Source organism: Catharus ustulatus, chromosome 2 (genome assembly GCF_009819885.2).
Source record: "Catharus ustulatus isolate bCatUst1 chromosome 2, bCatUst1.pri.v2, whole genome shotgun sequence".
Lineage (NCBI taxonomy): Eukaryota > Metazoa > Chordata > Aves > Passeriformes > Turdidae > Catharus > Catharus ustulatus.
The window spans coordinates 91893391-91965162 of record NC_046222.1 but is presented as its reverse complement, the minus strand read 5'-3'; the positions used below and the strand labels follow the sequence as shown (position 1 = coordinate 91965162).

At 42.7% G+C, this 71772-nt stretch overlaps 1 protein-coding gene across 2 annotated transcripts; it reads left to right on the top strand.

Annotated features, from left to right (window-relative positions):
* Positions 1-15304: 15304 nt before the first annotated feature.
* Positions 15305-71129, top strand: GABRA5 (gamma-aminobutyric acid type A receptor subunit alpha5). 2 transcript variants are annotated; one of them, XM_033053090.1, is made up of 10 exons: positions 15305-15415; positions 16696-16848; positions 24779-24900; positions 26673-26740; positions 26852-27072; positions 43060-43142; positions 61297-61440; positions 67105-67257; positions 68476-68687; positions 69594-71129. In XM_033053090.1, exons 2-10 carry the CDS (start codon positions 16763-16765, stop codon positions 69894-69896), a joined length of 1392 nt encoding a protein of 463 aa, XP_032908981.1. In that variant the 5' UTR covers positions 15305-15415; positions 16696-16762; the 3' UTR covers positions 69897-71129. The 2 variants fall into 2 exon arrangements, with proteins under 2 accessions (XP_032908981.1, XP_032908982.1); XM_033053091.1 differs by lacking the exon at positions 15305-15415 and adding an exon at positions 16233-16398.
* Positions 71130-71772: the final 643 nt, after the last annotated feature.

The following is a 71772-nucleotide window of genomic DNA, read 5'->3' as shown; positions in this document are numbered from 1 at the left end:
CTGTCTTGGCAGAACATAGATTTTCTCCTGTAAGCATGTAAGCGTGACTCAAAACTATATTCAAAAAGACCCATTGGGGGACTGCTGCACTAACACCTCATATATACAAGTACAAAATAGAGAATTCCAGAATTGCAGAATGGTTTTTGTTGGAAAATACTTCTGGGAATTGTCTAGCCCAAGCCTCCTGCTAAAACAAGGCCATCTACTGCATGTTGCACAGTAAAGGCAGGTTTTGAATATCTCCATGGAAGGAGACTTTGGGCAATCTGTCTGAGTGCTCTGTCACCCTCAAAGTAAAGACTTTTTTCTCATACTGAGAGAGAATTTCCTGTGTTTCCATTTGGGCCTTATGTCCCTTACCATGTTGCTGGGCACCACTAACAAAATGTCTGGACCCATCCTCTTGGCACCAAGCCTTAAGGTATTTGTATGCATCAATAAGACATCCTCGCATTTTTTTCTGCAGGCTAAACAGTCCCAGATCCCTCAGCCTTTCCTCACAAGAGAGATGATCTATTCCTTAATCATCTTCATAGCCCTTCACTGGACTGTCTCAAGTAGTTCCTTATATTTCTTGAATGAGGAAGTCCAGAACTGGACACAGTAATCCCAATGCTGCCTCACTAGGACTGAATAGAAGGGGAGAATCACCTCTCTTGACCTGCAGGACACCAATGACCTTCTCGGCCCCAAGGACACGCTGCTGGCTCAGGGACATCTTGTTGTCCACCAGGATCCCCAGGTTCTTCTCTGCTGACCTGCTTTCCAGCAGGTTAGCCCCAGCCTGTGCTGCAGATCAGGGCTGTTCTTCCCGAGGTACAGGATCCTGCATTTGCCTTTCTTGGACTTCATTAGGCTCCTCTCTGCCCAACTCTCCAGCCTGTCCAAATCTTACTGACTGGCAGCAGAGCCTTCTGGCATGTCAGCCATTCCTCCCTGTCTTGTATCATGAGCAAACCTGCTGAGGGCATGCTCCATCCCTTCATCTAGGTCACTGATGAATAAGTTGAATGAGAATGGTCCCAGTGCTGACCCCTGGGGAACACTCTTTGCTGCAGGTCTGCAAATAGACTCTGTGCTGCTGGTCACAACCCTCTGAGCTCATGCAGCTCTTGATCTGTGTGCTCATCTCACTGTGTGTTCTTTCTCACTGTGTGCTTATCTAACCCACACTCTCTGAGCTTACCTGGGAGGATCTTATGGGAGACAGCACCAAAAGCCTTGCTGAAGATAAGGGACACAACAGGCACTTCCTCCCCCTCATCTACTCAGCCAGAATGATAATACAGATCTCTGAACAATGTAATTGTAAAGGGACATTTGCCAGCTTGTTTTGCAGATTGCACATGCTTTTAGCAGATATGATAGCAATACTCTAAACTGAAGGAGAAACATGCTCAGACTACTCTAACAAGGTTTAAAGTGTTAGCATTCCACCATGTATGATGGCCTTCATTGTTTTTCTTGCTACTTTCAACAGCAGAAATTTATATATTAAGAGAGAAGCCCCTTAGGGAAATTTTATTTGTATACAAGGAGAAAGGCATTGTATTATGTGGGTCACCTACCTTGAAACTAATCTGAGAACTCAGAAAAATGCAATGTAGGAATGGGAACATAATGGTGTGATCAAAACAGCCATTAAAAAAATAGCATGGTTTTCCTGTTTTTCAGACACAAATAATTGCACATGAAGAATAATACATGTGCACAGTCACAATGTTATTTTTTCAGTAAAGCATCCCTTCTGTCTTATGGCAGGGGGCAGGTTACTACACCTAAATATGTACCTGCACAGAAGACAATTGTCTCAGAAGAACATTATGATGCCTGCTCAAATCAAGAGCTTTAAAGTTGAAGAACACTAGAACCTAAATGGATGATGAAATCCAAACTGTACTTTTCTGTAAATCAGTATTAAGATTTTCTTGAAATCTGTCTTTACCTTCCTTTTTCCCCCAAGGAACCCTTTATCATTCATTGCACAGGATAAGTAGGAACTGATTACACAGTACCTACTGAATAAACAGCTACTTAGAAAAGTAATCTTCACCAGTCAGTTAGCAGTGCCTTATTTACTGCACACCTAAAGCCTGCTGTAAATACAGAATTACTCATTTTTTCATGGTCTTTTTTGGGCCACTCATCACTATAGTATTTGCATGCCTCGAGAACACAGATGAATTTATCTCTGCCGAAAGATAGGAAACCATTATTATTATTCCCATTTTACAGCTGAAGAGAGAGGGACTTGCCTGGAGCTACACAGTGAATTAGTGGCAGAGTAAGGATTAAAATTCATGGCTCACAACCCTGTGCACTTTACTGGAGATTGCGCTGCCTTGCAGTCTGAAGTGCTGAGAAACCACAGCTCTCACCAACTTTTCCTACCATTTCAAGTGCTCTATAAGCCTTGGGCAGCCCAAGCTGGTCAACCATAAAATAAGACATACAGTTAAAGGTCAGCTGCCAAAATTTTGGAATTATCTTCACATTGAGACTAATACTTCAGTCCAGAGCTTACAAAAGGGATCACCCATGCCTAGGTGAATGCCTTAGCTATCAGGCTGCTGGTGGTTCCAGGGTGGGTAGTTTTCTTTTCCATGATGTAGATGCTGGAACTCAAAAAGCTGTGATAAAAACATCATAATCTGATTTTAGAAATGTCATTTCATGATTAAACACAGTTAAGAGTGGAAACTAACTGGCTCTCCTGATTTCAGCAAAAGTAGAATTCATTTCTTCTCAGTAGCTGTTACAGCACTGTGTTTTGTATTTAGAATGAGAATGGTGTTTATAGCACACTGATGTTTTGTTTTTTTGCTAAACTGTTTTTATCTTAAGTCAGGGGCATTTTCCTTGTCTCATGCTCTGCCAGTGAGGAGGTACACAAAAGAAACTGGAAGGCAGCATACCTGGGACAGATGGCCCAAACTGAACAAAGGGATATTCCACACCAAAACATGTCATGCCTGGCATATAAATGGGGAGAGTTATTACCCTGAAGCAGGGCTGACCTGGGTTTGGGAAGGGAACTTGAATCATGGCAGGCCTTTTTGACACCCAATGTGAGGCACAAAGTGTTGAGATAAGGACAGATCTGATCAGAGTGTGTTAAAAGAAACATGACACAGACCTAATTTCTCTTTTTTTTGGTGGCTCTTGTTTTGTTCTTTTTAGTAAACTGGGAAAACACCAGTAGATCAAACTGCAATCATTCTAGTGGTCATGATTTATTTAAGTCACTATTTTCTCTTTGAAGCTACTCTTTTGATCCTCTTCTGTGCTACTGAGATGCTGCACTCATTGACCATTCCCACTTTTTGGCTGCTAAAATTAACATGGGTGTTAGCTCCCTGCATCCACAAGTGATCTGTGAGACAAGCAGCTAAAGTTTCTTGCAGACAATTGACCAGCAGTCTGTGATCCATTCAAAGTATACAGCCCCAAACTAATCCACTAGTTTTCAGTTGCTGAAGGTGAAAGGCATAGTGATAAATCCAGTTTATTTTACTTAAGCAAGCAGCCTTCTTTCTCAAAAATATGCAGCCATATGTGGACTTTAAAGAAGGACCAGACACAATAGACCTGCAGCCCTCCAGTTCATATGCCTGGTTCCTTCCTTCAAAAACTACAGCACAAGCTGTCAGGCAAAACACTCTGCACCCAGGAATGAAACTGAATCTACATCCTAAATATGTTGAACACTCAATCACCTCTGTAAAACTGGAACAGGCTAAGAGGAGAGAACAAGGAAAACCCATTAAAAAATTCCCAATACCCAAAAAGAAAATGACTGCCCCCAGCAAAAAAAATAAATTTGACTTTCTCACAGCGCAAGTGAACATCCAAAGCATGGGTTATATGATGCTCCTCACAGCTGTTCTTATGTATTTTTGCAATTATGGCCTCCTCTTCCATCCCACTGATGTTTTCAGAAATATTAAAACCAAAACATATATTAACTCTGCTGTTTTAATCTACTTTGTTTCTATTGACTAATACAAATTGGCAAATTTGAGGCTGCACTGCAGCTGTTTTGTGAGCAAACCACCTGCATTTTTCATTGAATGAATTTGTGATAAGATGAAAAAAAATGCCCCTATTTAATATTTGTGCCAAATCTCATTCTTCAGATTCAAACAAACTCTCATTGACTGAGTCATAATTATTGGGTCACGCTCCAGGCATAACCTCAGCTGATGTATGGGTGTAGTTCTGCTGCCCTTCACTTGGCCAATTTATATTGCATGAAAATCTGGCTTATTGACTGATATACTATTTTTATCTTTCTAAATTCTACTGCACTGGGACTGACAAAATATTTTCCCACAAAGCTGTAGGACTGGCATCACCTGCATTGGTGTAGAATATTTTAATGGTTGCTATAGTTCAATCATTAATATTTAACATCCTGATAACATTTTGAAATCATCAATATCTTTTCCAAAACAAGGCACTGTCAGGTTATTTCCTTTTTTTTTCTTTTTATCAGCTCTGTTCAATTTCAGTAAAAGTTAATTCTAGATAAAACAATCTAAAAACTCATTTTTCTTGAAATTTTATTAATTATAGTACTTGAATCTACACAACAGAAGTCACATTTAATGGGATTCGGAACTGCTGAGAACATTTATTCCCACCTAACCTTTGCCAATAAATTCAACCTGAAATTCAGTATATTGCAAATCCTAAAATAAATGTAAGTAGTGTCTACAGCTCTCCAAATGGTATGTATTAATGTATTTTCCTGTAGCAGCAGCTAATTATTGTAATGAATCATGAACAGGGTGACTTGAAAGCTTATACGAAATTTTACAAAAGTGGATACTAATATTTGCTGGCATCTTTGACAGTTACCTTTATTGATCAGAAACAGAAATAATGAGTTCTGTCAGTATGCCCAGCACACATATAAACACAGGGAAGTGTAGTAAATACAGAAACCACAGCAGCCAAGAAAAGACCTAGGTTCATCACAACAACTTAAAACATGCAAATCCAATCTTATCTTAGTATCTACACAGCCAAAACCCAGCTGATAGTTGATATGTACACACATGTATCAACAGACAAATAAGTAGATCTTATAACCTAAGTATGAGAGAGGGACATATGCACATCTATGTATAATAGAATTCACAGCTTTACTCTGAATGTCAAATAGATTTTGATTCCTCTTGGCTTTATTTAACCAATTTCTAAACTTCAAATATTCTGCTCTCAACATCAGTAAGTACATTATTTTACTATAGTCCTATATTGTCCATTAATACTCTCACCTTCCATCCATTATGAATATTTGAATATATGCTTAATAAAGCATTTATCAACATTGATCTGTTCCTCTTTGTTAAATGAATTTCTGTGTTATTCCTTCTAAGATTTGTTCTCTCCTTCCTCTTATGAAGGCATTACATGTACAGTAGCATATGCATAAAGCCTTGAATATTGATGTAGAGCTCGCATGCTCCAGTTTCAGCCTGATTAAGATTTCTTTAGGAATCATATGTATGAAGCTGAATTGTTGTGGTTATTCTCCACAAAGTACTTTCTTAATTAGATGGGTTTTTGCTCCACTGTATCATTAAAGGCATGCTCTATCCTCACAAGGAGTGCACCATGCAGTGCCTTACAGTAAATTTGCACCCAAATCACCAAGCTGAGGCCTTAAAGATTATGTACAATGCTACCCTAATGACCTGTTATTTTTCAGATGTAGATATAACTGCTAATCTCCCTAGCTAAAACAATAATCAGTAAATCTAGCCATTTTGAAAAAATTAACTACAGGTATTTTACATAAGATAGGGTCATAAAGTTCCGGTTCACAGGTTTTCTGAGTTGATGCTCACTTGTGTGCAAAAATCTTGTGTCCACAAACTTATGTCTGCTAAAAGCACAGTGCCAACAAGAGAAGAAAGATTCAGGGGAAGATTCAAGGTGAAATAACAGCAGGCCCTTGTTTATGGGATATAACACTCATGGTGTTATAGAAGTGACTTGCTGCAGTTTAAGGATACCCAGCAAAAAGAACTTGTATTCTTACACCACAAGAGGAAAGCAAAACAGAAAGTCACAGTTTATAGTACTATGGGAATGTGTGGACTGTGTGATGCAGGGGGATTTTTGTTAGCTCCTCTGTCTCCCAAATCTAAGACCACGAACCAGGACATGTTGTAAATCCCTTTGGCTTTCATTATTTGTGTTTCAAGGGCAGACTTTGGTAGGCTGCTGGAACAGGGAGCAGATTTCACATCTGAACCTAGTAAGGATATGAATAAAAGCACAATTCTTCCATGGGAAAAATATTTGTGAGGAGGTCTGACCCTTCACTCTGAGTTTTCATTGCTGTCCACTGGTGTGGAGGAAATTCTGTCTTTTCCAAGGCAGAGGCAAAAAGGGCTATCTCAGTAGCAAGCTGAACTGATACAAACAGATGATCAGAACCTGCCTGTGTGCAACATTTCCCTGCAAAGGCACTGCAAGGGCAGTGTCAGGGCTGATTAAACCAACCATCAGCCCCACAGCTGGGTTAACCTGTAGGGAGGAGAGAATGGGTAGGGGACAAGGGAGCTGTAAAGAGTCAAACACCTAAATGGGTTTGGAGAAGAAGGTGGAAACTTTTATATGGCTGCAGAAAGACAAGGATGTCACTTCATGTAACAATCTTTGTTTTAATGCTCTAATCCAAGGGTTACACCATTAAAACCTTAAAATGGGCTGACAAAAGTTGGAAATGTTCTCCACTCTTTTGGGTGTGGGAGGTATCTCTAGGAAACATTTTGCTTGTTTAATGGGGCAAAGTCTCTAATATATTTCTTGACTGACACCTTTTAGAAATAAGACTGCCCGCACCCGAGGTTCTAGTCCTGGAGTAAGGACCTCTGTAAGGTGTCTAGAGTGGTTTTCAGAAACAGTGAATCTTAGGACATTCTATAAATCCATGACAACAGTATTCAGGCACACTCTGAACATTTGCTCAGCTATTAGTCTAATATGTGGAAATGGACTGAAGGTTACCCATAGCAAACAGGATGAACTGCCAAAGAGAAAATTCAGCCTCTCATTCATTTCTAAACTGAATCCATGCAGATAGCACCCTGCTCAGGATAAGATTCGGATGAACCTTTGAACCTTCAGGCTTGGCAGCACACAGAAGCATCAGTGTCATTTGCTAAAGGTGCTACTTCTCACAACCAGCTGGAATTTTGCTGGAACACTGCAGGTGGGCATCTGCCTCTCTCTCCCAATGGCACTACTGATGTCTTCTGTGCTACACAAAAAGGGGCCAACTCTATGTCTGAGCAATCCTTCCCAGTGTTACCTTGTCCCCCCACCACATTCCACAAAACTCAGCTAAGTAGTTCCCTATTATTATTGGGATGCAGAGAACAAACCACCAACACACCAGGTCTCATATCAGCGAGGTTGTTTGCATCATTTCACTACCAGACACAGCTATGAAATGGTTTGGAGAAATCAGGAGAGACTTTCACAGGATGGCACAGTTTTCATACTTTACAGGATCGCAGGATGGCTGAGGCTGGAGAGTGCCTCTGGCCCACCTCCTGCTCAAACAGGGTTAGTTACAGGGAGTTTCCCAGGATCATTTACCTGGAAGTTTTGTTTCCACAGACAGATGCTCACAACTTCTCTGGGCAACCTGTTCCTATGTTTGACCACCCTTAAAGTAAAAATATGCTTTCTTTTATTCAGATGGAATGTCGTGTCTTTTAATTTGTGACTGTTGTACCTTTTTCTATTACAGAATTGTTTAGGTTGGAAAAGACCTCCAAGATCAAGTCCAACCTTTGATCACCACCTTGTGAATTAGACCATGGCACTAAAAGCCATATTCAGTCCCTTCTTGATCACCTCCAGGGACAGCGACTCCACCACTTCCCTGAGCAGCTCATTCCAGTACTTAACAACTCTTTCTGTGAACAAACTCTTCCTGATGTCCAACCTGAAGTTTTTCCTGGTGCAGCTTGATGTCATTTCCTCTCATCTTTTTGTTGGTTGCTTGAGAGAAGAGGCCAACCCCTGCCTGGCTACAGCCTCCTTTCAGGTAGTTGTAGAGAGCAATAAGGTCTCCTTTGAGCCTCCTTTTCTCCAGGCTATACAGCTCCATCCTCATAGGACTTACTGTCAGTCAGCAGCACTAAGCAAAGTCTGTCTCCCTCTTGTTCAGCCCCCTGCCCTCAGGTATTTATACCCATGGATAAATATCCTTCTTAGTCTTTTCTTCTCCTGTCTGGAAAATCCCAACCCTTTCTGCCTCACCTTCATAGGAGAGACACTCCAGTCCTTTAATAATCTTCTTGGTCCTTTGCTTGACTTTTTACACCATGTGCATGTCTCTCTCATACCAGGGAACTCTGGGTGTGTCTCACTTGGGCCCAATAGAGCCTTGACTCCAGTTTTTACAGATACTACTAAAGAAGGGAGTGAAAACAGAACTTCCACCCTTTGCTCAGATCCACTCTCTGTACTGAGAGTAGCTGAGTCTGTATTAGCTGATGATTAGGGGCTCCTTCAATGACTGATGAATTCAGACTGCTCTCTATTGGAAAAGGACTTGTATCACAAAAGTCACTGTTCCAAGTGCTGCCTTTTATGGAATCACAGCTAAGAGATCAAAGGAAAAAGATTTTAGGAGAACAGGCAGTCCTCCCTAGCTAGCTGATGGAATTGAATTGTTTTGGTAGAGGAGAATGCCTCTGAAGAGCCTACTTGCAATTCCCACAGCCTGTCACACCTCCACACAACTTCACCAGCTCTCTGTAACTCTCCTGGAAGAAGGAATGACTTTATCAATTACAGAGGCACCTTTGGCTACTGGCAAAACAGGCCATTTTCTAACACAGTGAGAAGTTGGTGTGTGTTACCCAGTGAGCTCCCAAGCATGTGCCATGGTGAAAATCACAGCCCAATTTGCCTGCACTGTTGCTTCAGTCCCATGTTGAGGATGATCGACCTCAAATACATTCATCTCTGCAAATAAGCAACATTACTTAGTAATGAAGCAGGGAGGAGAACTGCCAGAGAGGGACCACGCAAACTTCTCCCAAATTTGAAAGAAAATCACTGTATAGAATGGCCATGTTGGTATTTTGCTACACACCAGCACAGAGAACAATCAACCAAACAAAACATTTTCCTGACCATTATAGAAAGCATTTGATTCACATACTAAATTCAAGGTATCCTTTAAAACATGACAAGGAGGCTGAGGATCCAAGCAGGGTGTGAATCACAAGGGAGAGCCTGAAGAAACACACAGCAGAGGATGTGCAACACCGCTGCCTCCATAGCAGCGACCTCTCTGTTGCTGGCAATGACCACGATCCCAGGCCAAGGGCACTGTCCTGCTGGGATGGAGCCCACGAAACTGTGCCACCAGTGTCAGAGCAGCGCGGTTCGTGCCGTGCCGAGTGAGCAGGGCCTGCCACGCCGCCGGGCACCTGCAGTGCTGGCATGGAGCTGTCTGGAGCTGGGCTCGTGTGGAGCTGTGCTCATGTGGAGCTGGGCTCGTGTGGAGCGGTGCTCGTGTGGAGCTGGGCTCGTGTGGAGCGGTGCTCATGTGGAGCTGTGTTTTTGTGGAGCTGTGCTCATGTGGAGCTGTGTTTGTGTGGAGCTGTGTGTGTGTGGAGCTGTGCTCGTGTGGAGCGGTGCTCATGTGGAGCTGTGTTTTTGTGGAGCTGTGCTCATGTGGAGCTGTGTTTGTGTGGAGCTGTGTTCGTGTGGAGCTGTGTTTGTGTGGAGCTGTGTTTTGGGAGCTGTGTTTGTGTGGAGCTGTGCTCATGTGGAGCTGTGTTTGTGTGGAGCTGTGCTCGTGTGGAGCTGTGTTCGTGTGGAGCTGTGCTCGTGTGGAGCTGTGTTCGTGTGGAGCTGTGCTCGTGTGGAGCTGTGCTCGTGTGGAGCTGTGTGTGTGTGGAGCTGTGTTTGTGTGGAGCTGTGTTTTGGGAGCTGTGTTTGTGTGGAGCTGTGCTCATGTGGAGCTGTGTTTGTGTGGAGCTGTGTTTGTGTGGAGCTGTGTTTGTGTGGAGCTGTACTCATGTGGAGTTTTATTTGTGTGGAGCTGTGTTCGTGTGGAGCTGTGTTCGTGTGGAGCTGTGTTTGTGTGGAGCTGTGTTCGTGTGGAGCTGTGTTCGTGTGGAGCTGTGCTCGTGTGGAGCTGTGCTCGTGTGGAGCTGTGTTTGTGTGGAGCTGTGTGTGTGTGGAGCTGTGTTTGTGTGGAGCTGTGTGTGTGTGGAGCTGTGCTCGTGTGTAGCTGTGCTCGTGTGGAGCTGTGCTCGTGTGGAGCTGTGTTCGTGTGGAGCTGTGCTCGTGTGGAGCTGTGCTCGTGTGGAGCTGTGTGTGTGTGTAGCTGTGTTTGTGTGGAGCTGTGTTTTGGGAGCTGTGTTTGTGTGGAGCTGTGCTCATGTGGAGCTGTGTTTGTGTGGAGCTGTGTTTGTGTGGAGCTGTGTTTGTGTGGAGCTGTACTCATGTGGAGTTTTATTTGTGTGGAGCTGTGTTCGTGTGGAGCTGTGTTCGTGTGGAGCTGTGTTTGTGTGGAGCTGTGTTCGTGTGGAGCTGTGTTCGTGTGGAGCTGTGCTCGTGTGGAGCTGTGCTCGTGTGGAGCTGTGTTTGTGTGGAGCTGTGTGTGTGTGGAGCTGTGTTTGTGTGGAGCTGTGTGTGTGTGGAGCTGTGCTCGTGTGTAGCTGTGCTCGTGTGGAGCTGTGCTCGTGTGGAGCTGTGTTCGTGTGGAGCTGTGCTCGTGTGGAGCTGTGCTCGTGTGGAGCTGTGTGTGTGTGTAGCTGTGTTTGTGTGGAGCTGTGTTTTGGGAGCTGTGTTTGTGTGGAGCTGTGCTCATGTGGAGCTGTGTTTGTGTGGAGCTGTGTTTGTGTGGAGCTGTGTTTGTGTGGAGCTGTACTCATGTGGAGTTTTATTTGTGTGGAGCTGTGTTTGTGTGGAGCTGTGCTCATGTGGAGCTGTGTTTGTGTGGAGCTGTGTTCGTGTGGAGCTGTGTTTGTGTGGAGCTGTGTTCGTGTGGAGCTGTGCTCGTGTGGAGCTGTGCTCGTGTGGAGCTGTGTTTGTGTGGAGCTGTGTTCGTGTGGAGCTGTGTTTGTGTGGAGCTTTGTTTGTGTGGAGCTGTGTTTGTGTGGAGCTGTGCTCCTGTGGAGCTGTGCTCGTGTGGAGCTGTGTGTGTGTGGAGCTGTGTGTGTGTGTAGCTGTGTTTGTGTGGAGCTGTGTTTGTGTGGAGCTGTGCTCGTGTGGAGCTGTGCTCGTGTGGAGCTGTGCTCGTGTGGAGCTGTGCTCGTGTGGAGCTGTGCTCGTGGGGAGATGTGTTTGTGTGGAGCTGTGCTCGTGGGGAGATGTGTTTGTGTGGAGCTGTGCTCGTGTGGAGCTGTGTTTGTGTGGAGCTGTGCTCGTGGGGAGATGTGTTTGTGTGGAGCTGTGCTCGTGTGGAGCTGTGTTTGTGTGGAGCTGTGTTTGTGTGGAGCTGTGCTCGTGTGGAGCTGTGTTTGTGTGGAGCTGTGCTCGTGTGGAGCTGTGTTTGTGTGGAGCTGTGTGTGTGTGGAGCTGTGTTTGTGTGGAGCTGTGTTTGTGTGGAGCTGTGCTCGTGTGGAGCTCTGCCCATGTGGAGCTGTGTTTGTGTGGAGCTGTGTTTGTGTGGAGCTGTGTTTGTGTGGAACTGTGCTCATGTGGAGCTGTGTTTGTGTGGAGCTGTGTTTGTGTGGAGCTGTGTGTGTGTGGAGCTGTGTTTGTCTGGAGCTGTGTTTGTGTGGAGCTGTGCTCATGTGGAGCTGAGCTGTGTTTGTGTGGAGCTGTGTTTGTGTGGAGCTGTGTTTTGGGAGCTGTGCTCGTGTGGAGCTGTGTTTGTGTGGAGCTGTACTCATGTGGAGTTTTATTTGTGTGGAGCTGTGTTTGTGTGGAGCTGTGCTCGTGTGGAGCTGTGCTCGTGTGGAGCTGTGTTTGTGTGGAGCTGTGCTCGTGGGGAGCTGTGTTTGTGTGGAGCTGTGTGTGTGTGTAGCTGTGTGTGTGTGTAGCTGTGTTTGTGTGGAGCTGTACTCATGTGGAGTTTTATTTGTGTGGAGCTGTGTTCGTGTGGAGCTGTGTTCGTGTGGAGCTGTGTTTGTGTGGAGCTGTGTTTGTGTGGAGCTGTGTTTGTGTGGAGCTGTGCTCGTGTGGAGCTGTGCTCGTGTGTAGCTGTGTGTGTGTGGAGCTGTGTGTGTGTGGAGCTGTGTGTGTGTGTAGCTGTGTTTGTGTGGAGCTGTGTTTGTGTGGAGCTGTGTTTGTGTGGAGCTGTGTTTGTGTGGAGCTGTGCTCGTGTGGAGCTGTGCTCGTGTGGAGCTGTGCTCGTGTGGAGCTGTGTTTGTGTGGAGCTGTGTTTGTGTGGAGCTGTGTTTGTGTGGAGCTGTGCTCGTGTGGAGCTGTGTTTGTGTGGAGCTGTGCTCGTGGGGAGATGTGTTTGTGTGGAGCTGTGCTTGTGTGGAGCTGTGTTTGTGTGGAGCTGTGCTTGTGTGGAGCTGTGTTTGTGTGGAGCTGTGTTTGTGTGGAGCTGTGCTCGTGTGGAGGTGTGCTCATGTGGAGCTGTGCTCGTGTGGAGCTGTGTTTGTGTGGAGCTGTGCTTGTGTGGAGCTGTGTTTGTGTGGAGCTGTGTTTGTGTGAAGCTGTGCCCGTGTGGAGGTGTGCTCATGTGGAGCTGTGCTCGTGTGGAGCTGTGTTTGTGTGGAGCTGTGCTCGTGTGGAGCTGTGTTTGTGTGGAGCTGTGCTTGTGTGGAGCTGTGTTTGTGTGGAGCTGTGTTTGTGTGGAGCTGTGCTCGTGTGGAGCTGTGTTTGTGTGGAGCTGTGTGTGTGTGTAGCTGTGTTTGTGTGGAGCTGTGCTCGTGTGGAGCTGTGCTCATGTGGAGCTGTGTTTGTGTGGAGCTGTGTTTGTGTGGAGCTGTGTTTGTGTGGAGCTGTGTGTGTGTGGAGCTGTGTTTGTGTGGAGCTGTGTTTGTGTGGAGCTGTGTGTGTGTGGAGCTGTGTTTGTCTGGAGCTGTGTTTGTCTGGAGCTGTGTTTGTGTGGAGCTGTGCTCATGTGGAGCTGAGCTGTGTTTGTGTGGAGCTGTGTTTGTGTGGAGCTGTGTTTGTGTGGAGCTGTGTTTGTGTGGAGCTGTGCTGCCCTCCGGTGGCCGCCCTGCCGCACAGCCGCTGGCCGGGGCCGCCCGCCCGGGCACCGGGACACGGCGGAGCAGCGGCGGGCTCGGCACTGGAACCCCGCGGACGGAACCCGCGGCGCAGCGATGCGGGACGCCGGCATTCCCAGCTCGCTCTTTCCCCGAGTAAGGCGCTTTCGCCGTGTCCTTGCCGGTGGCAAGGGTTGGAACAGGTGATCGCTAATATCCCTTTCCAGCCCAAATCCGTTCTGTACCATTCATCATTTCTTTTTCTTTAAGATTTCCTTAAACATTTTCTTGCTATTCTGCTCCCCCAGTTCCTAAACGTTGTGGTGTTGAGAAGCGGATCTGCAGCATATGGCTTCGCAGAGGAGATGTAGGGAGTCAGAGGCGCCCAGACTCAGTTCTGCTCGCCAGGGAGCTGGAATGGGAGGCCGAAGCACACAGCTCTCACCTACTTGCACCAAAGTCTAGGCAAATATTCCTACTTATCTCTTTTGTAAAATTATTTCAAGATCACATATTTTCACAACATTGTCTATATAGAGATATAAATAGTTTGTACTACAAATCAAAGCAGCACTGTAAAAAAAAGTGATTTAGACACTCCTAGGCAAGAACATTATCATGAGAAACTACTGGCGCTTCATACTACTTAACTCAGATATTTTTAAGCACTGGGAAAGCTGTTCTGATAGCAACATTCATTCACAACTTCATATTTATTGAAGTCACTAAGGAGCAACGAGGAACAACGTATGTCATTGGCTCTGCATTCAAGATCATAAATCATTGCTGTAAAACTTGAACACAGCTAAGCACCAGATATAGAGCCATTGAACCATAGACTGGTTCGGGTTGAAGGGGACCTTTAAAAATCATTTAATCCAATCCCTGATGGATTCCCTCAAGGGAATGCTGAAGAGAGGTATTACAAAGAACTGCCCAAGAAAATCCTACTCGATTGATAGTAGAAAAATGATTCATTGTTTACTTAGAAAATTCTTCCCGGGGCAACATTTCTGGTTTTGTTGGGTGGGAAAAAATGTAAACTGAAATTTCTAAGGACCAGTTTTCTACTCAGACAGTACATACTGTGAACTAGGCACACACAGAGGGTTCAACATGCACCCTCTGTGGCAATGAGCTACAGAAGCAATATTGATTTCAGTGTAGGGATTAGTTCCATAGAGCTTTTATATGGATACAGGAAAAAAACAAGTGCTTCATTGATCTATAACGTTGCCTGAAAGACATGCACTACCTCATTAGATCTGATAATTTAATAACTGAGTTTGGAGTGTTACTTTGAAATACAGTCACAGCAGTATATACTGAAATCATGTATTATCACGTGTAAGATGCACATGCTGCAAAACATTGCGTCCATCCTAAGGAATCCCCAGGAACTGGGACTATACAACACTCATTTCATCTTTCATGTAGTTCAAAACGCATCTGCAAGCAGTACATTATATTTGTGACTTGAACATGTAGCAAGTGTAATGCTCCTGTCATTGAAGCTGTGAACCAATGCATCCAGGAATTGCACCACACACAATCACAAGGAAAACTCGAAGTTATCGCATGTCTCCTGGAATATGCAATACTGATAAATAAACCATGGACGTCTGATAGTGAGGATGTGAAAACAGAGTTTTTGTTGTGGATATAAACCTACCACTGCAGCATTTAAGAGCTGTGGTGGTTTAGGTCCACTGGAAGAGGCGTACAGGTAAGATAGGGTATGTGGGGGTGTGTGTATACATACGTACGCTAATACACGTGTGGTGCAACGAGCCTATACACCGACAAGCCTCGGCCGTGCTGGCTGCCCCTGCCCCACGGTGACACCTCACCTGCACGCCCGGGCTGTGGCAGGGGCTCCCTCTCCCGAGGACAGTCGGTGCCGGCCGGGCTCGCCCGGGACCTTGCCCCGGGGGCGCCCGGTGGGGGCTGCTCGCGGGAGACCAGAGCGGGGATCTCGGGGAGCCGCTGAAGCCTCCCGGGGCTGCGAGGGGTCCGGGAGCGGCCCCTTGCCGGCGGTGCCCGCGGAGTGCCCGAGGGTCGGGCGCGCCCCGCTCACCGCCCCGCGCTCCCGGCCGCGGGCTCGGCGCGGGGGCGGCGCGGGCGCGGCGCTGCGGCGGGGCCGCGCCTGCCAGCGGCCGGGAGGCAGCGCCGCCGCTCCCGCTCCGCTCCTGCTGCCGCTCCGCAACTTTCGGGCGAGCACTGGCCCCTCGTCCTCGTCCCCCCGCCGGCGGCCGGTAAGCGCCGGGCTGCCGCGCCCGGCCGGGCAGGCGGAGGGCGGCGGGGAAGCCCGGCTGCAGCCCCCCGGGCGGGCACCGCCGCGCCGCGCACATGGCCGCGGGAAACTTCGCCCGGCGGGGCGGGGGCGATCCCGGAGTGCCGCGGGGACCGGGGAGGGGGCACGGGCACGGGCACGGGCGGGCAGGTGCCACCCTCCGCCGAGCGGAGCGGAGCGCGTCGCCCCGGGCGCAGTGCGCGGGTGGCGGCGAGTGAGCGACGGTCGCCGGACAGGTGCGGGCGGGCCGGGCTGCGGGAAGGGAGCGGCGGCCCCGCAGTGCCCGGTGCGGAGCGAGCGGGACCCGGTGCGGGGCAGCGGAACCCCGGGGGGCGGCTTTTGGTTCGGGCGTTTTGCCTTGCGGCGCCGGCGGGGTGGGAGAACAAGTTGCTGAGCGATGTAGCACGGGGCACAGGGCTCAGGTGGAAAATCCAGGCAATTCACCTCTGGGTGTGCTTTTGGGGGTTGTTTTGGGGTTTTTGTTGGGTTCCGGGTGGTTTGTTTGGTTTTCGTTTCGTTGGCTTTTGGGGGGTTTTGTTGTGGTTTGGTTTTTTGTTTGTTTTTAATAGGGCACAGAGGAAAACGTTAGTGCACAATGCTGAAATTGGTGATCTGGTCGCTGAGGCAGGTATCCAAAAAGCAGCAGTCGCTGGAGCAGCTACATTACTGTCGTTCTTCGTGCTAGCGTGAGGTTTATGTGCCTTTGCGAGGAAGGTCACTTTTTACCCTCTTCCCCCCCCCCCCCCCCAACAACCCACCCTCCTTTTGCTAAGCCGTGCATCAGCAGCATGAATTCCAAGAAGCAGTAGGTGTTTCTTGGCATTTCAACTGGGATTTTGGAAAGGGAAGCTGGGTATTTAATGGGAAAAAATTGCGATGGAAGGAAAGGATGCGGAGGCTGCACACAGCCCTGGGTTTGCAGGCATGTGGAAGTTGTTGAAATAGGTAAAGGGTTGAAATTGGCATTTGGAAAATGGTGGCTATTTTTTTTAGTTACTTATATGACAGATGAATATAGGAGAAAGCTGGGCCACAAAGAATTTTTCCTGTTTTGCAGTTTGCTGACAGCAGAAGGTAAAACGTGTCCTTGAAGATACACAATTTTACATAAACAGCTGATGTTTACATAAGCCTAGATAAGTTTGTGAAAAACGCAGATAGCGAAAGATGCGGTGTTAGCTGAACTGCGTTATCCTGCTCTCTGTCCATGCAATAATTTATCAATTTTTTGTATTGTTGCAGTGTAAGAACATAGTGAACAGCTGCACCTTCACCAAAGCAACCACCTGTGTTCCTCTTCTCCTCTGGAATGGACAATGGGATGGTCTCTGACTTTATCATGATCAAAAACTTCTTCCTCTTCTGCGTTTCCATGAGTTTAGCCAGCCACTTCGGGTGAGTTGCCAGTTGCATTTGAATTTCTGTTGTGGCTTTTTTAAGGAAATGAGAAACCTTGGCTCCGTATGGTACAGAGCAGCTGAGCAAAACAAGCGGGCTTTGCATTTCATCTTAACGTACTGGTGTCAGGGGGAAGGGAGTCATTTGCTCTCCTGTTCGAATTTGCTCTCTTTTATCAGTTCTTTATGCCTGCTATGGTGCCATAGGGAAAGGCTTGTGGGACACAAGGAGCTCAGGGCAGGCCTGGAGCTGCTGAGTGCTCTGACCTGGGTTTAGAACAGCCAGGGACTGTGGTGCCCTCTGCCCCTGTGTCTATGATGAGAGGATCTTGCGCCTTCCCTCTCACCATGGGTGCTGGTTATAGCCAGCAGTGCGGAAATACCCCCCAAAGCTACAACAGTGAGACTTGATACATGTTGTTACTAGCTGGTGCAGGCTTTCCTCCTGAGTGACCTAAGATAGTCGCTGCTTAGAAGGATGTCTGAGTTTGAAACTTGTTAGAATAATTAGAAATCGTGTTTCCCGACGTTTGCTTTGGAAGGAATCCCGTTTCCTTAATTTTGCTTTGGATGCTTTCCTGACAGTAATATTCTTAAAACTGTATCAAAGAGATGCTCAAACTGTAGGTCTCAGAAAATGAAAAATAAGGTCAGAAATCCTCTATTCATGTGTTTTTCCTATACCCAGAGATCTTAAGAACTTTCCAAATATGAGCTATACAATGGAATCTGGAAAAAGCATTTTGCAAGTGCTTGGGAAACGTAGGCTGATTCTTCTTTGTGGAGGAGAACAATTATTTATGATTTCACCAGAAAAAAAATGAATCCTCCCAACATGCTGATTCACAAGCACACCCATCAATTCCTTGCTATAAGAAGATATAAAATGGAGATGCAAATCAGTTTCTGATTTCAAGCAAACGGATTTGTTCCAGATTGGAACTAGGAGAAAGACCAAACTTTGAGTGGTGACTGTCTATGCTGTAAGCAAAGCTTAGCCTGGTATCCAGCACATGTCCCGTGCAGGTAGGCGGAAGCCTGTAACCTCAGAGGTTTATGTGAACAGTTGTAGGACTGCACTCTACAAAGGATGCAAAGGCACTCGTTTATTCACTTTGGAAAAACCTGGTCCTTCTTTCATCAAGCTCTAAGGCAAAAGTCTCCTAGCATTTTGTGACAGAGGGCTGGCTTTAAACTTGTCTTTACATTATTGTAGTTTGACAAAGTATTTCCACATTGAGAAAATCTTGATGACTATAACCTTAAGTCTTTCTAGGTTGTTTGTCATCCCTGCAGAAAGGGAGCACATTGCAATAGTTGAGTGTGACCTGGTTGGTGTGTGGGTCTTTTAAATGTGTTTCTCCTCTAACAGAAGAATAGATAGACAAGGATGTTAGAATCCCCAAAACCAAACAACGCAAAGCTTAGACAGTTTAACTCCCTTTTGACTCCAAAGCAAATACTAAATCAAAGTCCCAGGCAGAAATCAGTGTGACCTGTAACCTGGCAGATAACCAAAATGGGATGGTTAGAGGAAACTAGGACACTTGTTTTCTGCAAGTTAGTCAAAAAGCTTCTGTGCACTACAATGAGATCATAATGTAAATTCCCCCCACCCCCCTCGCCCCCCATTTCTGATCTAGTAATTTTAGTCCAGGCTTGCAGAGATAAGCAGCTCCAATTCACTGCACCATTCACATACTGCCTTAGGGCTGAATTTTGACCCTACTCAAAAGACAGGATGCTCCAGCACTTCTGCTTCAGAGGCAGAAGCAGTTTCAGAGTGTAATTTGCTAAGTGCTTTGGGACTGACTCTTCAGGACGGAGCAGTACAATTAACATGTAGGCTGCTGTATTAACTGCAGGAATCTAATACTGATAACGCTTGCTGTTGCTACCAGGTTCTTCTTTATTAGCTTCATCCATGTTTCTACTGTGCTGTTATATTGCAGTGAGTTTTGCAACGTGCAAAAAAAGTGATTGGTCAAAGGAGCACAAATTAAAAATCAAAATACTGTAGGACATTACAGATGAAGGCAGATATTTTTCTACACTTCTTCATAGTTGTTCCATATTTATGTTAAACCATAAATATGGTTTTTGCTGACCATATGCCAAAGCCACCTTAGGGGATTTTGATGCACAATGCCTGGTAACATAAACAGAAGTTATATATCTCAAGCTACTAACCTACTTGAGAAATCTCAGCAAAAGACCCTGATTAATGTTTAACATAAATGCATAATGACTGTTGAGAATTATCCATGTTAGAAGGCAGTAGAGGAGGACTGTAGACATAATTGGTAGCAGCTATCTAAAGAAAAATCACTGAATTAAAATTCAAATATATAGATGAACTGAACAGAGGTTTTGAAGTCCCCTTCTCTCCTGTTTTTGGTATAACAGTTTTATGAATCTTCTTCTGCAGAAATGGTCCAGCACAAGTCAAAGCTTTTTCAAGCCTGCTTGAATTCAGCCTTGAGTTGTGTGTAATGCTCTAGCAAGTTAGGGTGTTTTACTTAAGCAATTCAAGGTAGTTCACAATTGTCTCAAAAGTAAACATTAGTAGTGAAACTAGAGAATGATTAAAATAAAAACATGAAGACTATTTTCAGGTGAGATTAAACACTGCTTGTGGGCCCTTGCGGCACCCAGGTACTGGCAACCCTGTGAGGGCTGGTGCTATGTGTGGCTGCTTGCACATAGATCTCCCTGAAATGACGTAGCCCATGTTTGGCTCCAAGCTGGCCAGCTCTTACTTTGCAAGTCCCAGGCCATCCATGGGTCACACTGGTGATGCACAGTCCTGGTGTCTTGGCGTTGTGGACGTGCAATTTCAGAAATCTGTCCAAGAGCCAGAACCAACAGGGATGGACATTGTTCATGTACCCACGGTATAGTTGCCATCTCCTAGTAATATTTATAATGGCAGAAACACAGAGAGCAGAAGATCCCAATGATGTGTAGCCAACCTAGCATTTCTCTGTACACTCTGAAAAGTGGTGTGTCTGTAGTTTCACATACTTCTTCTCCAGCTCACAGCCCTTATCACTAAGACCATAATCCTGCTGTTTAGGCAAAACATACCTCTCCTGCAGGCTGTTATTTCAAGTTAGCCTCTGCAGCCCTAAGCAGTTAGTTCTGCTGGGATACCTCATTCTAATGTGATGCTAGAGAGTTCTTCCTCATAGTTCTAAAGCCTAATTTTGTAAGAATTATCGTATCCTTATGCAGTCATGCTTGCCTGTTTATTTTTTTATTCTGTCTTCCTTTCATTCTCCATATCACCAGATAGCTTTTTGAACCCATTAGACAATTTTAATAGCTGGAAAACTAAATTACTATCTAGAACTGCTTGCAAGAGGCAGGCAGTATCAGTCAGTCCCCCTGATGAACAGCTGAATGGCTTCAGCATCTGTGGCCTCTCAGCTGGCCAAAGAGCGGGAGTGTCCCTCAGGCCACCCAGCTCATAGTTGGTGCAGGAGAAGCCCTGGCATGCAGTGCCTCCCAGTGAAGCTGCAGGTTAGTGACTGGGGAGCTGAGAGCAATGGGAGGTGTTTAATGACTCTGGAAGCAGTTCAGGACATCAAAAGGGGCATTAGGATGTCAGGGGTGAGGACTGTAAGATGCCACCCTGTGAAAAACAGGCTTTCACTGCACTGCTCACAAATTACTCCTTTCCAAAAGACAGTAAAATGGTGCTCTTGCTAAATAAAATAATTAAATTATTTTTTAAGAATCTGAAAATAGTTTTAAAATGTCATCATTTTAGTCAGTCCTCTGTTCTGATCTGATGTGAAAGAAGTGAGTCTTCAGTGCACAAATTCACAAAATCAACATTTTTAGATCTCAAGAATCCATACGGAAGGGATGGCAAGAAGATAACTTAGAAAAGTAAATCTATTTCCTTTGATGTCTGGCCAGCTTGCTTTATTCTAAAGTTTGCATTCTCCACTGTCTTCCACAAACTGTTAATTTGTCTGAAGTTCAGATACAATTGCAATCCTATTAAAGCAAGTTACTGGAAAAACTACTCTTTAAAGAGAGAGAATTAAAATTTATCTTTCAGTGGTAAAATACTCTTCAATTATTTTTTCAGAAATTCTTGCCTTTCTTTTTAAAAGAAGTTTTCGGAAAATCAATAAATATCTACCATACATGTTCCTCTTATAAACAATTAAGCTATGAATAGTACCTGCCATGATTTTGACTAGATGGCAAAAAAGACAATGATGTTTAAAGTGGTAAATGATTAAGTCATCAGAAGAGGTAGCTGGGCATCTTTAGAGAGTTATTACGTTTTACACTGATGGGCCCCTTCTGTGGCTTCTGATTTTCTCAGTTACCCTGAAATTGCAATATTAAATAAATGAGATGAGAAGTATTCCTGGTTGGTTTAGTTTATGTTCAATAATGAGCTTTAAATTCAATTATCTCTGAATTCTGTTAGTATTTTCCTAAGACTCTTTTCGAGGTTTATTTTTATCCCTAACTGAAAATTTCTGCTATGAAAACATTTTTCACTGCAGAGAGGCAACAATGTGCTTACCTACTAATATGTTGATAAAGCCTAATCCTTAGCTGTGTGAAAATAATTAGTTTAGGGTAGGTAGCACCTATTTCTCTCTATTCATTGAGGTACATAGTATCTAATACATGCATGTAACTTTGCAAGCAGAGTTGATGTGTCTTTTGCATGTCATGGCAATCTCAGCCCTTACTCCAAAACGTGCATTTCACCAGCAATCTCAATAACAGAAATTAAATGCTAACTTTCTGTTAAGACAGAAAAAGTCACACTTACATAAGAGCAAACAGCAATCCATCTACCAATGCAATTTCACATAATACTGGCATTTCACTGAAATTCAGAATCAGATGCCATCTTTTTTGGGTGAAGTGATCTGCCAAATCTAAATTGGATTGCAGTTCTGCAGAAGTTCAGACTTTTTACTAGTCTTTACCATAGTTGTTTCTCTATCTTTCTCCTCTATTAATTAGCTTTTGCTTGTGAAGAAATAATTCAGTATATGGGGTGTGTGTGCTATTCCTGTGAAAGACGTGCATAGCTGAGATAGAAGGAACTAGCATCAATTACTCTTGAGGGGAGCAGTTAGGAGAAGTGAGTATATTTTGTCCCATCCCCACAAAAATAGTTCAATGGAAATCCTCCCTCAGAGTTCAATTGGCTTTGAATTCAGCCATAAGCACTAAAAATAACAAGCTTTTTCAAGAGCAGAGAAACTAGTGAAGCTTTGTGTCCTGTGCCCCAAGCACTGTATCTTTGCAATAATCCCAGCTCCACCTTTGAATCCCTTATTCCCATCTCCCATTGGAGCACCTGCATTTTACCTCTACTGTCCTTTTCTCCCAAGATCTTTCATGATGACCCTGCAAGTCTCCTCCATATCTCTTAATTGTCAGAGAGGAGGAGGGCTGGTCTTGCTGAGGCTGTTTCTGAGCTACGTGCATGCTGAGTGGCCCAGTCAGCGAGCCAGAGGGAATAGATGACTGCTAACCTCACATTTTTACTTAATGAGGCACTAATTTAGATTGCACTCCCCTTGTCTAGTCATAGCTTCTCATGAAACTTGTAGGAATGAAATGAAGTTTGATCTCCCTGCTTCTTTGTCAGATGCAGTGGAAAATGAAAATGGGTTCCTGCATTGATGCGGTGTAGCAGGCAGACAGCATGATGCATATCTCTTTCTTATGAAAAAGAAAAGAAGATAAAATAGATGAGAAAAGTCAAAAATAGTATTCTAGGTGTACTGGATTTTCATGCTTTATACTAGGATTCTATCAAAGCATTAGTTGTGGTTGCTGCGTTTAAAGAAAGTCTAAGTTCTGCCTCCTGTTTGCATTTGTTAGGCTGCTACTTGTGAATATTCACTTTTAAATGATGAATCTCTTCAATTAGAATTGGCAGAAAAGTGTACAGTTTTTTCTGGAATGGTCCAGCCTGAAAACATATCTAATGTTTCTGTAATCAGTTTGCATCTGCTAGATTGACTCTTTTCCTCGTCTGCCTCAGTTGCTCACTAGAGGTTGTGGTCATACCATAGAAAACAGAATTAATTTAGTCTTTTGACCATGGAGATGAAAAATAGGCAAGATTTGTGGCTATGCCTCCACCTGCAGCGAGGCAGCGAGGGGAGATCCTTGGTGGCCTTGGGCTCAGCAGTGTGGAGATTGCTGAGGGTTGCAGCAGTGCCAACTGCACTTAGGCCATAAGAAATCTCCTCAGCCAGGCCTTTTCATGGGCTTTGGTGTTTCAGGGAATCACACCTGTGCTGCCTCAACCTCACCTTACTCCCGTGTCCTGAGAGGCTTTGCAGTCCTTTTCTTTTTCAGCGGTAGCATACAAACTGTAAAGGGAACGAGTGCAGGACTGGGGGTCCCTGGGTGTGAGGGGATGCATGGCTGAGAGCAGCTTGTTCTGAGCTAGGTCTGGTGCCGCTAAAACTCCCAGATGCATTACAGGGGTGCCAGTGAGGTCTCACTAGTGGAAACCTTCTGCAGGTAAAGCCAGGCTGAGGCCCCTTTGTCTTTCTTTGTATGAATCCCATTCCGTTAGGTGAGGCAAACACATATGCTACAAGCATTCTGCAAGGAAAACTGTTCAGAGAGATACTCTGAGCTTCTCTATTTATTTACTGATTTATTTCCCTGAGGACTGGTAGTAAATAAACACAGATTCTTTTTATTTATTTATTTATTTATTTATCTCTGCATGGCTGTCTCCCATCGAGTTCAGGTTGCTGAGTGTAAGCTGTTCCTGCCTGCTGGCAGGGTGCAGGAGGAGGCAGGGTACAGTTCCTGGTGGGGCTGTGTGCCCCGTCACAGCTGGAGCATTTGCTGGTGATCTCAGCAGAGGCTGAATCATGAATAAGCACCTAGTGTGAGCTGTCTTAAGAGATATTCATTGCTGCAGGTGAAGCATGCTTATGGATAATCTCCCATGTCTATTCTTTAGGTAAGCAAAGGCATTAATAAGCAGGGGATTCTCCTAAGCATCTTTAAATGAAAATCAAACGGATTTAAAAATGCGAGTTGTTAGTTGTGCTGTGAGCAGCTTCCTAGGTCTGAGCCATGGATATAAAGATGAAATAAAAAATAGTTTGGAATAAAAACAAATCTGGCCCAAAAGATATGGAATGAGGCCCACTACACATTGCTGTTATTTGCATACTACAAGGGAGAACTAATTTATGCAAAAGAGAGAGGAGGAGTGAAGAACTATGTTTTCTATACAGCAGTATGTTTTTCAGATACCCCAGTGATACCCCAGTGGGATTTTTGAATGTAGTGGGAGTTTGTTATCCTCAAATAAGGTCACAGTTCATCCTTTGTTCTGGCAGTAAATTACAGAAACTTTGAAAATCAGAACTGGTTGGCATTTAAAGACTGAACAGCACCTTCAGGCATACTTGAAGGTGCATCCCCAGGCAAACCTGTGCTTGTCATGCAGCTCCCCAGCTAGCTGATGTAGTCCCCAAGGAATGGTGAGCTAGCCTGGGGAGAACCAGTAACAGTTTTTGCCAGTCTGTGAGCTGACCTTGCTCATGGCTTGGATGGAGCCATGCCAGCACTGGGGAGGTGGTGGGGCTGATGTGGGAAGGGGCAGCACAGGGGACAAGGGTCTACCTGTGCATTATGGACAAAGATCAAAGGGCTCAGGTGTTCCCTGATCCTGCATCCCAGGGTTTTACCTCCCATGACATGGGTTCTTCTTTGGGTCCTCCTCCAGGGAGACCTGTTTACAAGTTTGTAGTAATGATGAAATAAATGGCTGCAGCTCCCTGTGCTATTCAGGTGCAGCAGGAGAGGACAGAGCCTTGAGGCTCCGTCACAAAGTTCCCTTGAGACTGAAGCCCCTTGAAACCAGCATGGCTTTTGACACGTTTCCTTTTGTTTGCATGAAACAGCTTTTCACAAACGCCAACACCACCAGTAAAGGAGGAGGCCAATGATAACATCACTATATTCACCAGGATCTTGGATGGTCTGCTGGACGGCTACGACAACAGACTGCGCCCAGGACTGGGAGGTAGGATAACGCTCCCCGCCAGACAGGACCATCGCCAAGTGCTGCCCTCTCGAGTGGGCACCTGCTCTTGGCCAGGACAAGGGACCTGTGCTTGATTAAGTAAATTAAGTCCAGAAAGCAGATCTGTCTCATAGCAAATGGGGCACAAGAAAAAGATGACTGAAAGTCGTGTTCTTTCAGTCGCTCAGGTCATCTGAGGTTGGCTTAGGAGAGCATCTGTGATACATTTTTTTCTGTAATTGAATACAGTTTGGGTTTTTCTTTCTGGTACTTCCTAAGGTGAGCAACACGTTATGCTAGCAGGTTGCTGCAAGATTCCCTTACTGGTCAACGTGTATAAAAAAATGTTTGTTGGTAATACATATCTCTTTTGAAAACAGATCCCCAAACCATATTTAGACAAGTACAGCAAATCTGTATTGGTATGTCTTTTTGATAACCTCTACAGCAGCTATTTTAAAACAGTAGCATGTGAATAGTGGTTGCCATCCTAACCTTGTTGAGCCCTCCTTCAGCTCTCTTTCCCCCAGATTTCTCTCATTTTCTACCCATGTGTAAACCATCTGTTATGTTTCTTCCTGGCCCTTTTTTAATCTGGCTACCCCCACCCCTTCCTCTTGTGAGACCAACACATTGCTTTCATCCCTTTCTCTCCTTCTCCTCTCACTTTACACAGAGATGCTTGAAAATAGGGCTCGATGCTTTTTATCTTATATAACGAGCTTCTGAAATTTCTGCCCTTAAATTAAATGAGACCTGGATTTGAAAAGATGCCAGGTCTTAGAGACTTGAGGGTAGAAATAATTTGACCTAACTTTGGACATCTCTGATAGATGTCTGAAATCAGGCAGATCACCCAAGCCAGCACGGGGGGAGTAGGTCCTTCCAAGATACACTTCATCTCATCCCGTGGTAGGTATTGTGTAAGTGCTGGCAACGTGCACTGGCAGCCCAGAAAGCCAGTCGCATCCCGGGATGCATCAAAAGAAGAGTGGCCAGCAAGTTGAGGGAGGAGATTCTTCCCCTCTGCTTTTTTGAGTACTGTGTCCAACTCTGGAATCCCAGCATAAGAAGGACATGAACATGTTGGAGTGATTCCAGAGGAGGCTACCAAGATGATGAGAAGGCTGGAGTACCTCTTCTGTGAAGACACGATGAGAGAATTGGGGTACTTCAGCCTGGTAAAGAGAAAGCTTTGGGGAGACCTTATAGAAGCCTAAAGGTGCTTAGAAGAAAGATGGGGAGGGACCCTTTATCAAGGAGTGCAGTGACAGAATGAGGGGTAATGGTTTTAAACTGGAAGAGGATAGATTTACATTAGGTATTAGGAAGAAATTCTTTACCTTGAGGGTGGTGAGGCACTGGAACATGTTTTCTGGAGAAGTTGTGGATACCTCATCCCTAAAAGTGGTCAAGGCCAGGCTGGATGGGGCTCTGTGCAATGTGATCTGGTCAAGAGTGTTCCTGCCCACAACAGGGGATTGAAACTAGATGATATTTAAAGTCCCTTCCAGCCGCAACCATTCTGTGTTTCTTTGTAAGAGGAAATGCGCCCTTGAAGGGCCAGTTTCTTTCAGAGTGTAAGAACAAAGCCTGGACTCCCAAAGGTCAACAGCTGCATTTGATCTAGGATGAAATGCCTCCTCAAGCATGCTCTTAATTTCAATCTTTTGGGGATTTTTGAGTGATTCAGGAATTAATGGAAAAAAGCATTGCCAGTTGGTGTTTGCATTTTAAAGCAATTACTAATGTGAAGCCTATGCTTATTACAGAGAGAATAACTCAGGTGAAAACAGACATCTATGTTACCAGTTTTGGTCCTGTGTCAGACACAGAAATGGTAAGTTAGCATGTGGCTGCCAACTCGGTTGTATTTACTTTGCTAAAGTCATTTTTGGAACCATCGCTTCTATTCAGATCCTGCAATACCTCGAGTGTTTCTTTGTGCCAGGAATACACCATTGACGTTTTTTTCCGCCAAAGCTGGAAAGATGAAAGGCTGCGATTCAAAGGACCTATGCAACGCCTTCCTCTTAACAACTTGCTCGCCAGCAAGATTTGGACCCCAGACACTTTTTTCCACAATGGCAAGAAGTCTATTGCTCACAACATGACAACCCCAAACAAACTTCTGCGCCTGGAGGATGATGGCACTCTGCTGTATACCATGAGGTAATAGCCAGATTTCTTCTGATACTGATTCCCAGATAACTGCAATTACTTGTGGGGAGCATCACTTTCTCCACTCCTAGAAAGCCAGGGAACCAATCTTTCACATACATTTGTGTGAATATCAAGAAAAAATGGAAAATATAATTGTAGCCTTCAAGTACAGATTAATTTGTAGTTTCTGAATAGTACTGGTGCTTAAATATTTCTTTTGATTAAATGGAGAGCATATTCTCAACAGATTTGATGATTCAGTTCAGCTTTTTATGATGATCTGTTCTCTCTTACTGTTTGTGTTTGCAGTTGTAGTGCAGACTGCAGGAGAACAGTATCCAAGAGCAGAAACTGAGACTTTTTTCTGGGGCAGTACATCTTGAACCCTTGGAGATTTGTTATGGGTTTTTTTTATTAATTTGACTAATAGTGCTAAGAGGCAAATGGTCATAGGGACAAATGACATAAGCTAGCAGCACTGTAAAGCTGCTTTAGCAAGTACAATCCTGCAAATAAAGCTGGGACATTATATTACAGAGAAGCAAAATGGATGTCTCAGATCTTCAGACTTATACTCCTCTTCTGATTTGAGTATCCTGCCAAGAATCATCATTGCATAACATAGATAGAAGATATAACATCAATTGTTTCAGGTGTCCAAAATTCTTTTCAGGACAAATCCCACATCATTAAAGGTAATTAGCCAGTAGTAATTGAGACTGGTGTCTATCTTCAATGGGATTTTCTCCAAGAAAATAATCATATAGGGAACTTGAAAAGGAGATAAAAAGGAGAAACCTACCAAGCAACAAAGGGTTATTCTCAACTTTCCATGAACAAATTCAGAGTGGTGCCTGAGACCCAGCAGAGTGCTCAGGAGCCTGAAGTTGGGCACTGAGATGACTGGGTTTTCAGCTGGAAGCCCCCAGCCATGTGTGGGAAGCCAAGCTCTGCTTGCTGCTCTGTCCTGCTGTGGGATGACACATCCTACACACTGGGAGGGCAAGTCCCAAGCTCACGAGTGGTTAGGACTTGTTGAGGCCAAGAGGATTATGTTTCTGTACACAGGGACCTGGAGCCTCCCAGGTTTTATTTCAGGTGTTTCAGACATGATTGATTTTATTTTGAGCCTCATCTTAAATCCCTTCTTCTGGAAGTAGAAGGAGATAACAGGGTATCCTTACACATGTCCTTACAGCACAACCCCAGTTGTAACTGCGTTAGCACTAAAATGACTTAGATGTGATGGAAGTCATGTTTAAAAGAAGGAAAAACTATCCTAATTTTCTCTTTTACTATATGTGTTGTTCTTCTTACTAGTCCCAAATTAGTGATCACCATAATAATAAACCAAAAAATGTGAGGATGTATGGACACACTTAAAAGTCTAAATAGCTATCAGAGAAACATCACAAAAAAAGTTGGTAATGCTAGCCTTAAAACCAGTCTCACTGCTGCATGGACTATGTAAGTACCACTCCAGAGATTGCAGCAGTTGCAATTCTCAATTATCTGTGTAAATTACTTGTGTAAGTGAAGTCCAGATCAGACTCACATTCAGCCTGGAGCAAAACGTTATGTTGTGGGGGAAATTGCACAATTTCCATGCCAGCACTGTTTTTTGCAGTGTTAAACAAATGCAGTGAAGCCCTGATTCATGCGATGAGGAGCCAAGCCACCACAGCTAGCAGAGTGAGACCTGGGTGAACCAGACCTAGGTGAGCTCATCACTGAATCTGAGCTACTCTGGTGAAAATGGCACAGTATTGCCACAGGTACCCTACTGAGGAAAAGCTCAGCATATGCAGCTGGAGAAAAATATGGATGTGACACAGACTTTCTCATTATCCCACTCAGCTCCTTTTCCCCTGATTTTTTGGGATGAATGATTTTGTAGACTACAGAAAGAAAAGAATGCTCTTATAACCTAAAAAAGCATGCAACGTAACTTTTTTGTTGTTAGAATATTGTCCGTGGAAATAAAATTTCTACTAACCATGGTATATGTGATAAGAAATAGAACGCAAAGCTTTTAAATCAGCTTGCTTTCCACTGTTGCAAGTAATAACTTTAAAGTGTCTATGCCCTTCTGCTTAAACATGAGTCAGGAGCCTGCTTTTGTAACATGCATGGAGCTATGTTCCTTCAGAAGCAGAGCCATTCTGTGCTGCAGGGTGGCTTGAGGATCCCATCCCAACGCATTCGGAGGTGACTGTGACGAGCAGCCAGCCCCTTCAGCTTCCTTGAGTGTCCTAACAAAGGTAACAGCTAGCAGAGTTACCTAGGATGGCTTTCCTTGAGAGGATAGACAGCACTGGGCTTTTTTGAGGGGGAGCTGCTTGTCTCAGTGCTGCTGCGTTGTGAAGGACTGAGTTTCAGCTGAGCCTTGAGCTCCAGTTCCTGTGGCTCCCATCAGGCTTACTCAGTTCTCAGGATCTGGGGATGTGTAGACAACCCTCTGTTAGCTCTGCATTCTCCTCGTTTCCAAGGAGGAATTGCGAGCTTCCCAGACTGTACGTAGGAGTATTCTGTGTGGGGAGGATTGGACCCTCTGTCATTGACAGAGATGCCTGAATTGCTTTTGCTACCTTGCATCTGGCTGCCTGAATGAAGGGGAGGAAAGCAGCCAAGCCAATGCTGACCTTCCATCCTATTTCACTTCCAAATATACTAAATATGATCAGCTGAGCAGACTTCCAGCTTTAGCACTTGTCAGGACATACGTTTCCATGACACACGTGTTTACTTATAAAGGAAGATGTACACCTCCCGTATTGCATTTGCTGCTACGTTGTCTGGGTCAGAAGCTGATGGGAAGTGTGTTGCTAGGGAAATCTGCTAAATGGGCTTCTGTCTATGTGTGGCATTAAAACCCTCCTGTGTGAATATAGGAACACAACATGTCCTTAGACAGATTTCACAAGCAGCAGTGTTCTCTGTGGGGAATGACTTAATAATTCTGGTTATCTTTTACTTGGGAGGACCTGTTAGTTTTATTTCACTAATGTGATTTAGAAATGAAGCACTCCTGAATGGAACGCTGCAAATTCTGTTTCTGCCCCTAGAGGGGAGTATTGTCCATAGCTCCACTTTTAAAGTTTTACTTTTTTTTCTCTTTTTAGCAAGAACACTGGTATAAAAAGCACTAGAAAACATACTCCATATTTCACTGATATATATAGAAGATAGATTTGTGAGTGGAGGTAAAAATTAGATTATGAAATACTACAATTTCCTTTTAAACAATTAAAATATAAATATTGTAAAAAGTATAGAAAAGTATAGAATTTTGAAAAATTGGACAGTGATTTAAGCAACATTTTCAGGCTAAGAAAAGAACCATCATGTTTCAGTGAGCTATGTTCTTTTTTTGCTCAGTGGGAATTGGCTGTAAAGACAGAAGCTTTGACAAACTTTGCTGTAGAATGCCAGAAAAAAATGCTGTGAAGAAGCCAAAAAATTGTATGAAGTAGAGCATGCTCACTAGAACTAAACTTTTGGACTATAAATTAACCTTTCACCAGTAGTTTTTATGCATTTTTAATGGTTTTCTATCAGCTTGTAGATAGTGAAAAATCTTTCTTGTGCCATCACAAGGGCACTCCTTAGAGCCCCATTCTCATTGCCAGCTTGAAAGGACCCTAAATCCCTTTTTTTTCCCACTGGAACTTCCACGAATCTGATATAGTCTGGGATTTTAAATAAGACATAGTCATATATCTGAGGGGCACACAAACAGGGTTTTCCCATGTTATTATGATGACTCAAGGTTGCCAGAGAACCTGGGAGAGTTTACAGTGAAATCTGTCCCAATCATTTGCATATGAAAAATTTACCAGCTGTAGAATGCAGACATTTTTCAGCATGGTGTTAAAAACACTCCATTTTTTTTTAGTACAGCCCTGAAAGACTGTTGTCTTTACTGCTCCAGAAAAATATTTACAGTTCAGCAATGTGTGTCCACTTGATGGCAGCATAACCACGCTGCTTGCCCTGCTGTGGTGCACAGGCACGTTTACCTAGGCTGAAAATATTGATTCTTGCATTAGCACTTAGCCTTAAAATTGTATGTGCAAGTGAACACATGTCCTGGGTGCATGTTAGCACAAATTCTGCTCTTCTATGAAGGACTTGGATTAACAACCTAGCCATTTTATGCTCTAGAGCTATTGATCATAAAACCAGTTGACCAGAAGACACAATGCTGTTTCAAGACTTTTAATAGGAAAGCCAGGGTTTGTTTGTGTGTGTGTGTGTGTGTTTGTTTGTTTGTTTGTTTGTTTGTTTTAAGGGAAAAGTATTCTATTATAAATATATGGTTTCTCAAGCTTGGACTTTGCCAGATGTAGATTTGCTAGTGTGCCCCTGAGCGACAAGTGACCAGCAAATCTATCATTTAAAATGAATCCTCAGTTTCTCATCAGCCAGATGTCTAGATGGGAACGTTTCTGTTCAATATGAATGTGTTTTTTCTTATTTCTTACATATATCTAAGGGATCTGTCAGCGCTTTTTAGGTATTGTATAAATATTGCAAAACTAATTAGAAGCTATGAAGACATACAAATACGCATTTCTTTTCCCTCTGTTAGATTTGCTGCATTATCTTTTGTATTCAAGCTTCAAACTGCCTGAAGCTGTTACAAAAAAAAAAGTAATTTCTTTACATTGGGCTGAGTGTTGCAGAGTGATGAAAAACAGCCGTGGTGGCAAGGACTCTCAGCTGCTTTTTGTCAAGTCAGATTTTGACAGAGTGAGAGAAAATAGGTATGTGAAGGGTAGCAGGACTTTGTTTAAACCAATTCTCCTGGTTCCCATTGCTCTGTTTTGGTTGCACATTGCCCCAGTTCTCAAAAGTTGTCCTTCAAGGAACCAAGATTTGTTGTTTTGAAAAGTCCGTATCTGGAGTTACTCACAGGGAGAGAAAGGCATCAGAGGAGACTGCAGTGTAATACATTCAAAATGGGCCATTGTGACCTGTCCAAATATAGTCCCTATGTAGATTGTGTGACAATGGTCTATTCTGCTGGTAATAAAAGTGAGCAGAGCCCCGCAGAGATCTCCATCACAGAGATGGGAACTCGCACAGCAAGGACAGAATTGATTAAAAGACAAAACCCAAACCAGAACCAGCATCTCCTTGGATGAGGGGGATGGTTTCTTGGACTTTGAGGAACTACAAAAGGTACAGCTTTAGTTCCAGGTCTGTGCTGAGCTCAGAGGCAGACCCAACTTCCCTCTGGGGTTAGCTGGTACAATTTCTGCCAGGTTCCTTTGTGTTCCACCTGCTTTTTAGGCATGAAATAGTAGGGCTGGCATGCATGGATGGGGTGACTGAACAGAACTTGGAAGGAAGCAGTGCTCTGACAGGTGCCCCCCGCAAGCACCCAGGGGAAGCACAGATGCTTTGGTGACTCTGTCTCTGCCAGTCTGCTGAATCTAGGGATTTTGAAAGTACCTGGTAGATGCTGAAGAATTGTTACAGCTCTGCTGCCTTGTTTTATTATTAGGGAGGATAACATTAATGTGGATTCCCTGGTAATTTCACTTAGACTGAAATTAATACCTTCATCTGCCTAATCAGAAATACCATCCTCTGAAATATGTTATATTTGTGATGAAACATCTGACTGCCAATGGGTAATCTAAAATACACTGTGCTGTAATGCACCAGACAAGGTGGATGAGATTCACCTAATTCTGTTCGTCTTTAATGTTGGTGACTGCAGCTGAGCCTCTTGGATCAGATTTGCTCCCAGTGCAGGAGAGAGAATTCCTTATGGAGTTAGAGGTTCTACATTATTTCAGATGTCTGCTTTAATAGTGAAGTTAAAAGAGATGTATTTCTCTCTGCTCACACTTTAGGGGTTCCTTTTTTTTTTTTCACAGTGACAAAGGAATGCAGTCCAACTGTTATCTTTGTTTAGTCACATGTGTCCCTTATTTCCTTTGGTGTTTCCCGCCTCCATACTCATGTAGCCTGGAAATAGGAAGCGTGCCAGCAACCTAAAGCTATGGGATATTCTGGCCAGCAGCTGCTCCTGTAGCTGTTTTGTAGAGGACTCACACAGTTTGCTGTCTGTGCAACATAAAGCCCAAGGTTGTGCAAATGTAGTGCATCCGAACACATATAAATTAGGTGGACAATTGCTTTTGTCTAGGTGGGTGTAGGAGGAGCTTAAGAAACAAATGTCACGGGGAGATTCGGCCCTCCCTTCTGAGGTTGAACTGTAACAAACAGGTGATTATGCTGTAGCAGATGCTAGCACTGGTGGTGGTATAAATAGCAAACAGATGGTAAATTGAGGCCTATTCAATGGCTATTTATGGTGTTAAACAGCTGAGGAGTCATAGGGCTCTTTTTTTGGAGCAGTGAAAACCCACAGTCTGACCCTTTACCTGGCCCTTCATGGCTGTATTGATCAGGAGCATGCAGCATGTCAGAAGCGAGGCACGAAAGACCCAGATAATAGCATCCTACTTGGATGGCTAAACAACTTTCTTCATGTGCCAATAAGGTACACATACATAGGGGTGTGCACGTTGCCCTGTGAAAGAGCTCTCATCCCAATCACTACTTCCCTCTTTTGCAGAGGTGTGGGGAGCATTAATGTTACACAAAAGGCAGGAGATTATGATGAGGAGTGACCTTGGAGGTGGACCTGAGATGGGTAAGAGGAATCTGGGGTTAAATGCAAGTGGTTGAACAGAAACTGTGATGTTTTTGAGCTCTGAGTCTGAACTGTGGAAAAGAAAAAGAAAATATTTTTTTGGAATGTTTTGGAATGCCAGGTCATAATCCTTCCTGCCTACCCCGCCATGTCTGTGGATCCAAGTCTAGATGTGAGAATCCAAATGGGCTGGTACTGCCCATCTGTTGTCTGCTCCTCCTCCTCATCCCTCCTCACACTCTTACTTTCTTAATTCAGATAATTCTTCTCAGTAGAAAATACTTCATGTAGTTCATGCCTGTACATAAAAATATAAAAGGTGTGTGAACTGGGAGGAAGCAAAAGGATGTCTGTGCAGTCTGAGGTAGCCTCCATGTTCCTCCATGGAGGAACACATGCCATACTGATAGGCAGAAATGGAAAAACAAAAGCCCTTTTGGACAGTCAGAAAACCTGCACTGATCAAATTTCTTAGCAGGTGGTATCAGAATTGAAAGATGGCTGCACCATGTCCATCACTGTCTTTAACTTTCATCCTTCTCAAGCTGCATTGAGGTTGGATATTAGGAAGAAGTTTTTCACTGAAGGAATAATAAAGTAATTGAATGCTTAGCCTGGGCAGGTGGTAGAGTCACCATCCCTGGATGTATTTAAGAAAAGACAGGATGTGGCACTTGGTGCCATGGCCTAGATGAGGTGTTAGGTCGTTGGTTAGACTAAATGATCTTGGAGGTCTCTTCCAACTTAGTTATTCTGTGTGATTCTGTGATATAGTGTGCTTTCTATGCTCCCTTCTTTCTCCTGTACTTGGGTTTTCTTCCACTGAAAGCAAAGATTGGATGTGCAGTTGACTGGCACCAGGTATTGCTGTTGCTGGCTGATTCTGCCAGTAGCTGGTTCTGGCCCCTCTTGAGAGCCAAAAAGAAGCTCATAGTTCGGTGTTACTCAGCGCTTCAAGAACAACTGTACTTACTGCAGTTAGCTCCTTGTAGAACATGCTATCAAAAAGCCACAAAGATAAGGAGATTATAGTCAAAATGTAGCATGGGCAGACTTGGGAAATGTGTGGCCTGGCAAAATGAAGTGTGGGCTGGTTGAGATGTTGTTTCCCATTTCACCTGCATCAACAACTGCATCAGCTTCTCAGCGTTGCTAGAGCTAGTTAGATTTTTGGGGTTTAATTCAAGAATTCACTAAAAAAAGGAGCTGCTACATAGGAGAAGTTTGGAAGCCTTCTTCATGGGGTGCCAAAAGAGAATTCATCGTGGATAAGGGACCATAAAGAAAAGAAAGCTTGGAGAGGTTTTTCAGTGAAACTATCCAGTAGATGTGTGTGGTAATCTACAGATCATTCAGAGCTGCATAGCCATTTTGATCTGAAGTATTTTTAGGAAAGTAAAGTTTTTAGGAAGAGAACCTGAAGAAAGAATGGTCTGTCAAAAAGGTTGGAGTTTTTACTGCAACAGTTGATCTGATAAAAACCAGAGTTTTTCCCAGCAAGTTCTACCTTCCTTATGGACTTCATTAGATTACTTGCAAGGTTGGATAAGCATAAACTCACTGCTTTACGCATTGGTTTTATGCAGTTAAAAGAAGTACTGGAGAATGAAATGTACTACCTCTACTATGAATGTCTGTTACCTCCCACATCCATACCATATAATTTGTGTGTCCTATTGGTTATTTCATTGCCTTTTTCTGTTTTTCCTGTGTCTAGAGGCTGAATAACTTCCCTGCTCCTGTCTAAGAGTATGTTCTGGGCATGTTAAAGTACTCCACGTACGGGAGGTCATTCTTATAGTGGTACAGCTTTTGAGTTCAATTCTGCCACCTCAGATCATGTCACAATAACTTAGTCTTCAGCACAGTTAATCTAGGCAATTAAAGTCTTTTTTCATACTTCAGCAGAAGCTATGCTGATGATTTTGTTTACTTAAAATGAGAGTTTTGCTGTCAAGTACACCATGCATCTGAATTATGTATTCTCAGCTCCCAAAAGCATCAATGACTGGAGCTCTTAGTCTTCCATAGTCCCTTCCCTATAGCATTTTAAAGGACATTTCGTTGTCCCATAATGATAGCACATCTCAGAATCATAGGAAAGTTGGGACATGGTAGTATTCTTGGCAGAGTGGTTATGACAGTAAAATGAGCTAAGACAAATTTCTGCAGACCACCTCACTCTAGTCTTAGCTTTGCTTTTTCTGTTTTGTTCACTTTATTTGGTGTATTCCAAAGAAATCAGTGTTTATAAGTAGGAAGCAGTGGTGAGCTGCCTCCACATCCCACATGGACGCACAGATCAAGGTCCTGAATCTGTATTTTGGCCATTTTTTCCAATGAAGTGATGGAAATTCATGAGCAAAGAAGTGTTTGGGTTACTAAGAATAATCACTTCTCTCCCCCTGAGCTGTAGGCAATCACCCAGCCAAGGGCAGGTTTCAGGGTGACTCTTACAGCCATTGTGTTCCATGGGTGAACATCTGTCCACAGGCTAACACTTTTGTGTGGTGTTCTGTAACCCACTGCCACCAACAGAGTTTGTTAGGGCTGTACAACAAATGCTTCAGAACCAAGAAAGGTCTTCATATGTATTTGTGTATGTATAAATGTATGCTTGTATGTGCATATATATTTGTATGCATATGTGCAATATATATGCTTATACTGGCACATGTTACATTTACTTCAGGAGCACAGGGACACATCTGTTCCCTGGACTATACACTTACTGTGCTGGGGCTTGAAACAAGTCTTGCTTTAAAACCTTCTGAAAGAAATAGAAGTTTGGTTATTGAAGTGTTCCCAAGACGTCACAGTGGAAGAACAGCTGAATGGTTGTGTCATCATCAGTCAAGGTCAAATGAGTAATTTTACAAACCTAACCATGTGTTCACAGTTTGAAAAAAACAGTCCAAACCATTAACTCTATTATTCTCCTGGCCCCATGTGTTTCAAAGAGCATAGTGGAGATACCACAAGGGCTCAAATCATTCTGCTGAGGTCCTGCTGGAGCAGGTGCCCTGGGAAGCTTCTCCTGGAGTTGGCTCCTGAAAAGGGTCTGACCCAGCCCTGAAGTTTCCCTTCCCAGGGAGCCAACAAGCCCACTGGAGTTGACTATAGCCTGGCTAAAGGCTGTATCCGCTTAACTTTTTTTTTTTTGCATGTTGGGGAGATAGGTTGTGGTAGGTTTGAGGTGAGTTTCAAGCAAATATTTTACCTTTTATTAGAGAAAATGTCTGGTCTCATGCTGGGAACAGCACTTGGACTCACCTGAGCCTCATACTGGTTGCCAGCACAGGTGGGGTCAAAGCACAGAATTTAAATGCTCCCTTTAAACAGGCGTAAGGGTACTGCACAGAATTAAATAACTAAGAAGATGGAGCTGGTTTGGGGATTAGTGCAGATAGGCAGAAAATCTTCGTATCTCTCTGGCCATAGTTTTAGTGCCAACAAAAGTTTTCCTGTGTCCCCTGCATCTGTAACTATTATTATTCAACATTTATCTTGAATTAAGTTTTCCCAAAGGCCACTGGTTACTCTGCCTTTCTGCTTCCCTGTCATTCTAGAGCTCACTGTTTTAATTTGTTTTTATATTAAAGTTAGTAGCTGATAAGCAAAAGCAAGTTTTGCAGCTGGCTGTGGCTCCCTGGGCAGGTGACTGCCCTCATCTCCTGCCTGGCAGCTGCAGATAATGTGTTGGAAAATGTTTCCTGCACTTACAGGGTAGGAGAAGGATGCTCAGTGCCCCCTCTCTTTACCCACAAGTAGGAACAGATGCTTCTTGCACTGAGGAGATCATGGGAACAGCTGGGGGTTCCCTGCAGTGACCTAAAACAGGATCTTGCAGGACAGGGTGCTTCCTGTCTCAGGGAGTGCTGCTGAGGGTTTCTCAGCTCACCTTGAAGCCGACTTACTCCAAATGTCTGCCTCTCTAATATCTGAATTTATTTCCTTGCTGCATCCTTGATTTTAACACCTCCTTATTTCCCTTCTTGCTAAAAAGCAGCAATCTCTTGAAAGCATTGCCGTGCTTAATTCCCCAGTGGAAATGGTTGAAGGTGACTTTTCTGAAGTGAACAAGTCTTGCTACTTGAATTGTGCTTTTCTTAGATATTCATTTATGTGTCTTGAAACAGAATGTCAGTAATTACTTTATGTTCTTAAAGTAAAAGCTATACATAATGAAACTTTGATAAAACTTTCATATGCAGTTATAGGTGATTAAATAATTTCTAGACCTAACTTTTTTTTTTTTTTCAGCTAATTAAGGTACACAATAGCATTTTGTTGGTTGATTAACACTTGGATAGCAATGGGGTGTTGGGAGCATTATGAAAACAAAATTTTTTCATTAATAAATCAGCAACTACAATCAGAATTTGCTACATTTTTGGGGAGAATAGTGGCCCCATTCAAGTCAGGGATTATTTTACCATTACTTTCGAACTTTAACAGCTGCTTATAATCTTGTCATAGACCCTGTTTGAGTGAAAGTAATCCCATAGGGTTTTTATTAATACAGAATGATGGTGGAGGAGGGAAGCTTCTAAATGCTTCTGTTGGAAAGAATTGCCTTTTGAGCAATGTGTGTCCTATTTCAGAAAAATCCTGGTTTGGTGACAGTCTCTAGCTCAGAGAACTGCTGCACTGGGCACAGAAAGATCATGTTGGAGTCACCAAATAAAAAGGATTAGGCAAAGACTGTTTGGTATGCATGCCCAGGCCTTCTTTCTCTCCCTTAAATAAATGCAAACTGGGAGTAATTTTGCTGTAATCACAGAATGTGCTGTATTGAAACAGACCCACAAGGAGCATCCAGGGCAATTACTCCTGCATGTGACCATTCCCAAGAATCACACACATGTCCAAATGCTTCTTGAACTCTGTCAGGCTGGTGCTGTGACCATTTCCCTGGGGAGCCTGTCCCAGTGCCCAGCCACCCTCTAGGTGAAGAACCTTTTTCTAATACCCAACCTGAATCTCCTCTGACAGCACTTCAGGCCATTCCCTTGGGTCCTGTGTCACTGCTCATTACAGAGAAGAGATCAGTGCCTGTCCCTCCTCTTTCCCTGAAAAGGAAGTTGTAGGCTCCACTTCTCATGCAGCTCCCCCTCAAGGCCCTTCACCATCTCCATAGCCCTCCTTTGGATGCTCTCTAATAGTTTTATATTTTCCTTATATTGCATCACCCAAAACTGCACACAGTATTCGAGGTGAGGCTGTCCCAGTGCAGATCAGAGCAGGACAATCCCCTCCCTTGCCCAGCCGGCCATGCTGTGCCTGATGTCCCCAGGGCAGGGTTGGCCCTCCTGGCTGCCAGGGCACACTGGTGACTCATGTTCATCTTGATCAGGACCCCCATGTCCCTTTCCATGGTGCTGCTTTCCAGCATCTCATTCCCCAGTCTGTCCACACATTCTGCCCCATGCCAGGTGCAGAATCCTGCACTTTGCCTCGTTGAACTTCATACTGCTGGTGATTGCCCAGCCCCCTGATTCCTTGAAGTCTCTCTGCAGGGCCTCCCTGCCTCCAAGGGAGGCAACAGCTCCTTCCAGTTTTGTATCATCTGTGAACTTGGTTAGTATTCCTTCCAGTCCTGCATCCAAGTCATTTACAAAGATGTTGAAGAGCACAGGACCTAAGATAGAGCCCTGTGGAGCCCCTCTAGTGACAGGTCATCAGTCTCATGTCATCCTGTTCACTGCAACCCTTTGTGTCCAACCCCTGAGCCAGTTGCTCACCCCTCACATGATGTATTTATCCAGCTGTGTGCTGGATATTTTGTCCAGAAGGATGCTGTGAGACACAGTAGCAAAAGCTTTATGGAAATCCAAAAAGATGGCATCAGCTGGCTTCCCTTGATCCACTAGATGGGTTACCTTGCCATTAAAGAAAATCAGATTTGATAGGCATGAAGCCATGCTGGCTGTGGCCAAGAACTGCATAATAATCAGCTATGTAAACTAGAATATACAATGGCTCTCTAAACTTTATCACAATGTTAAAAAACAAAGTGGGCAAATATCACTGCAGGTGATATTTGAAGGAGTAGACCCAGATATCAATTTTTTGAGACTCCAGGGGCTATGATCTGAATATATAGTTTGTACTCTGCATCTCAGAGCAAATCTGTATGCAGCAACCCATGCTTCCAGCCCCCAGAGTGTAGATGTCTGCTGTGCTGCTTTTATTTCTGTATGCAGTAGAAAATCCAGTCTCTTTGAACCAGGAGTCAGTTGAGTGACTTTGTTTTTCAGGTCCTCACCCAGTTATGAAAACCAGTTCCTGTTCGGCACAGAGCACCTGCAGAAATTCAGGGTGGTGACATTTGTGCTGTGAATCAGAACCTACAGTCAGGTTTTCCTTAAAAGTTTTCTGTCAAGTTTTTTGTCACATTGGCCATTAAAAGACACTTCAAAAGCCTCGGGTAATGCACACTTTTTCAAAAGGCTCAACTACATCCTTCTTTAATAGCATGTAACAAACAGGTAGAGCTCATTACTTTGTTAAAGATGGCCAGACTAGGAGTGGTCCTGGGATAGGGGCATGGGAAAAGGAAAGAAGCACGCAGATGTCATTAATAGAGAGCAAAAGGAACTTTTTTTAATCCAAAGAATTCATGTCAATGAAAGGAAAGGCTGTCCCAAGCACATGAACAGCTCCTAAAATTGGTTCTCCCTACCTCCAAGCTAGACCCAGAAGACTGCAGCGCCCTTTTGAGGGATTTTCTGCCTTTTCTTGGATGAGGAATTCAGGGGGGACAGAGGAGTAGCCCTGGCACCACAAGAGTCTTTGTGGCTTCTGAGTCAGGTAGTGGCAGCCAGATGCCCTCCAGCTTTATCTGCTACCCTTTTATTTAGGACAGGCAAAAATAATTTCTGGAGGAACTTAATTAAATTCCACTAGGTCACAGTCTCAGTGCAACTCATCTTCACTTCTCTTCCACATTTATAGTTGATGAATGTCTACAGCCTTCCTCATTACACACAAGGATTATTTCCAGAGATGCAGGCAGCAGGATACAATTCATAGGACAGCAAGATGAAACAGAAGGTCTTATGCATAATTCTGTTCTGAATATTCCTTCATTTCCTGATTCTACACCTATTGTCTTTGTAAGATGGATATAGGCATCCCCTTCTTCGATGTTTGCAGATGACAAGTGTGTATATTAAAATGTTGTCAAGCTGCAGCTCTGAAGTGACATGCCTAAACTGTTGGTAACAAAGAGACAGGAAATGGACTGCAGCAAAACATACCAGCTTTCTTATGGGCTCTTGGAGCAAGGCTTCTGAATTTATCAAGAAGGTTAAATTTGCAGTGCTTAACATGCAAAGTAAAATGATGCCTTGGAGGGATAGCAGCCTTGCTTTAAAATCCTCATTAGAGTTACTTTTGTGAGAAGTATGTAAGTTCTGGGCAGGATACTACTAGAACTAGCTTATTAAATTCATCCACACACCACTCTTGATAACTTTGGCTTTGCTGGCTTTGGTTCCAAGGGCAGTTTCCACTGCAGACAACTACATATCTGAGTTATCTTAAAATGTCTTTTACAAAAATAAAGCTCAAGAACAGTTTTGCTTAAGTGCAGGTATCTCAGGCCTCAGTAATTTCTTTTCTTTATAGCATCTTCCTGTCTGTTTTTACTAAATAGTAAATTATCTCTGTTCTGAACTGGATCTTTTTTCTTTGGATTTCTATGGCATATTATCTTTACATTTTCTATTCCTGTGTGCATTTTCCCTTTTTCTCTTCCTGTTTCCCAGCTCATCCTCAGCATATGATCTCCAGCCAATATACTGTTGCATTTTCTGTGCTTATTTTGCCATTTCCAGCCATTGGTACAGCTCCAAAATTTCTGTGTGGAGTGGAGCTGTTTCCCCCAGTTTATTGTCTGTGTAGCTGTAGTGGCCTGGCAAGGCATCACTGTGTTGTACTGAACTGGACTGGCTGAGCACAGAGAGCACAGAGCCATCTGTACACAGATTATTAGCTTTTACAATCCCATTGGATAGAAGTTCTTATGGCACTCTGGGGTGCTGATAGGAAGTGGTGACTAAATTTATAGCCAGTATATATGGCTCCATGTTGCTGTAGCGAAAAGAAGGTGTACTTTTGCATGCTGGTAGTAGGGTGTTGTGGATTTCTTTGGAGATTTTCACTCCCCAAGCAATAGTTTGGTTAGGAACCAAGCTGCCCTCCAGTAGACCCCTATGTCACCCCAGCACCAGGCAGTCTGCAAAGCCTTGGATGTCTCTGGGCTGTTGCCTCTGAGGTGGAATAACAGCATAGAATGAGAAAGCCATAAAGATATTCATAATGTAAAATGAGATTTTCATCCTCACTATCCTGAGCAAACTATCTGTATTATGCAAATATCAAAATGGCATAAACAAAACAGATTCTCCTTGTGCTAGAAGCAAGTTTTGGCTCTCTTGAGATATTTGATATATTTGCTACATTTGATGTCAATATAACTGATATTGCACTGCTCAGAAATTTACCTCAGACCATTCTTGGTCTTCAGCTTGATCTGTCAACCATGCAAAACATCCATGAGAAACATCTATATTTGCCTAAGGGTTTTTTTCCCTACCTCTGTGTCCAGTCTAGAGGAAATATTTCCACATAGTGGCTGGGGAGTCCAGGATAGAATTGCTTCCCTAAGCAGTACTGGGGAAGATGACCCTGTTGTTTTTGCCTGACAAGATGCCCAGGTAATTCACAGTGCGTTGAACTGAAATGGACTCCAATACCATGTGATTTCCACAGAAATTAACTATAGTGCTATATAAAGTGATGGATATATGTCCTTGAGTACATATAACATTATATGTAGCTATAATTAGTTATATTGTATAATTTCATCTATAAATATTTATTTTATGGATTTAAATAGTTACATCTACGTATAACATCAATGATTCTTTACGTCTGTAACAGTGCTAATTGACCCAGGAGTCAAATTTCTAGTCCAGTTGCAGTATGTACAGAGAGCAGGTAAGTATAAGGTATATGGGAGAAACTCCATCACAGGAGTTTCTTCACACACTAATAAGAAAGAATGATCTTACTGGGAGAGCTTACATAAATAGAATCATTTCTCATGTCACTAGATAATGCCTCGGGCATGCACACAGAGTGGTCCACCTGGCTTATCTCACATTCAGTTTAACAGGGGGTTGCTGTGATTTCAGCAGGAGCAAGGAGCCTTCAGGAAAAGCATGCTTGTGTCAGCATTCATGTAGTGCAGTGAAGGGCCTAAAGGAAAAGCACAGGGAAAAAAAAAAATGATGTGTTTTCTTTTTACTCTCCCACAGATTGACCATCTCTGCTGAATGTCCCATGCAGCTTGAAGATTTCCCCATGGATGCACATGCTTGCCCATTAAAATTTGGAAGCTGTAAGTTCTCTTCTGGAATATGAACTAGAAAAATACTGTTTTCTGGCATCTCATATTCAGACAAGTCTTGTACAGATCTTTCACCCTTCCCCCCAGCCCTCCCCTTTTAACATGGCTCTTTAGCATCCCCATTCTGCCTCCCTTGCTGCTACCCTGCTGCTTCTTCTCCATCACTATGCTTTATCTGGGCTTGCTGCTTTTCAACTCATGCCTGCATACTCCATGATAAATGGTGAATTGATGGGTGTTATGTCTTATATATCCACATCAAGTGTAACAGCCACTGTTAGAAGGAATTCTAGATGCAGACATAAACTTGGGGTAAAACAGAGCTTTCAGTGGACTGATCAGATAGATGTGAAATTATTATGGTATTTACATGAATCAGACTGCAGTGCAATATCTGCATCACATATATTAAAAGAGATCTAGAATATTAAAAGAGGAAATATCTTTCCATTTGGCTTTAATAAATCCAGTCCTGTATCCTGTTACATGATGTTTAATACACATGTATTTGTATATATGCACACATTATTCTAAACTGTATGCTGAACGGTGATTTTTCCTCAATTCCAAGCCTCTAATCCACCACACTGCTGCCTTGCCAGAAGCTTACTTTAAAAATAACCCCAGGGAATCAGATGGTTATATTTAAAAACAAAGCTCTTAATTAAAGTACAAATGAGGCTACTGTAGAAGACTTTTTTTTTTTTGGTAATCAAATCAGAGCTTCCAGGTGCAATCATTGTCTCTGAAGACTTTTGATAATTACCAGGCAAGGCATTTTGTTAGCCCCTGAAGCCACCTAACTTCAGCATTTTGCAATGTTTTTCAGCCATATCAATTTAGAGTCACTAATCCTAGCAAGATTAAGCTTTGCCTTTATCGTCTGTATCTGCCCTGATTTAATACTAACTATACATTGTCTTCTAGTGATCATAGTAAGAAGTAAAAACACTGTTAGCAGTAACTATATCACATTACCAAACTTAAGATGAACTGATTTCCTTTCACTCTTCCAATCCAGATAGATTCTTTTTTATCCAAATAGCCACCAGTATTTTACAAGGTCACTGAAAGTTCAAGTGTGTTCATTGACTTCAGCAGCATTAATTTACAGCAAAGCCAATATAAATCTGAAGGTCCAGACACCTTTACATTCCACTTAAAAAAACATATATGCAAATCACCCATTTAATTCTGAACTTGAAAATGGGAAAACATCTCACAGGAAACTGTAATTGTTTATACTGATGGTTAAACAAAAGCCACTGGAAAGAATAAGACAAAAAGAAGTTTTTCTTCCTGGTATTACATATTGTTTAGTCTATCAATAGATGAAGTTACATCTATAGATTTCGAGTCTAGACTAGAGAACTGATATGTTGTATACTTTTATAAAATATTGCAAAATATGCAATATTAAAGCATACATATTTAAACAAAGAACCTGATGCAACAGAGAGATCCAAAGCTCAAACTTAAATTGACATTTCCATTTGTTAGTAGATTAGGTGCACTAAGGTAACTCTCCACATAGTAAGACCAAAAAAAAAGTATTCAAATCAAACATATCAGTGCATGAGATAACATTACAAGATAAGCTACAAATGCTTAGAAGGAGTGCCCAGTAATCTGTCTGAATGTAATTATATGTCCTGCTAGTGCCAAATGTGTTACATGTTAATCACCTCTTAGCCCACAGGTAATTTTAATCTGTGTCAAAATTAGCACTAAGGATTTCTATTTTAGGCCTGTGAGGGGTGAATAGAATTTTAGTTCATGCTCCTTGCCATGCTCAGAATAAAATCCTAGAATATAAGGTATTACAAGTCACATTGTGTAGACATGGAACCATTTGGTCTGTGCTAGCCACCAGCCTCTGCAAAAAGTAAATATATAGAGACAGGCTATAGACAGTCTTTCAGCCTTGGGAATATCTGTATTACTGATCTGACAGCTCCCTAGTAATTTATTGGAATTTAATATGCTTATTTTTGTACAAGTAGCAGCCAGAAAGTCACAGTTTATTGAACTAGTCCAGGTGTATTTAGGAGAGGACAATATTTATTCCCTATTTACAGCAGTATGGGTTTGCACTGAGTCACCTCCAGGCTTGCAGCAAGACAGGGGAATATGATACATAAGCACATACCCTTTCTGCTTTAGCTTTCCTCACTGTCTTTCCCTGAAGACTTTCTTTTTTAATGGTCTTCTTTCCAAAAAGGTTTTTGAAAAGCCTCAAGGAATAGCATCAAAGTAAATGTTAAACACATTATCAGTGGAGCTGGGAGGGTGGAGAAGAAGCTGGTGCTAACCAGTCTGAGGATGAAGAGGGCAGGGCAGTAAATGAAAGAGCTGGCACGCAGCGGATCAGCAGCAGAAAGGATGCTAAGAAGTGATCAGTGTTGCAGCAGAGGCAGGAGCAGGTTATTAATTTTCTGGCTGCATGAGCATTCACTGTTTGCTATAATTCAGCAGGCAAAAGTCAAAAAGAGCCTGATGTTTCCTTCATTATGAAAAAATAGAGGTAAATGTTGAATTCTTATATCCTATTTGATTCCTTGCTACATTAGAATTGTGGGAGATTTTATGGGCCTAGGAAACATGATATGTAGCAACAGAATATTTTGTAGAAATAATTAAAAGCCCAGTCAAATACACAAAATGTGATATAAAGTTACCTGTGAATTTGTAAACACTCTATGGCATGTCATGAAAAGGACAGAAGTTCAGGGACAGCTTCTAATGAAATGAACGGTGCAGCTTTTAGTTGTCCTTTTCTTAAGTACAGCTCCCCACTGCTCCAAGATGGCAAGATCAGGTGGCTCTGCTCCAAGGGTACATGATGCAGATCCTTTTCCTGAGGGATTGCATCCCTGCTAGCGGTCAGGACACGTGTAGAAATTATCCTGCAGAAGTCTCATTTAGAGGAAACTGGGGATGAGGCATGAGCACAGGCTTGGGGGTCTCTGCAGCAGGCTCTGCTCCCTTTGAATCCAGTGCTTGATGGGGATTGCTGTGACAGTCTGTTCATTACCTCGTGGTAACATGGGAAGGGTGCTGCTTTCTTCCATGGCCAAATTTAAAATAACTTTACATTGCAATTCTAGTGCTGACCTGTACCCCAAATGACTTTGCTGGTCAAACAGGATGTAATGAAAATTCCTGATGCCAGAAGCAGTTTCACTAGGAGCACCTTAACCCAAGAAATTTGATCTTAACCCCAGGCTATTTCTAGTGTGGGAAGGAAGAATTAGATAAAATAGCAAGGACATTAAAGCTTCCTAGCTTTAATGTTTCACCTCTTCCACTGACAGTCCCTAAGAATACATTAAGAGTATAATTTAGTACAGTTTCCAAACGCCCATGTGTCACCAGGTGGGTAAGCATTATTATCTCTAGGGCAGCTGAAACAGAGAAGTTAATTGACTTTCCATAAGGTCATGTAGCAAATCAATGTCAGAAAAAGGATTAGACTCAACATCTTTGGTTGGAGAGGCAGATGTCTAATCCACTAGATCATGAAGGCCTCTGCCCAGGCAACTGACTTAACTCCTAAATCTCATTTCACTCCTGTGTTAATTATATCGGTGTTACCTAGCTCACAGGGTTGCCCTCAAGATGAATTAGTTAATTGCTGTTAATTGGGGCTTTGACAGTATCAAATACTGTAAGGTGGAGTCTATTTATGGCAACTGCCTCTTGAAGACACAGTGTCTGAGTACATGGAGTTATCAGACCTTGTACTGTGGAATGGATAAATACATGAAGCAGCTGCCCACTAGTCACTCAGCTGCATAAAACCCCCCCATACTATTTTTAGTAAGTAGTTTAATGAATATTCTGAAAATAAAGAGATCCCCAAGCTCATGAGCACAGAAAAAGAGGACCTGCATTCATTCCTGGTGAATTTTAAGTTGGCCATGAAGATGGCCAAGGTTGATGGCTGTTGATCAACAAGTGAGCTTTCCAGCTGTTGGTAAGGAAACAATTTGTAGTATCTGGAGATAGTAGCTAACATAGTTTTTGTACATCTTCCTTTTCAACACCTTAAATGAAGTCACAGTATGACTTTTGATAAAGGAAAGTGCACAGGCTATTTCTGTAGCAGGTGGTATGCTCAAATTATTTTCATCTAATGAGCATGGTGAAGTCAGAGTAATGAGAAGACAGTAACTTCACCAGTATCCCAGATTTTATATCAACACTCGTTAAGGTACTTACTGTTCACAAACTATCCATTGACTTGTAGCCAATGAGAAATTTATCAAAAAAAAAAAAGGTATTTTAAGAAAACTTCTATGATATTTCCTTACAATGTAGAGAACACACTGAAGTGAAGGCATCTACAGGGTTTTTCTTGATTTTGTACTTTTCCCATTAGCACCTGCAAGAGCTGCAGGAAAACTGAAAGTATGGAGGGAGAGCTTGAAAACAGTGTCCTTCTAAACAGACTTTAATTCTAGTTTAGTAAAATGTGATAAAGAATGTATATGGCCTCTCAAAATCTGTGTGCAAAATCTTGTATGAGAATATAATTAAGTGAATAATAAAGACACAAGTTAATTTTAAGAGACTTTGGAAAGTGGGCATGGCGCGTAGGAAGGTTTTCATAGGTTGGTCTCAGGGACAGCTGGACCTGCAGTCTCATATGTAGAGGGAGAGCTTTTCTGCTGCTTGCCCCTACAGCTGGACAGAAGAGGCTCTTTCAACCTGTTCCTGAGAGCAGACAAGTCAGCACAGCTTGTTGGCTCTGCTGGGATGTATTAGGGCCTTCCTTGTGAAGGGACATGTGGAGAGAGCCAGGGAGGACTCCTGTGAAATGCTGAGCAGCCAAGTTCAAGACTAAGCTGTGATTTTGCAATTTAAGGCAGAAGTCAGTTAATGAAGAGTGGATAGGTTTGGTGGAATTCTGCTCACTAAGGTAATATCTTCTGCTATATTCTCCTAAGGTTTATCACTGCTTCCTTAGACACCTCCATTGCAATGAATATTGAATTACTAAAATAAGGTGAAGTTAGGTAGTGAAGTAGTTAGAATACTTTTCCCCTTATTTTTAGCTGTTTAGAAGCTATAACTCCAGACACAATGAAAGACATGCTTGTGGTAGCATCAAAAAGGCAGTCTAGCCAACTATGTTGGACCACTGTTGTTCTACTTAAGTATAGCTAGCTAATAAAGCACAGGCATCCAGCCTGAACTAATTTTCTGTGGAACCCTTAGAATGAATGGAAGGGGTGAACCCCACCTAATGATATTGCTGTTACTTGCCTCTGTTTTCTTTGGAATCATGGGCAGATGACTTGTCACGGGGCTGTGTTATATAAAAAATTAAATCTTCTAGTTTAGAATGAGCACAGGGATTTGGCCTGTATCAAAAGCCTTGTATTGACAGCAAAGCTCTAAGGAATGGATGGGACAGATCTGTGACAATTTCAGATAGGAAAATATGCTCCAGTTAGTTATCTGGAGTCCCTCTATGGCCATTGAAGGGAAAGAAGTACTTCTGTGGTGAGGTTCATTAGAATTATTTTTGATATCTGCCTAAGGAGATGATGAATCATATTTTAGAAGTTCCAATTTTTCTGCAGTGTTATCTCATGTAGGTAAGTGTATTATATCCCAGTCAGAGCAACTTAGAAGTCAATTTTTCTCTGCATTGCTAGCTCAGAAATACAAAACCATACTTTGTTCAGAAGAAACAGCCCCTGCTGTAGATTAGTTAGGTGTTACATTATATTGGTGGTGAGCTTCTGTATCTCTCCAAATGACTATGTTAGGTATTTCTGCTGGAAGTCCCATTTTTCAAAGGATCTCAGTGAAACAGTCAGTAGGGCTCTCCAGTGTAGAGATAACTTTGCCACTTATTCAAGCATCTTGTATGAGCTGTGCTGTTTCTTCTGCATTGAGCGCAGACACTGAAGCCTTCTCTCAGGTGTTGCATCATAGCCTATAGTCATTTCAGACATGTATGTATAGCAATATATCTTTTTAAATCCAGCATTTTGGGCAGTTAGGTCCCACAGTCAAAGTGGAGCAATGTAGCTCCCAAAGGCCAGGAAATTCATTGAGAATGGTTTGTAAAATAAAATGCTGTAATATTCAAGTATTCCCGAAATGTAAGAAGATTTCTTAACAGGAATCTACTTAGAAATTAAAACACAGGATTCTGGGCGTATACTGTGTGGTGGGTTTCTGCAGCAGTTGTTTTTACAGGACCTCAGTCTGCATAACTTGCAAATGAGTATGACCATAACTTATCACTTATCTGGTAGGTTTGCCTATACAGAAGTATACCTTTTAGTTTTACAGAAAGGAAAAGGGCTTCCTAAAATGATCAGATCAACCAGTTTTTCTTCACCCATTACAGTCATACACATCCAGGACTTCCTTGAAAAGCTAGTATATCCTTCAAGTACTTGCAGTCATTGTCACTATTTTATTGAACTTCTCAAAGACTTTGTCATATATACATGGTTACTATGTGTCTGTATTGAGATAAATCTTAAAATATATTAAAACAGCCACCCAGCCCCCTGGCTGTGTGATGGATTTCCTGTGGAACAGTGCCTGGCTCTGTGTCAATTAGCTCCTACTTCTGGCCACCCACTCTGTAGGAGCCAGTGAGTTTTTCCCTCTTAGATTCATAACAGAATGAGAAAGGGAGGTCAGAAAGAACAAAAGCTGTTGTCCTCCCCATGCCTTGCAGCCAGGACTGAGCCCAGGCTGCAGACTCTGCTGATGTGCAGCATCCGAGGGCTTGGCTCCCTAGCAGCTGAGAGCAGTGTCCATGCTGGCAGGACCATCCTTAAGGAAGCCCCTTTTGTTGGATTTATAAGGAGTGCTTCCTGGGGGGTGCTGGTAGCAGCTTTTGTAGCAGCCAGCACTGAAAGGCTGCGCTCTGCCTGCCCTGGGAGCAGCCTCCTCACCATGAGCTGGCTCACATACTCAGGCTCTTTGGGGAAGAAAAGCTCAGCTAGTGGTGGTTTTGAGCTCAAGGAAACAAAAGTTCGGGCAGGAGTAGGGGTTGGTGTGGAGATACTCAGCAGTGGTGTTTTTATGTCGTGTGAAAGCAGTCTAGACAGGATTGTGGTGGAGCCGCGCAGAGATCCGGGGTGCTTTGCTAATGGTACAAACATCAGCACGTGTTTCCCACTTTGGAGATTACAGCCTAAATTTAAAGGCTGCACAACTGCCTGATTACAGGGAATCAATATGAGTTGTCAGCAATAGAAAACAACATGCAGAGACTGTGCTTAATATGCTTAAGCTTTCAAATGGCCCTTGGGTGCAAACCTGCAAAGACAGAGCACGTCTCATGATGCCCCAGAAGGCAGCGCCAGGCTTATGGTTGCCAGCCGTGGACATGGGTCTGTGCCACTGGCAAATGGGATATTATCTGTAAATGTGACAAATGGGTAGATACTGCTCCACTGCTTTACAAGCCAGGTTTTTTAATGTCTCTTATTTTCTAAGATGGCTGTTTCCATGGCTTGTAAGCATTTCATAAACATTTCTGGTATCATCCTCATGATACCCGCATGAGGTTGGTAGGTCTCTGCTGCCTGCATTTTGCAGGTGGGCATAAAGGAAGCAAAGAGCAATTACAGTCTCTTCTGAGCAAAGATAGAGTGGTTCATTACTTGCTTTTATTGCCTCTGTCGTTATGGGTCCCTAGGTTCAATTAGAGCCTCCCAGTGCTACTGCAGTACATTAATGACAAAATTACTTGCCTAGGGTTTTTGGGGAAGGAAAAAAGCTGTAAGACTCTGCTCAAACTTGGATTTCAGTTTCTAGTCTGGCAGCTCCTTTATGACACCTCAGTCTCTGGTGGGCCAGGAAGTCCTCTGCCTAAATTGTTGGAACCTCATTAGCCTCCTCTGCTGCACAGAGAGCCAGGATAGTCCAAGCTGTCATCTAGTGCTGCCACAGCCCCAGCCCAGCAATCTTCTTCAAAGGAAACAGTTGTTTCATGTTGTTCCCCATGAAGAAACAAGAAGGAAAGAGAACTGGGAAGAAGGAAAGCCTGATAAACCTTCTGTTTTTTCCCCCTTCATCATCATTGCCACTGAAAGTCTCCTCACAGCCAGCCTGTGCTAGCAGCCAGCCATTTTGCTGAAAACATCCCAGAGCTAAATATGTCAGCAAAGCTGGGATTCCTCTGTCCTAAATTTATATTTTTGTAGGGTAAATATATACAGCTGAGCTGATTGCTCTCACCGTCTTAGGGGAGAGAAGTAGATATTTTTAGGCTCAGGTTAATCTCCTCCTAAAATAGGTCAGCTGATGGCTGTAAATAAGATGCTTTTTGTGTGCACAGAGAAAATGAGATGGTGGGCACCTTTGGATCTGGGTCTCCAGGGGGACTGGGAGGGGGCAGTTCCCAAAGACAGGATGTGTGCCTGAGTACTGTAGCAGGGTGGAATGGCAGTGTCCCTGGTCAGCAACAGCTCATCTCAGAGGCTCCTCAGATCCAGCACTGAGGCTGGCTGGGTACTTTGAACTGATGGCCTCAGGAGATTTTATCCCCTTCTCTGAAATACAGAGCTGCACTGTGCCCCAGAGCAGAGGTCTATAGTCCATCTTCGGAGGTTTAGATGACTGCACCTTTGGCATAGGGACTAAGTTCTTGTGATTGCAATTTCAAGGCAGTATTAAAGTGTTTGAATAATAATATTTCAACCTGCTCTCTCTGCATACCTATTGATTACACATTCGCACAGTGTTATTAATGTAGCAGGACTTCTGAGGTTTGTAAATGTCTCCATTAAGGGGTAGGATTCAGAAACAGAGGTATATATTTAGCTGTGCAAGTAGTTCCAATCACTCTCAGCTGGTTTCAGGCCATACAGATTTATAAGTAAGGGTGCTTTGAATGGTAAGCCCAGCCAATACACTAAATAAGATGGTTGAGTCCCTGATGCTGCTTAAGTGGGTGAGAAGAATATCTGTAGATTACAGTGAGGTTACAGTTTCATCCTGTGGTGTTACATGTGGCCAGAAGTACCATGTTTGTGAAGGCACCCTCCACAACGAGATCAATTGGAGTATTTTCTAAAATTCACTCTGCATTTCTCAAAAGAAACTCCAGTGACACTCCTGCAGAGCAGGTCATGTTAGCTTTGCTGATATTAAGTGGCACTTTGCAAAAGGAGGGGACCACTGCAATTAAGATTAAGCAAAAGTGCTTAATCTTTGTAAAGGTATTATGCAAAGTGAGTAATGATATCTGTCACACTTTGGAGGATACTTTTGTTTGCCTTGCAAAAAGTAAATTAAATGTCTTAACATCATCCTCATAACCATGCTGTTTTTCCTAATGAAGCAGTTAATATAAGCGCCTAATATTGTGATTGTAAATTCAAAGTTCATTAAGTGTTAGTACAGCATTCAAATTGGCTGGCTGGTGGAATTACCACATGCCTGGCCTAGAAAGACCAACATAAGGTCAGAAATGTTCCTAGGATATTTAACATTTAAAATATCATCCTAGCACATCCTACTGTTCTGTTTCTCTAGTCCTCTTACAGTGGATATTTATGCCAGCTGTAAAAGGGAAAAAGAAAAGGATCAGAGGCTGGCACACCAGATTTTGACAAGTTCTATATGGAAAGTAGTTGTATAGGCACCATTAAATGCAATGTAAAATCAATTCCCAGGTTAGTTCTAGACTGAAACAGCTGCCAGTAAACCTAAAAATAAAGAGGCTGTGTTCCAACTACTGACCGCAGTGAGAAGAAGAAATGGGAAGAGGCAAAAGAAGGAAGGCATGACGCTGCCTGCCATCAGCTCTCAGATGGAAGTAGGAAGCCTGGGGGGATGACCTGGTGCTGCTGGTACCTTGGAGCACTGTCTGTGTAACATCCCCACAGCACACCCTGTTTAGACACCTCTTTCAGTCAGCTTGTGGCAGGCATCCCACACCACGAGTGGCAGAGTTGTCTACACCCACACATCTGTTTGCTGTTTGGCATGCTCCAGGCTGCACCATGGAAAAACATTTTCTTTGCTGGTTTGTTGGGTTTTTTTTCCCCTTTTCTGAGTGGAGCCTTGAGAACCTGCAATCCTGAGACACACAGCTCAGTCCACTGTGCCATGTCTGTTTTTACTGCTTATGTGTCAGATTTCACAGCAAGTAGTCACTTCCAGTTGCAATCCCAGTGCTTGGGAAATAGATGCATCCCTCTTATTGCTCCCCCATGGTATGGGTGAGCATGATGGGGAGAGAAAGAGCTGCTGTCACTGGTGATCATTCTTAGGAGACATTCTGTGTTACTCTGCACAGCTCCCAGCTCAGGGCTCTTCTTAAATGCTGCAGTTGCTTCCTGTGAAGGTGCTATGCCTGACTGAATTATTAGGATGACACTGTGCATTAGTATTTGTGTTACATCCGTCGTCTGTATGACTGTGATTTAGTGTATCAACATAAAACCAGTCAATTTATTGTACTGAAGAAGTCAGCAGACTTGACTATGCTTTCAGTTTGGGTTTTTTCCTTTCCTTTATATTTTTGACCTCAAGTTTGGGTCATGTTTAGACTTTCCTCCCATTAACTGGAACTTCTAAAATTACACAGGACCTTCCACCTGATTTCCTCCTTTGAAAAGCCAAAGAAAATGGCTTTTGCAAAACTATGTGTCGCAAAATGAACTTGACAGACATCTTCAGTTCTGTATGTTTCACCACCTTGTGGGTATAGTCTGTGCTTCCATTTCATTTCCAAAGCCGAATTTCTATTCCCACCTTTTCCTGAGGTGATTTGTAAATTATATTCTGAAAAAGAACAATTTGATCTAACTTAGAGCTTTATTTTTTAGCAATGATCAGTAGGGTATATTAGTGTTGCTTAGTAATGAAGTCTCTTGAGACCTGTCTGGCACATTTTTCAGAACATCCTATACTATTCCCTGCAGAATGTGACAACAAGATCAAATAAAACTGTATCAGGAAAACATATAGAATACTACTTATATTGCCAAATTTTATTTTTATTTTATTTTTAGGAAGGACAGAAATGAACATTTTAGTATGACTGGACTTTCTACTGTCTGTTTTTCAGCTAGAGGTGTCCTAAAATTTTCCATTAATATGCTCATGAGTTTCATCAGTTTTCATGAATAATTTTCTCTTTGGATGTCCTCTATTGTCTCAGACAATGATACTGTGTCATTCCAAAAACATTTCCTTCTGGGCATTTAATTTTTACTCAACATTTGGAACCATTCTGTGTGCATGGCAAATCTGAGCTTCCCAATGCAAGAAGAATAGAGGCTTTGTGGAGAGAATCCTGTGCAGGGCCACAACAATCATTGAAGGGCTGGGGCATCTCTTCTGTGAGGGGAGACTGAGATTTTGGACTGTTTGGCATGGAGAAGGGAAGGCTCAGAGGGTCCTAATCCATCTGTATAAATTGCAGAGGGGAATGAGAGGTTAAGAAGAGGGAACTGGGTGCTGCTCAGTACTGCCTAATGGCAGAATAAGGGCCAGTGGTCATTAAAAAACATTAAATTCCTGAACAGAATAGAATCTGAACAGCAGAAAACATGCTTTTACTGTGGGAGTGGCTGAACACTGGAACAGGTTGTGAAGAGAGATTGACAGTTGGCTACAGAGATTTGAATGTCATGGAGATATTAAAAGTCTGACTGGACATGGTGCTGGAAAAAATGCTTTTGGTGTCCTGCTTCAGCAGGGTGTGGGACCAGATAATCACCAGATGATCACCAGAGGTATCCACCAGTCCCTGCCATTCTGTGTCTCTGTGTTACATGAATCTGCATTTGTATTTGTACACATTACTTCTCGTCTGCTGTTTATCCATATACTATAAACTCATGCCAGTTTAAATGATCAGTCTCAATTTTAATTATTTCAGATCCCTAAAGTAATTGCCATAGCCCTAAAATTCTCCCAGGAACGTCAGAATTCATCACACTATGGCAAAGTTTTTAATCATTTAATATGTGAATACATTTATCTTAGTATTTAAATTGCTGTTTTATGTTAAAAATTTATTTTTATAAAAAGCTATTTTCCCCAAGACCTAGACCATGCATATTATTGCCATGTCTTGTTATTTTTATATTTAAAAGTACATTTTTACTAGATTTGTTTTCCATTTACTCTTGCTATAGAATGATCTCGTTTGTACATCGAGTCATTCTTATAAAGCAATTTTAATGGGAAATTCCAATTATGGAGCTCAAATCTGACCTGAGTCACATAGGCACAACTGTTGACAGATGCTTTGTGATGGGCTACAAAGTATTTCTGCACAAACCACAAGAAAACCAGCCTGACTCTTAGAATTCAAGCTGGTACATGATGGCTTAGTAGCAGTGCTGTTTTGCAGCCTGCAGGAGTCTGAGAGGCTGTAAATCTGGATTGCTGGTGAGTTATATAACAGCCTCTAAGTGAGTCAAATACAGTAATGGTTAGATAAGATTGATATTTGTATGTGTATTCAGAGTGTAATTAGAGTTTCTAAAAAAGTTGACAATTTTATGCACATCTTCCCCAATCAACACGCTTTGGCAGGGATTAGCAATGCTCCCAAGATTAGGCAATCTGACAATCCTTGTGGCATGCACTAAAAGTCATGATAATAAAGGCTTAGCATGTAACTGCACAACTGGAATAAATAAAATAGAAAACAAACCAGAAGTTATCTTTCTACAGTATCTCTTTAAGTTAATTCAGCATCCAGCTAGCATAATTCTGAAAGGAAGGTTCCAGCCATGGCTTGCAAATGGTCTGCTTAATTGTGGAATGTACCTGTGGGCATCCAAACATGCTGCACAGGCTGCCTTAACTTTGCAGGCACTGCTTTATGCTTCCTGTGAGGTCTGTCAAAGAGTTTAGGGGGTGTTTTGGAGACAGATTCTTTGCTTCTCAATTGTTTTACACCCTGTAATGCAGGAATGAATGTTTATTGGCAGATATCAGTAGTGATTTTTTTTTCAGGGGTTACAGCTTAAAAAAATCAGTCTGGGTCCCATAGACTTAAAGTTTGGGTTCATCCACATTTAGGTCTGTTTGACTTAAGGTGGTAAGAAATCCTCTTCCCCACTACCACTTTTTTTTTTCCCCTGGAATTTCTTTCAAATATGGAGCAGAAAGAAAAGCAAGAAGGAGAATGTCTATCAGTAGCCACAAATACCACTACTGCCTGTGGTGGGGGCAGTGGCAAGACAAAACTCCCTGTTTGTGAGTTGCTTTTTGAATGGAAGGGAGGATTCTGCACTGCTCACACTGTTTCATTTGCAAATGAAAACAGGGCTATCCTCAATGCCAAGGCAAATGTCTGGGATCCTCCAGGTCTTACCCACTCATTATTGTGCTTTGCTAGACTTTATCTTAATGTAATTCCTCTCTGGTTGTGGTCTCTCCCCTGCCTGCTGTTCATTGGCATAAGAAAGACCATGTCTGGCTTTCCTTGCCAGACATACAGGAGCAGGGAAAGTGTGGGAGATGAACAAGGGACATCTTCAGCGTTTTTATATTGTGCAGTGTATGTTGGATGCTAGAATGTAGAAAAATAGATCTGCTTGTCAATAAATAAATAAGAGAAGATATTATTTCTTTCATCATTCTGGTAGGTGATAAGCCTGCAGCCATTTATCAACTGTCCAGTAGAAATAAATGTCTGTTGTCATTTTCTCACATTTAATAAATTATACTTCTTTGTAATTTTAGCTGTTCATCTCAACCGCTATCATTTTTTTTCCTTTTTCAAAGAAGTGAGCACAGAAGAGAAAGGATACTTTAATGAGGCTTCCTCCTTTCTTTGACAAAACAACAAAATGATTGTAAAGAACATAAGATTAATTATTTGGATTCGTAAATCCAGAAGACATGCACTTGCTTAAAGTAGAATAAACACCAAGCAATCTCACTTGGATTTGCAGTGGCTTTGAAGTCAAGTTTGCTTTTGCATGATTTTCTCAGCTTGCTATCCCCAAGCTGCAGCTACATTTTCCCATCATCCTTTGGGAGACATCCCCACCCTGTGTGTAATGTAAAGGAGATTATATCTTTCCATATTTCCTTTTATTGGTGCACCTTTCTTATATCTCTAAACAGCAAGACCTGAAGTTCTTCAGTGCCCCAGCAAGCAAGACTAGCAATCTACTGGAAGCTTTGCTTAAGTGGAAGAGTGATTTTACAAAATTTGGTATGACAGTGAATAATACCATGTCTCCATTAGTACTTCTACCCCAATAGCAAAATAACATCATTCTAGACTACACCTGCAGTTCCAGCTTTCAATATGACTATGTCTAATTATACTGCAGGGGTTATCAGCCACAGAGCTGGACCTTCTGGTTGTCAAGTGTGGGATAGATGGAGTTTGAGGCTTCTGTGAAGATATGGCACAAGGTTTGTCATAGGAATACAGCTACCTGCTGAAAGCATACAGGCTTATCCCTCTGGAGGTTTATCTGGAGGACCACAAAAGAGATGGTCAGCTGCCACACCAAGGAGCATGGCGTGGCTTTTTCTTGTCAGAACTTGATGTGTAGTAAGGAAAGGATGCATGAAGTCAAAAAACTTACATTATAGCTTCTTTAAAGATGGAAGATAGATGAGGATCATATCATCTATGTGGTCCATAAGAATAGAATATATCTAGATTGGGGTAATTTCATTCCTAATGTGATGGACTTCTGAGGAGGTAAAATCACTGCAGGTTGCATTGGTTTGGGTTGGGCTCCACAGGAACACATTTGTTATCCTCTTGTGTCTTACAGCCCTGGCCATTGCCATCCTGCCCTTGCACAAGAGTCTTTTCTAGACGAGCTATTCTCCCTTCTCCCATGGATACTCTACTCCTGGCCTAGCAGTAACACAGCTGTCTGTCTTGTAGCCTCACAACAGATCCTGTGAGAAAGGACCTACAGACAGGAGTCTTCCTCCCAGGCAGGGACTGGCCTCATGCTGTGCTCTTGCCTGCCTGAATGGTCTCTCTTCTCACCAGCTGGCCTGGGATTGGCACCCCCTTCCCTGACATGGTTTCAAAAGAGAACAGCCTCTTGAAGTTCTGCTTAGGCATACCTGTGAGATCTGGAGTTTGGGCACCTTGTGGCCTCTGTCTGAATTGCAGGTACCTTCCAAGAAGAGCTGCTGGACTCCTGCAGTGTACAAGCCCCCAACCCTATTCCACTGCATGTGTTTTAGCACCCAGTAAAGGCTACAATTCACAGCAGAGGTGTTGAATTATTTTTGGACTCTGCTGCCCTGCAGGCCAGGCAGAGGAGAGAACCAAAGCATCTGAATTCTTGTTAAACCTTACAGGCCTAAATTCCTTTGTGATTGCAATTTCAGTGAATTTGGTTACAGTACTCACATTGGGAAGCATCTAGTCAGGATGAATTAATGTGTATATCATCATCAGAAAACAGGACAAACCCAATTATCCTGGTGGTTGGGATCATTGCAGATAGGGAAGTGCTGAGTTGGGATACATCTAGATCATCCCAGAAAAAAAAAAAGTCCAATGCTGTTGTTAGGAGCTTTTTTTTTTTTTTTTTGTATAGTTAGTTTGCACGCTAGGAGCATTTTTTTTTTTTGCATTCTTTTGCAAAGTAACATAGGGAAGAATTAAATTTTCTAACAATCCCAAATCTACCTAAACAAATTCCACATTCCCTGGGCATAATCAGCAAATGAACAACATATACCAGATAAGCATTTTAAAAAATGAGGGCTTTCTGCATCATTTTTTTAAATGGACCCATCTCCTCCCACTCCGTCTTCTGCAGATCTGGCTTTGAAATTATTTACAGTACATTGTGAAGTTGTAATCATCTCAAGAGATAATGCAGTATCTCAGTTCTAAAGGGAAGGTGAAATTCCATGACTTTTTGTGATGCAAATATTTTGAAATAGGGAATACATTCCTTCTTAGCCTTTCAAAGCAGATCATGACATGTAATTACAGTAATTTTACTTCAGAGCTACAAATACAAGCATAAGGAAGGCATGTGGGCAGTCCTGCATAGCTAACAAAGGATGAAAAATTTGTAGATTCTCAACTTCTAAACCCAGGATCAGCTCCAGCCCTGGACACAGCAGCAACTGTCAGATATGTGACCAAAAAAGATTTCCAATTATCATTGTCTTCCTAGTGAAAGTAGGTTTTGTTTTTTTTTTCTCAGAAGGTTATCCACTGTATAATTACTTGCCTCCCACTCAGTTAGGAAATTTTGCCCTGTTCTTCATCTGAATCTTCCTGTAACCGTCTTTTAGGCATCTTTTGTGAGTAGCCCAAGAGATTCACTCTGGTTTTGTATTTCTGCATGCAAGTGTCTGTACTCACCTGAGCTAGGTCTCAGCTTTTTGTCAGTGAGCTGAATAAGCTGAGCTGCTTGTTTCAAATCACGGCTTCTTTTCCAGTCCCTGGGGGTACTTGTAACCTTTTGAACTCTCTCCCCCTCTCTGCCCTCATTATTTCTGTTTTTTTTCTGAGGTGTGGATGAAAAGCCCTAAACAGTCAGAGCAAAGGTTTATCTAGCTTAGTGCCCTGCCTCCCACACACCACTCAGTAACATTAATAGCAGTGCAGAGAAGGTGCTGCTTTCTTCCCTGCTCCCTGGTCTAGCATTCAAGTGAAACTCATTGTGCTACACACGTGCTCTTAGCCTGAACTGAGATCGCTTCCCGTTTAATGCTTGATGTTCCTGGTTTTATGGATCCACCTTACCATATTTATTGCCCTTGAAGTGCCTCTGAAGCTCATGTTGACCCACTTCCTATGACCCAATGCCTATGAATTTTTTGTAAGTCCCCCATGGAGCTGCACCTTTCCAAGACAGCTCACTTGCTCTAGCAAACAAAACCCACAGTCTGATGGAGTGAGTCCACACTCTTCAACCTAGCCTGTTGTCCTTGACTCTCAAGTCCTGATCTGGAAAGCTGCCATGTATTGTCTCCTGAACTAGGATATCAGATTTTTTCCAGAAAGAGATATTCTGCACTCTCATCTTCCAAGTTAAAAAGTGAAGAAGGTGAGATATTAATATTTGACTTCAGACCACTTCCAAGCCTACCTGATTTTCACCTTCCATTTGGAGAGTAAGCCTTGCCTGCTTTCCAGAGATTGTATTACAATGTACTCTAGCTTACTGTAACATGCTTGCCGGAATGTGACCTGAAAGCTTTCAATGCTAGAGGAGTTCTAAAAAGTGTGAGAGATACTTATATTAAATAAAATATAATTAGAGTTGTCTCTTGAGGTTTTTGATACCATCCGCAGAGAAGGCTTAAAATCTAAACCCAGCACTGTCTGTAAAAGAAGACTGAGATTCCCTTATAATACTATGATCACTCTGGATGTTAGACCATTGAAAGTTACAGCAGCATTATAAAGGAAGGAATGATTTGGCAGTACTGTGACCACATTTAATTCCTAGGACCTCTAAATGAACGTGAGAGAAATCACAAACACATCTGCATTTGTCCAGGTGTTTTCCCACCACCACCCATTCTGCTGTGCACAAACACTGCCCTCTGCTCGCAGCTCCCTGCCCCATTCCTGCCCTCCTTCATGCATTCTCATCCCTGAATCCTGTGTCTGCTCTTCAACATCACAGGCACAGGCAGGCACATTCCATCTTCCTTCATCCACATGCAAGACCTGTGCCCTCACCCACACATACATATTCCAGTCAGTGCATACACACCAGACCCTGCACTTGCTCATGGCATCACTTAGAATTCCATCCTGGAGACAGGACAAGACACAGAGGGTCCCTGTTGTTCTGGCATTCAAGGTGTCTGAGTCCTTTTGAGGGAGAACGTCAGCAAAATACCTTTTGCAGCTTGCTGGTGTTTAGGAATCACCAGTGAGGTGAGTATAGGTCTGAGCTGCTCTTTCCCAGATTGAGTGGTTGTGATGGATTATATTTATACCTTCACTGTTCCAGCCTTTCACAAACCATCCCACACATCTCTTATATTAGAAGGCTTCAACCTAATATTTTTTGAGCTGGGCATATGGGACCATGATTATATCATCTTTATTTGTTTTTCTCCATTCACTCTCACTCCTCCATTCTTCTTTCTCCCTGTCATTATCATTTAAGGATCCACTAAAATATTACACAGTGGTTTTTACTCCTTACTGTCTTTTTTTCTCCCTTGTTGGCAGATGCTTATCCCAATTCTGAAGTGATCTACGTGTGGACTAACAGCACCACAACATCTGTGGTGGTGGCCGAAGATGGCTCACGACTTAACCAGTACCACCTGATGGGACAAACCGTGGGCACAGAAAACATCAGTACCAGTACAGGTAGGGGAAATGTTCCCATCCCACGGTTTCCTGATGGCTGGAGAGGAGGGGAGATTCACAGGCTCTGGTTGTTTTGCAATAAGGCTAGGGAAGCACCTGTGGGATGTGGAGTGCTAGGGAGAGCCGTGCAGGTTCATGGCCACTTAGCAGAGGTATTTAAACACTGAGAGGGTTAAATGCTGGCTTATGTACACCGCAAGGCTGTGGCTGAACACACGTCCGAGCTCCTGGTATTTACGGGAGCTCCAGAGGAGGCTCACGGGGTTTCTTGGCGATCGCCTGGCTGAGGCTGCCAGCGCTGTTGCTGTCTTATTTCCCCGTGGGAGGAACCAGGCTGGGAGGCAAACACCACCCACGCATTTGATCCGTTTCAATCATCGCTTTTAAATGATTGCTTGTTGGAACGGCGTGGGCGGGAGGGGGGCACGGCAGTGGCTCGGCTCGGCTCGGCTCGGCTCGGCTCGGCTCGGCTCCGCTCCGCTCCGCTCCGCTCCGCTCCGCTCCGCAGCGTGTCCGGGGCACCACGTGGCCGCAGAGGAGGTGCAAACGCCGAGGATTCCCGTTCCCTCCCGGGCTGGGAGCGGAGGCGCCAGATGTGGCAGCATTAGGGAAGCAAAGCAGCTTTAATCCCCGGGCGGGAATCCACGTGAGCCGTGCCCCGCTGGCTCTGCGGGCTCCCACGCAAGGGCAGCCCTGGGTGCGCGTTCTGGGGGGAGCCCCGGGGGGGTCGGGGCCGGGACAAGGCATCACGTGCGCTCCTAGGAGCGGGCTCAACGGGGTTACACAATGCACTCGGCTGGAGAGCATTAGTGGCGTCCAGAGAAGGGAGGGGGAAGAGGTGGAAATGAAACAGCCTGTCGTGGAGAAAAGGGGGATTTCCACTGCTGGTGCTTGCAAGGGTCTTGGGTTGGGGAAGGGGGCAGCCTGTGGCAACGTGCCTGGGAGCAATTCCTGCAGGCAAAGCCCAGCAGAGTCTGCTGGTGATATACTGTGTCCCTGGTGAAAAATGATGGGCAGAGTTATAGATGACAAAATTCAAAATACAGATTAAATTAGGAACCTTTTGCAATCTGTAGGTAATTGAGGAGACATGAAAACAGGTACATGTACACTTGCATACAAAGTTAGTTGGACCGAAACATAAAGATGCATAAAACTTTGTTCTCCAGCTGGTAAATAAAGGATAGATATTTGAGCTTGCCACTTGTGCTCCAGACGGGACACAAAGTGGGGGAAGGCTTGCCACTAAATCTGATTGCCCTCTCCATTCACTCCCTCCCTTACCCTTTTCACGAGACACAAAGCAGATGCTAAAGCAAAAATTCATAAAGTCAAAAGAAACATATTAACAGCGGCCACTTTTGCAGAAAAAGAATGAGTGCACTATCTCCCATTAAAGAGTAAAGACACTTTTTTCCTTACCAGTTCACCATCATAGCCGCGTTGTTTTCTGCAATGAATGGCAGCTCCCCTCTCGCCTTCATTGTTGCCAAGAAAAAGATCCAAAGGATGTACAGGAGCATCTCCTACAACCTCGTCCTGCTCCTCAGAGCAAGAAAACCATCCAGCCCAGGCAGTGAGTGCTCCAGCGTGTCAGCTCCAGGCCGCTTCCAGTTTGCCGCTTTGCCTGTGAAAGCTCCTTGTACTCCTCAGCCCAAGGAAACACTCCAGACAAATCCCAAAGTTTCCACACAGTAAACACCTCCCTTACGTATTTAAGATTTATGCTAATAAATGCTGTGTTTCCAACGTCAAGATTTTATATTAATGTCCTGGGTTACATCTGGGCTGGCTGGATTCTGATTGCAGGGTGGATCACCAAGAGCGGGACACAGATTGTAACCGGGGATTAGCAAAATACAAAAATCCGATTTTGCACAGAGAAAGCATCAGTCAACGATGGATTTTCTGGACTTCATCAAGCTTGTCGGAGGCCAGTAATCAGCATTACTTACGAATGGCCATCGAAGGCATTTCTTCCTTCTATTGAGTTGTTGAATTTGAAAAAGGAAAACCAAATAGCTATTGCATAATCCAAGTGCTTGGATTTTTTGTGGCTTTTATGACACACAAGTCAAACTACACAGCCTTTGCAGTTGCATAGACAAAATGTTTGTGTATGTCATTTATGCCCTTCTTTCTAGCAGAAGAGAATGACTTTTTTTTTAAATTGAAGTGCCAGACCTGTACCAGTTCCTTGGGATTCTGCTGATTTGTAGGCAAGCTGCCGTTTGGCTGGCTTCTCTGAAAAAAATACCTTGGCATTCCTAATTCTCCAACCAATCTTGAAATTTGGAACATTTTAGTCATGGCACAGAAACAGCTCTGTCAGTGCCACCTGTTTGGTTTTTTGGCTTTTTGGTTTTTTGAGTTTTTTTGTTCTAACATCCTCAAATGTTATTCACCTGAAAGAAAGACATTTGACTATTCACAGTGCTTCCAACAGAACCAACATCTGTTTATGTCCTGGTGGTAAAAGCGCTGGAAACAATCAGATACAAGATTTGAGTCCAAATGGATCTTGCTGCTTTCCACAAATGCTTGCCCAGTTATGTTCTCCATATCCAGAATTTCTCATAGCTAACTTAGGAACTGCAGTGGCACAAAACAAAACATAAACCCACTCTTTTGTATACTGCCAGCTGGAGCCTGAGCTCTGTAATATCCAAAGCCTAAATAATAAAATTCAGCTCTTCATTTTGAACCAAATAATTCTGATTTTTTTCTTGAGATTAATATTTCCCTAGCATCACTATTAAAGGGAACATGCATTTTTTATGGGCCAAAATATTCTGGATGTCAGCATAATCAGGAATGTATCTAATGTACCTAGTGTCAGGGTCTTGCCAGAACAGCCACTGATAGAACTGAGTCCAGGCATATCCAGTAAACAAACAAGCCTGGGGGCTGGTCTAGCCTCCCATAAGTACACAATTGAATCTCAGCATAATGGCAATGGAATAATGTGTGTAAGATCCTGGAAAATCTGTAAGCATGATCTCCAGAACTCCATCAACTAGATACCAAAATAAAAATACTGTAGCAGCTTTTAAAGCATAAAAAACGCCTTAAGAGCAGCAGCACAGCAGTGCAGCCATTTCTGCTCTAGGGCTTTTCATTAGTACTAGATTTGTTTTTTGTTTACTAACAATAATTTGTTTTCTGCAGTGATGAGTGGACCCCATCAGGAACAGGATTCTTTTTTAAATGCTACATAAACCTATAACAAAAATTAGCTCTTGCTCAAGAAAGCTTATGGTCTAAGGATAAACAGTGGCCTTACAGAAGTAAAAGGGAGCTTTGCTGCTCCAACAGAGCCAGTGTCTTGTTCCATAAACAAAAGGCCAACTCAGGCAGCTTTTAGCTTTACTTTAAGCAGCGGTCCTAGGGCATTAAAAGCCAAGCTGCAGGGTTTTCTTAAGCCCTGAATCTACTGGAAGAAGTATTCCTAGTATAGACATCTTTGAAAGGCACAGCATGGGAAATCAAAGAATATGTCAGCTGGGAGAAGAGCGAGTACAAAATCAAGGTTCTGTGATTATTTCAGGTCTTGATAGGTTAAAGAAAATGGTAAGGTAAAAATCAGCTGTGGAGGGCCATCAGAATGTAGGCACTCATTTTCTGTGTTTCAAAAATGAAAAAAAAAGAGGGTCCTGTTGCTCTTCTGAAGCTGTGTAGATTTTTTTTTTTTTCCATCTCTGAGAGCATACTGTCAAAATCGATAATGCACATTGTCACTCTGTAGCGAGCAGGGAAACTGTGACTCAAACATATCCCAGTGCAGCAGCAACTGAGAAACAGTTTCTCTGAAATCCTGAGATTACAGGCAGGCAGACCCTGCTGCAAATACCCCTTAATAAAGACCAAGTGGGGTTCCTCCTGAGACCACTGCATGTTTAGCCTCCCTGGTTCAAAATTGCACTAAATGGAAGGGAATTAGGCTTTTCTTCGCAGGGTTTTCTCCCCAGTTTCACAGCATTCCGTGTCCATTTCCACATCACTCTTCAGGGAACCGTTTCACCAGAAAATCAGACTCCAGAGAAACACATAAAGATTGAGGCAGGATGTCAGTTAAAGTATTTCCATGTTATTTCACTTTCTGTCTAAAATCCTCAGCATGAGCAAGGTCTGTAAACTCAAATGCAGAATAGCAGAGCTCCTGTAGCATAGTGTGTGAGTGCAGCTATACCTGCAAAAACCCTTTCACTGTAAACCTGTTCTGTGCTAATTAGCCATATTGTCAGTTAGAAGTAATCTGCCAAATCTAATAGCTTAGTAATGCTGGCCACAGCTCAGCTAAGGCTGTTCACTTAAGGCAGAATGAGTCTGTTGGATATTTTCCTTTTGTGGATGTTCTGTAGAGTCAAATCTTGCAACAGAAATTATAGCTATAGGTGTTCTTGAAGGACAATATATATTTCAAAACAGGCATTACTCTGATTGATCAGTACCCAACTGAATGATGCTTGCTTTTAAATTGCTTTGATATCAGTGAAGAACTGTTAGGGCTGGAAGGGATAGATTGTTTTTTATTCTTACATTTTGTTTTTACTGTTATTATTCCTAAGCAAATAGCAGCATGCTTTTAGCTAGCAAGATTTTGGATTTGGGAACAGTAACTGTCATGAATAACTTTCAGCAAGAACTACATGATTTCCCAGAAATACTCTGAAAGAACCAAGGGAGCAGTTACCACCAGGAATAGCCCTCAGTAACAACTATATGGTTTTCCAGGAACAATTTGAAAGAACTGGTTAAGGTTTGATTTTTTCTGAAACATTAGAGAAAGTGACAGCTGGTCTGTTGATTTTTGAGTGCATTTATTTAGGCTTTTATTGAAATTCAGAGAAGCCGATAAATGGCATATTAAGGCAATGCTGTGAATTTGGCATATGAAAAAGAAAAGGGATTTAGCACTGCTGTGGCAGCTTTTAGGGAACTCTGCATGCAAGCAGTACAATATTCATTTCACAGGTGAACAAGACAGAACACAATATCTATCCAGAAACAGATAATCTTTTGAAGGGCTAAAATGTAGCAAATTCTAGGAACATGGCATGCATTGGAGGGATGCATTTTTTTTTTTTCCTGGACCAGCAATCTGAAGGGTTTGGATATTCAGATTAGTAAGGCATCCCAGGATCCATATGCAAAGTGTCAGTTCTCACAGAAGATTCTGGGACTGGCAATCCCTAAAATGTGGTGCAGAAGGAGTGTCTAGACCCATTTTCATTCTTGAAAACTGATGGCTTGGCCGTAACAGTTTTCCTAATGAGGTTAAATCCTGCTGCTAAATCAGGTTCCTAAGAGTTGAGGGCCTTAATTGTTACTATGCTGCAAGAGTTTGTCGGACTGAGTCAAAACCAGACAGTGTTGAGGCAGTGCCAGCAAAACAGATTTTTAAGCTTGTGAACATCACAACATTCCAGCTGCATAGGAGGACCGTCTTCTGCTTTGGAGACTGAATGTGAAGACTGTGAGGATCTGGCAGCACCTCTGTCTCAAGCCTTGGTTTTCCACAGCACAGAAATTCAGATATTTTTCATGAAATTAAGAATGGCTGAGTGGGATCCTCAAATGGGGAGTTGGAGGTGACCTCGTTCAGTCCCTAAATCAGTAAACCTTCCTTATTTTACTCAAATGCACTTTTTTTTTGTCTTCTAGGTGAATATACTATTATGACAGCCCATTTTCATTTGAAAAGAAAAATTGGTTATTTTGTCATCCAGACGTACCTTCCATGCATTATGACTGTGATCTTATCGCAAGTGTCGTTTTGGCTAAACAGAGAATCTGTCCCTGCTAGAACTGTCTTTGGTGAGTATCCCACTTTCTCCTAGGACAAAGATAGAATCTTTGTGGCTTATGGAAGTGATTTGCTGTAACCAAACCACAGTTCACTACTCTTTATTTCTGCTTGAGATGTTGTGAATATTTTTTCATTCTCTTCCAGTTTAAACTCAAAATCAATAAAAAAGAAATTGGTCAATTAGTTATGTAAAAATTAAAAAAAGAAGATAGAAGAATCAGAGTAGTGTGATTTGTGATGGGTTTTTTCCACTTGGTTGGATGCTGGATGGTTTAGAAAAAAAGACATATGGATTATCATATTTAATGTACACCCTAGCTAAGCACTTGAAGCAGATATTGCTTCAGGACATTTTGTTTATCTTTGTTGTAGGATGTTTATCTGGGAAAAAAATGTAGAGGTTAATTAGTGACAATTATCTCTATTACCATCAAACAAATTAATATGACTTTGCATTTAGAAAATGTATATTTAGTGAAGAAATTGTTATGGAAAAAAAACTTTGGGGTGTCATTAAATTACTTGGTTTATCCCTAAAAGATTGCAAAAAATAAGCACTTTCTCAAGTGAAGGTTGATGAACTACAAGATTTTTACTAGATGAAAAACTAGGGCTATGGGAACAGTTTATTAAGTAAAAGTTTGTTCAGCTATTTTAAAGTAATTACTCTTTTGTACCGGCCTCATGAAATTCCAAAATCAGCTCAGCAAGTTGTATGGAGAGAATAGAGGTAGTTGCATCCCTGTGCTGACTGATTCTAGGTTTACCAAACTGTAACTGAGAGTTGAGCTTTTTGCTCTTGGGGAAATCTTCCCACAGATGAAAGCAGTGGCTGTTTTGCCATTGACTGTCACATGGGAAAGGAAGAGCTACAGGCAAGGAAACCAGTAACAGTCAACAATTTTAAACATGCAATCTCTCTATAAGAAAACAAAATATGTAATCCCACTTTATTCTGACAGTTACAGACCCTGGGCTTGTGTTACCCTGAAAACCCTTATTTAAATACACTACAGCTAAAGCTAACCAGAACTCCATAGAATAAAACATCTGAGGGTGAAGGCTTTCATTTTTTCTTATTCTTTCAAACCACGTTATGCAAACACTGATTGACTTAATGTTGCCTTTTAAGGTATCCTGCTGAATTGGGACCTGCTCATAACTCATTCAGGATCCCATAAGGGTTAGCAAACTGATCTCTGACTCTTTTTTTTTTTTCTTTACAGGAGTAACAACAGTCCTCACCATGACCACCTTAAGCATCAGTGCCCGTAACTCTTTGCCAAAAGTGGCCTATGCTACTGCAATGGACTGGTTTATTGCTGTTTGCTATGCCTTTGTATTTTCGGCATTGATTGAATTTGCAACAGTAAACTATTTCACCAAGAGGAGTTGGGCGTGGGATGGCAAAAAAGCCCAGGAAGCTGCAAAAATCAAGGTGTTTAACTTATGTTTTTTAAATACCTGAAATAAAAACCATGTGTTCAGTTTAAATAACTGAATGGTTAGTTTTCAGCTTCTTTGTGGAAAAGGTATTTAATTACCTCATGATGTACTTTTACCTTCCTGTAGAGGAAAATTTGCAAGGAAATATGGTGCCTTCACAGAGATAGACTACCAGTCTATCATTTATCTGTATGAAGAGGACTGCTTACAGAAACACATTGGGCATGAAGTACATGTGGCATGGGATTTCAATGATCAGACTTGGGATAATAGCAGACATACACCATGAAACATATCTCTGCAGAGCACTCCCTGTGTGCTCTCCTAAATAAATAACCAAGCTCACATTGAGCTCCGTGAGATAGGGCCCCACCACAGTAGAAAAGGAACCAAAGACTGCTTCTGTCTTTGGACAGAAAACGCAAACTTTTTAATTTCATGCTGAAACTAAAATTTTGGGATAGGACTGACTCTTGGTAAATCATCTCCTAGAGAGCTCATACCCAGAGGCATCCAAAAAGAGCCTACAAAGAGGCAGGCTGGCAGGGCAATGAGCAGGTGGGGAAATGAGGCTCACATCTTGTCAGCTGGCCATGGGGCAGCACCCTCTTCAGATGCAAGATCCCATCTCACTGACAAGAGAAGCTGCTAATGCACATTCCAGGTGGGATGTGGGTCCAGCAAGTGAGTCTCAGCTTTCTCTTATCAGGGACAGTCACACTTGAGTAAGGGCTACACAAGGAAGGCAGAAATATCTGTTTGATAGTCAAAGTCAAAATAGCCAACAGGCATTAATGGGCATACTTGATTATGGTGCTCAGCTTTTTGGGTCAGTATCTGTAGAACATGTTCCCACTTTCTGTTCGTGTGGTATAACAATTTGTTCTTTATGCTGCAGAAAAAAGAGCGCAACTTGCTGGGAAATAAGCCAACTAATACCTACACCACTGGCAAGATGACTCCTGCACCAAACATGCCAAAGGACTCAGCCCCATCTGTCATCTCAAACACTACATCTGCTCCAGTGAAGCCTGCAGAAGAAAAGCCTGCTGAAAGCAAAAAGACTTACAACAGCATCAGTAAGATTGACAAAATGTCCCGGATAATTTTTCCAGTGCTGTTTGGAACTTTTAACTTAGTTTACTGGGCCACATATTTGAATAGGGAGCCTGTTATTAAAGGTGCCAATTCTCAAAAATAAACTGAAGTACTCTGGAGCCACACGTGAGCCATACTTACAAAGCAGATGCTACCAAGGAAAATTTGAGATCCAGATGACTTTCTACGTTTGGGCAATATTCTTCAGGAAGTTTTTTGCATGTTTAATAATATGTACAAATAATATTGCCTTGATTGTTTCTACATGTAACCTCAGATGTTTTGGAGACGATTATATTACTTACAGCAACGGATCTTTAAAAAAGATCAGAAGACATTGAACATGGCTTCTTTGCTGCTGAGTATCTTGCATTGATAGTTTACAAATAAAATAAGTTATATTTTTTAACTGTTCAAGTGTACTACATATCGTGGTTTTTATACTTCGGATGTACAGTCATACAAATATGGGCTTAACCTATATTTTACAGAAGAGCTCCACTATTGTCATCTGATAAGTTACTGAGTAACGCCAGTTGTAAATGTGCCAAATTATTAAGTGTAGGGCTATGTTTGAGCACCTTTACTCGTTACAGATAGTGCATTACTCCACAGACAAAACTGCTCAGCCCAATTTTCATTGGAAGTTTGATACAATGCAGTAAATCCAAATGGGAACTGTGACGATTTTCACTGCTTGAGACTCTAGTTTACAGTGAAATAACATAGGGAGCAAGATGCTACTTACGTAAATAAAGATGATGGAATCTTGCCCTTAAACAAAAATAGAAGTTTGTTTGGATTTTGCATTCCACGGAATTCTCTCTAATGATTCTTGGTATTTATTCCAAAAATAAATAATTATATTGCATGAAATTAACATAGATTAGGAACATACTTGTGCAAATAAAACTTCTGACAACAGCAGAAGACATTTTTATCAGGGTAAAGTAAATTATGTTTGGACATTTTTCCAAGAAGAAGATTGTGTTATATTAGCAGAGATTAGCAGAAAATAATTACAGTAATTCTGCAATAATTATTACTTGTTTCCCACTGCAAAAACCAATCAGCCAACATTAGGAAATGTGATCAGAAAAAAAGATGTACTTCATGACAGCAAGGTGTTTCAGTGACAATATTGACAGAAAGGTCTTTGTACTGTCCATCTGAAACTTTTCTATAAAACGCCTTGCTGCTGACAATGTGTTTTGCTTTCACAATGAATGAGAAAATGCAGTCTGAGTTTTCAGCTCTTTCCTCCTTGGCATCCTTTAATTGTTCCAGAAGCTTTTGTAATTAAATCTTAATGTTTAAATAAAAAATGCATTCAACATTTGATTGCAAAATGTCATTCTTGTACTGGTTATCCTTTTAGAAAGACCAAAGAGCACACCACAGAAGCTGAAGAATTAACTGGAAAGCACACATGCACATACTTGATCACATGTACACACATGATATATCCTGCCTCTTGCCCAGAAAGGGACATGTCTTAAGTGAACACAGTGAATCGAGTTGTTGCAGAATTAGGTGCTATCTTGCTATGGAGCAACAATCCCATGATCTTTTGGGGACAGAGTGGAGAGTTCATGCTTCACTTTGAGGTGAGGGTCTGGTCTGGGACTGGGGAGTTGTGTGGTTCCTTTTGTGTCTTCTCTTCAACCTTTTCATTCCTAAAAATTGCCAAGATTTTTCTCATACATCTATTGGTTTTGAAGCTTTTTGTTTGATGCTGTGGAATGAGAAATTCATAAATTCTTGAGAGCAATAGAGAAGCCATGGGACTCAGCAAGTGACTGGATGCTGATAAAAAGAAGCAAGGGAGGGGACACACCCATCTATTCAGTGCTAGCCTGAGCCGAGGTGAGGATGTGGATCTTTGTTTTCATGTAGCCTGCCTGTGTATCTTTGAGCAGCCACACACCTCCTTGTTCGTCGTCCCCTTGGGGGATCCCTTTGGCCCTTCAGGGATCAAA

Coding starts and splice junctions, on each gene's coding strand:
- GABRA5 (XM_033053090.1), top strand. CDS start 16,763: ATGGACAATGGGATGGTCTCTGACTTTATCATGATCAAAAACTTCTTC. Junction 16,849..24,778: donor AGTTTAGCCAGCCACTTCGG/GTGAGTTGCCAG, acceptor TGCATGAAACAG/CTTTTCACAAACGCCAACAC. Junction 43,143..61,296: donor CCCATTAAAATTTGGAAGCT/GTAAGTTCTCTT, acceptor CCTTGTTGGCAG/ATGCTTATCCCAATTCTGAA.